The following is a 65,443-nucleotide window of genomic DNA, read 5'->3' on the forward strand; positions in this document are numbered from 1 at the left end:
GGATTTGGGTGGGCACCCCGCTGCTTGCTGCCTCTTTGCTTGCAGACCTGCTTTGTCTGTCTCCCCCATGCTCCGTGCCGCAGGAGAAAGATGCAAAGGCCGGGTTGAAAATAGCAAATCATCCTCTGGAGGATGGAGAAGCGAGTGTTTGCTCGGGGGGATCTGCCGGGGTGCGTTTGGGGAGGGCAAGGGGCACGGGTGGGGTATCAGGGGCCACCCATGTGTGCTGGTGAGGGGGTGACCATCCCCACATGACAGCGGGACACTGTCTCTCAAGCAGGGACACAAGGAGGGCATTTGGCTTCGTAGCTCCAGATAAGAAAAGCAATCAAAGGCAGCCTTAAATCTTCGCCGTGTAATTGTGGGCTTAAATCATCACCCAGACGAGATGGGGATGCAGGGCTGGGGAGGGGGCATAAATCCACTGGACACCTTCTTATCACCCCTGCTCTGGGATTGTTTGGGGACCGGGGTGACACTAACCCCATCCTGCTGCCCCAGCACAGTGGTGGGGATATGGTCACATATACACCTACCTACAGGGTGTGTGTAGGAGACAAGAGTTGGGGTTTTTTGCATGCATGGAGAAAAAACGTGTACATGGACAGTGTGGGTATTTAGCTGGGGTATTTGTATGCATATTGAGCATATATATTGTGTGTGCACAGGTACACACAGCTTATATACATTGTATGTACTATTGTGTGTGTTCTTGCTGCCTACACATACTGTAGGAATATCAGGGTGTATGTAGAGCGTGTGTGTATGTGCTGGGGGAAAATATTTGGTTTTCTTATATAGTGACTTTATAGAGCATCCACAGACTATAGAATATATTTAGTTTATGCTATTTTCATGCCTCTGCTGTATTTACCTCTATTTGTTGGGTATATAGACTGAGTACACACCAAATTCGATGAGTCTACGAAATGTGTGCACAGAGAGCATAGAACTATTTGTGCATATATACCGTGTATGTGTGTGTATAAAATGAGTGTATACAGCAGGGATGTGTATATAGAGGGTGTAGCTGTATATATAGTATGTCTGTGAATTATATATAATATGCATATACAGAAATAAGAGATATATACTGTGTGCAGCATGGTCTATGAGTATAAATATACACATTTATAGTGCTTGTTTTGCCTGTAGCTGCGGCAATGTGTCTCCACGCCGTCTCCCTCCTCCTCGTGGTCCCCCCGGCTGTACCGGGCTCTGTACGGGGCAGAGCCGGGGGGACACCGGGTGCAACCTCCCTCTCGCCCGCACCAAACACAGACCCGGCTCCACTTTCAACCCCTTTTATTGACTCTTTCACAGACAGAAGCTCGCAGAAAGGCGCCCGCGGCTCTCGCCGGTCCCGGGGCTCCCGGGGACCGGAGGGATGGGGTGAGGAGGGGCGGTGGCGGTGACCCCCTAGCCTCCCGGGGCCGGGTCCCCACCGGCAGCACGGGCCCGTCTACGGCACAGACACTTGGCTACAAGGCTACTCTACCCAACACACATCGAGGGGTCCCGCCGGGCCGGGGGGTCGGGATGGGACCGAGGAGGGGAGTGGGGGGTCGGGCCGCCGCCGCTACTCCGGGGGAACGATCTGGGGGCGCGGAGCTGTCCAGCCCCGCCGGTGCTGAACGGGTGAGCTCCGGGGAGCCCCGGCACCCACCGGGCAGCGGAGACGGGATCGCACCGGGGGAGCTCCAGCACCCACCGTGGAAAACAGGGATGCACCGGAGCGCGATAGGCACCTACCGGCGGGGACCCACCGGACCGAGGGGACCGGCGGGGACCCACCGGGAAGCGGCGTGGATCGGGGAGTGGGGAGGGTAACACCGAAGAGTGGCGGGGACCGCACCGCGGCTCTGCGGGCCCGGACCGGGGAGCGGCAGGAGCGGACCGGGGAGCAGAGGGGACTCACCAGGGACCGAGGGAGCGGCGGGACCGGACCGCGGAGGGGCAGGGACCCGCCAGGGACTGAACTGTATCCAGAAAGAAAAAGAGGTTTTGGGATTCCGGGATTTTTTCTTTTACCCATTTTTTTTCTCATCGTTTTCGTTTTTCTCCTTTAAGGGGAGAGAAAACACGGGGCGGACGGAGAGCAGAGGCGGGCGGGGGACCGGGAATCGTTGCGGTGATGTCTCCGAGCCGGGAGCGAGGAGACCTCCGGTATCCAAAACGGAAACGAAATCCTGGGAGAAACGTCCCGCCCGCACCGAGCATCCCCGGGGCCAAGTCCCTTCCACGGGGACCTGCCGCCTGAGGAGGAGGAAGAGGAGAAGGAGGAAGGTCAGGCGGGCGCTGCTGAGGATGCTGCGGTCGTTCCTCAGAGGAAAAGCAGCGGTGGTACCCAGGGAAGCGGGGGTGGGCGGGATGGGGGGATGAAGGGGAGGTGGGGACCGGGAGGGGGGACGGGGAGGCTCAGCGGGGGCGCTGTCGGTAGTTGCCGTTGATCTCTTGGGAGATGGTGACAGCCTCGGCGCCCAGCGGCAGCTTGTCGCTGTACTCAGAGCGGACCTCGAACTCCTCGCCGTTGGCTTTGGATTGCGATTCCACTATGGAGCTGGCCGCCACGCTCTCCTCTCGCTCCAGCTCCGGAGCCCCTTCGGCTTCCCTCCTCCCCCTCCATCTGCCTCCCTCGTCATCCTCCTCCTCATCTTCCTCCTCCACCTCTGCTTCACCCACTTCGCTGGGATTGAAGTTCTTCTCGGACTCCAGGTAGGAGGCGCGGGGATCGAAGTCAGCAGCCATGTGCTTCTCCATCTGGTCCGGGTTCTGGGCCTTCATGATGAGCTTGTAGGTCTTCCCCTGGTACTTGGAGAGGAGGTGGCACCACGTGGCCCCCATCAGGGGTAAGGTGGCCAGCACCAGCAAGAAGATGCTCACAACCACGATGATGATGAGCGAGGGGATCTCCTTTTTGGTGGTGAAGACCACTTGGACCTGGCAGTCCTCCCCCAGGTAGGTGAGACACACGGAGTAGTTGGTGCCGGGGTTCAAGCCCTGGAACCAGTATGAGTTCACCCCTTCCTCGATCTTGGACCACTGGACCAAAGCGTGGCCCTGCCTGCTCTCCTGGCACAGGTAGAGCATCCTGAGGTGGACCTTCTCGGGCTGCATGTAGGTGGGTGTGAGCTGCACCCGGGCATCGCGCTCTGACACGTCTAAGGCGATTACCCCCAGGTCGAAAGTGTGCTGCTTGAAGTCACCGCTCTCGTTGAAGGCGTGGTTGGAAATGTACTTGCTGGTTTGTATGGAGCCACACTTCTTCTCAAAGGGTGGAAGCTGGAAAGGGACTTGCCCATCTCCCGTGGACTCCACCTCAGCTGCCATGGATGGTTGGCTCTGCCGAGTGGGACCGAGGGGTTTGCTTCTGTCATCGGGCATAAGCACACTGTTCTTTGCTCCCTTGGCCCCAGGCTTCTTGTCACCTGGCTGTGCTTTGCCTCCCAGCGGATCCCTCCCAGGCTGCAGTGGGTATTTCTGGGTGCCTGCCACAGCCACATTGACGGAGGTCTGGTTGCTCCCCATTTCATTGGTGGCCAGACAGGTGTAGGTGCCTTCTTCTCGCTTGCTCAGGTGGGGAATCACCAACGTGCCGTTCTTGAAGACCAAGAAGCGCTCAGGGTCCTGTTTGGGGAGGTCCTTCCCGGTGCTCTCCTTCGGGTTCCCGTTCAGTTCCAGTGTTCGGCTGGAGGTGCGGATCTTCCAGCTCACTTCAGGTGGTGGGGTACCCGTCACAGCACAGTGCAGCGTCAGGGTGAAGCCATCAAAGAGCTCCGTGGTGTCCAGATTGGGGTAATAGGTGAGCTGCACAGTAGGTGAGGTGCACTGCACATCGGGGATCTTCCCCACCGGCACTCCTCGGAGCTGGTCCGGGAGGGCACAGGTGATGGAGTCCTTCTCTGGGATGGAGATGAGAGTGCTGTCCATCCATTTCTTCAACCACTGGAGCTTGCAGGAGCACTCGAAGGGGTTGTTGTAGATCTGCAGGTGGGAGAGGGAGCTGAGCGAGTCGAAGATACCCTCTGCAAGGGTGGTGAACTTGTTGTTGTTAATGCGCAGGGACCGGAGATCCTTCAGGGTGTGGAAAGCTCCCTGAGGCACCAGAGCCATGTGGTTATTGTTCATCTTGAGCAGCTGGAGAGCGCTGAGGTTGTAGAGGTCCTGCCAGGGGAAATCCACAATCTGGTTATGGCTGATGTCGAGGTTTTTCAGCTGCACCAGGATGGCGAAGGTCCCGAGCTCGATGGAGCGGATCTCGTTGTGTGCCAGCCAGAGCGAGGTGACCTGGGTCACCTCCACGAAGGAACGCCGCTGCAGGGAGGTGATCTTGTTGGCCGAGAGGCTGAGGGTGGTCACGTTGGAGGGCAGCCCCGTGGGCACCACTTGAAGGTCCTTGTAGGCGCAGTCGGCGAACTGGTGGGCATACTTGTCCACGCAAGCGCAGGGCTCGGGGCACGCCCCGGCCAGGCCGAGCAGGGCCACCAGCCACACGGACAGCAGCGGGGCCATCTCCCCCTGACAAGGGACACAAGGGGGGCTCGCAGGGCTCCTGCCCCCTCTCCCCACCAGACCCTTTGTCTGGGCCCGGCCCCCCCCCAGCTGCCCCTCCACCTCACCCCTCACCCTTTCTCCTCCCTCTTCCCCTTCCCCCCCGCCGCTTTCCTCCCTGGCTCTTCCCACCCTTCTCACTCTCTTTTCCTTGTCTCGATTGGGCTCCCCCTCCACCTTATGCCCCCGAAAATATTAAATCTCGTTTTCTTTCTGTTCTGCTTTAATTTCTCCCTTTCCGGTTATTTATTTTGCTTTTCTTTTTCCTTTCTTCCACCTTTCAGCCTTTTCTCTCTCCCTGTCCCTACTTTTCTCCCTCCCTTCTCCATCCCTCCCTAGTTCTCTCCTTCCCTATTTTCCCCTTTCCCCTGACCCCCCCCATCGCCCCTGTACCACACACCCCCCCCCCCCTCACCCCCCGCCTCGCCGCACCGGGTCTGACCCCGCACCTCACCCGCTCCTAAGTGGCGTTAAGCAACACGCAGCCCTTCTCCTCGCCGTTACCGGTCTTCCGCATCCTCCTCCCGACTCTCAGAGGAGCCTCCGCCAGGCCGGACACGACGGTGAGGGGCGCGGCGAGGAGGTTGGGGCGACCCCACCCGTACCCCCCTCCGCACCTCTCCGGGCTGAGCTGCGAGCCGGAGCGGGGCCGTACGGGCACTGGGGCTGCCGAGGAGAGAGCGAAGGGAGGAATTAGCATTTCTGCCAGCCTCCCCCTCCGCACGGCTGCCCCCTCCCTCCTCGCCACCCCTTTCCCATCCCACCACCCACCCACCGCCAGCCTCCGGCGGGGACGGACCCGGCTGCTTCCCGGGGCGGGCGCGGCGCCCGCTCCCTCCCTTCCTCCCTCCCCAAAATATACAATAACGAGCACGACCGCCCTCCCCGCACAGCAACGAGTACAACTCGCTCGCACTCGGCAGCAGCCTTCATCCAGACCCCCTGCTCGCCGCTTGCCCTCCATTTCTCACCCCTCCGCCCCCGTTTCCCACCCCCTGGAGGGACCGGGATGCCGTCGGGGCAGATGCGGGACTCGGCTGCCCTCGTCCGGGATATCCTCCTTTGGGAAGCGCTTGTGGACGGGGAACCGGGGCTCGGGACGCAGCCCAGCCCTCCCAGCAGCCTTCCCCCGGTGGCTGCGGTATTTCTGGGGGTGATGCGCGGCTGTGCCGCCGCCCAAGCCCGTCCCGTCGCGGGCGGTTCCCTTCTGCAGGGCGGCCAGAGAATGCGAAAGGGCTTTGGGGCATTTAAAGGCTTAAATGGGGGCACGGGGGTTCCCGGAATGGGACCGTTCCCCTCATCTTCCTCCTTAAGGTTTGAACCCCCCGGAAAGGTGCAGTAACGGGGAGCCCCCTCTCCCCTCTGCAGTTTCTCCTCGACGTGGGGGTCTGTTTTCCCCCACCTCTCCCCAGCCCTGCCCTCGCCTTTCCCTCGCTATGAAATCCCGAGAAATCATTGATTTTGGGAGCGGGATTGATTCTTTCCTCTCTCCCATCATCCCCATCCCTCCCCCCCCCCGCCTCTCTCCATCCTCCGCCCCATCGGCGGCTGCCCCCGGGAGCTCTGCCAGTGTTGGGGGGAAGGCTGCGGCGGGCTCCGCATGGGCTCGGGTGGGTCAGCTCGGTCCTTCCGCTATTCCCGACCCGGCTCTGTCGCGACAGCAGCGGCCCCGCCTTGAACTGCTGCTCCCCCCCCTTCACGGGGACTGGGCACTTTCCATGGCGCTCCGGGTTTGGGGAGCTCCTAAGGGCTTTGAGGGGGTCTCGCCTCTTTCCTGCTTGCTCTTAACGCGGAATAAAAGCCCGATCGGTCATTTCTCCCTCGGAGGGAGCCCGGCTCCGCATCCCCGCCCAGAGGCCACAGGGATGGGCGTGTTCTTCCCAAGGACGACCAGCAGGAAGCGGGGGGATTGTAGTGGGAGTTGATGGCTGAAGGGGCAGAGAGGGGAAGCTGCTTGACAGCAGAATGTCAGGTCTGAGCCTCCGACCCGCAGGAACCGTGCTCAAAGCCCTCACCCTGACTCCTGGTCCCTGGTGAGCACCTCGGGCACAGCGGTCAGCCTCAGACGTGCCTCAGTTTCCCTGCAGCCCTGCAATCTGAGGGCTGGCAGTGGGTGACACCCACAGAGCGGGCGAGGAGCTTGGGGGTCACCAAAGCCGCCTTGTTTCCATGCAAGTGAACCAACGCTGCCCGAGCGTGGCATCGTGGTCACCTACACCACGTCCACCTTCACGCTCCCTGGCACGGGGTTGTCCCAGTCCGACTGGCATCCCCCAGAAAAGCCTTGGCCATGGTCCAGGGGACCAGCCCGAGGAGAGGGACAAGGCCACCTCCCTCTGGCGAGCTACAGCGAGGGCTGGCACTGCTTCAGCTCCGGCACAGACATCTATAGGGCAGTGTCTCTTTGCTTCCCTTCCTGCTGGAGCAACGTTTGAGCCATCATCGTGCTTTCAGCATCTTCAGGACTGAACTTTGGGCTGACTCCCTCCCTCCCCATCCCCACGGCTGGCCGGCCACCCAAGCATGTCCTCACCCTTACCATGATGTTCTTCTGGCACTGGCAGTTTGCGTCTCATGGTATTACAGCATCAGATGTTTGGAGCTGTGGTTCATAGGCATTTCCCCCCCTCTATTTTGCTCCCTCTCTGAACACCGTGGGGCTGCAGGACCACGGGGCAGCCCTTGCTGGTGTTTGCCAATGGCTGGGAGTTGGGCTGCAGAGCTCAGGTAGAGGGCACAGGGAACACAGACTCGCTTTGAAAAGCATGAAATTAGGTTAAAAGCCACAAAGATGTGGCCAGCATGGAGAGGACACTTATTTTCTGGCTGAGCTCTTCCCCAGTTGCCCTCATTCATCATGTAAGAGGAAGAAAGCCAAGTGTCCTAGATAGAGTTGCAGCATTTCAGGAGCATTGGAAGCAGCATGTTGTGCTAGAAATGGGTCAAGGGATGAGGCACGTGTGATGGAATGGATAGTGCATCTCTCTTCCTGCTCCTGAAGGCCAGACCAGGTGTCTAGGTTAGGACCTAGACACATGGGAGGGCATTGTAGCATGAAGCAGCATGGCATGGGTTGCACCATCAATCCACCTTTCCATCCATGATGTGTGGGGTTCATGGCACGACTTGTGCCTCAGTTTCCCGTGGACTGGGCAAAGTGTTCTGTGATGGCTCTTCAGTCCTCTCAGGTGAGAGCTCCAAGGAAAGGTGGTGGAGGGTGGAGGTGTAGAGGAATGGATGGGTGGATGGATGGGTGGATGGATGGATGGATGGGTGGATGGATGGGTGGATAGATGGGTGGATGGATGGATGGATGGGTGGATGGATGGATGGATGGGTGGATGGATGGATGGATGGATGGATGGATGGATGGATGGATGGATGGATGGATGGATGGATGGATGGTTCAACGGTTTGATGGATGGGTGGATGGATGGATGGATGGATGGATGGATGGATGGATGGTTCAATGGATGGTTCAATGGATGGAAGGAACAGCAGGTTCTGGACCTGTCAACCTCTCCTCACACCACACCTCCCCCAGCCCCACGTTCCAGCACTCTCCTATGTATGTGACAAGCAGAAGCCGGGCTGGGGCCTGGTCCACAGCTGGTGTTGACCACTGCAGCTCTGGGTAGCTGGTATAAATTCCTCCACCCAGCTGGAGGCATCACTGTATCACCACTGTGGTCAATGAGGGTTTGCTGATTTACACCATTGATCTCCAGGTGGTGTCTGAGGGAGGAGCCCTCTGCACCATGGTGGCGGGAGTATTGCTTATTTAACAAGGAGGGGGGAGAGCTTCCAGGTTGGACTCTCCTGGTTTCTTTAGCTTCTAGCCCTAAGCCAGCTCCTCCATGATCAGGTGAGTGCAGGAGTCCCCACCCCAGGAGCATCCTGGCCAGGGGTGATGTGGCTTCTCCTTCCACCGAGACAAGCCTTCCCTCAGCTTTGCCTCGCTGCTTCTCAAAGTGTTTAAGAGGTCTGACCCCTCATCCCTGCTCCTGATGGTCCTGAGCCCTGCTCGGATGCTAGCAGGCTGGTGGGTTTCTTACGCATATAACCTAAGTAACCTTGGGCAGGGTCGGTGGGGTGAACTGACAGGCTGAGAACACTGGGGCTGTTCAGCCTAGAGAAGAGAAGCTGTGTGGAGACCTCAGAGCAGCTTCCAGTGTCTGAAGGGGGCTACAGGGATGCTGGAGTGGGACTTCATCAGGGGCTGCAGTGATAGGACAAGGGGTGATGGGTTCACGCTGAAACAGGGGAGTCCGAGATGAGCTCTTAGGCAGAAGCTCTTCCCTGTGAGGGTGCTGAGGCGCTGGCACAGGGTGCCCAGAGAAGCTGTGGCTGCCCCATCCCTGGCAGTGTTCAAGGCCAGGTTGGACACAGGGGCTTGGAGCAAGCTGCTCTAGGGGAAGGTGTCCCTGCCCGTGGCAGGGGTTGGAGCTGGGTGATCTTTAAGGTCCCTTCCAACCCAAACCAGGCTGCGATTCTAATCCTCCTCTGCCTGGGACTCCCACCAACCTGAGTGATCCTACAGGGGCATAATCAGATGCAGAGGAACCAGCCCTTTGGCTCTAATTAGTTTTGCTTGATTGTTGGGGGAAGAAATCCATTTTCATAAGCAGAAAGGATTTATGCTGCTTCTTCTTGCCTTCCCCCCTCCTCCCGAGTCCCAAAGCACTTTGCTCGGGGCTAGCAGGGAGCCCTTTTATGAATGGTTTAGATTGAGCAATGCATTATTAATACCAGCCAATCAAGCAGGCAGCACATTGTATATCATTTCAGGAGAGTCACTTAATTCTCTAAAGTTATTTATTGCTCTTAAGAAAACCCAGAGACTGATTTTTACCTCCACCTCTGGCTTGGATTGGGAATTCCAGGCTGGAAGGGAGGCCCGAGCAGGGCTGTACCAGCCTGTGAGCATGTACAAGCTGCCAGTGGGAGGTGGGAGCTGGTGGGACCTTTGGGGAGCCCTCACCCCACAGGGTTACCCCAGGGTTGGGGCTTGTTGGGTGCTGCTCTGCTCAGCCCGCAGTGACAACCCCTTTTCTAGCCGGATGAATGGGCTTTACAGCAGCTCAGGGCAAAGAAACAGCTCATCTGGCTCCTGCAGCCCATTGCCTCCGCTATTGTTTTACACGGCTTTGATGAGGCTGGTGACAGCAGACAGATGGGCTCTGCTCTCCTCCGGCTGTGCCCCTTGTAGAGCCTGCTCCCTCCCGGCGCACAGCGCTGTATCAGCCACCGGAGAATCCCCAGGGCGCGGTGGCATTGTCTGGGTTTGGTGCCAAGCCCTCTGCGTGCTCCTTTGGGATTGCTCCCTCTAAACTGCTCTGCGGTGCTGGATCCATCCTGGTGCTTGCCTGGCCCCTTGGCTACCCCTGCCTCGCTGGCCAAGACCCAGCTCCAGCACTTCACAGCCGTGTTTGGGACACTGCTTGTACCCAGAACTGAGGGGGGGAACGTTTTCTCCCTGTTTGTCCCTAATTTCCCAAGCCTGGCAGCTCCCACCGCACCCTCCTGGAGAGAAAACCGTCCCCACATCCCGTTCCTGCTCATCCTCGCCCATCTCGAGCCACCCAGAGGACCCGTCCACTCCCGCCGCCTTCCGCTTCTGTGCGTGATCCCCGCAGACCGGACGCCGCGGTGATGGTCGCGGTACGTCCCAGGTCGCAGGAGGGAGCACCGGGTGGGACGCGGGGCTGGGAGCGTGCACAAGCGGGTCCCGAGAGCTCCCGCACAAGCAGGGCTTGTACAAAGGGGACACCTGGCGGTGCGTGCCCCGCACTGCGCTGTCACCGGGGCCTCAGGATGGTTTGGGTTGAAGGGAGCTTAAAGCTCCTCCAGCTCCAACCCCTGCCACGGGCAGGGACACCTTCCACTAGAGCAGCTTGCTCCAAGCCCCTGTGTCCAACCTGCCCCTGAACACTGCCAGGGATGGGGCAGCCACAGCTTCCCTGGGCACCCTGTGCCAGCGCCTCAGCACCCTCACAGGGAAGGGCTTCTGCCTAAGAGCTCATCTCGGACTCCCCTGTTTCAGTTTGAACCCATCACCCCTTGTCCTATCACTGCAGTCCCTGATGAAGAGTCCATCTCCAGCATCTTTGTAGCACCCCTCAGGCACTGGAAGCTGCTCTGAGGTCTCCACACAGCTTCTCTTCTCCAGGCTGAACAGCCCCAGTGTTCTCAGCCTGGCTCCATACAGGAGCTGCTCCAGCCCCTGAGCATCCTCATGGGCTTGATGCCTCCGGTATCCCCACTCCTGCCTGGCTGGATAAAGGAGGGATGGAGACACCCCAGTAAATGACACTGGCTGTGCTCTGTAATGTGTTTTGTAAAGGTATGTATTTGATAAGGAGCAGAGAGGGTCTGCGAGTCTTGTGCGATGTGAGCATCCCTGGCACACTTAGCCTGAGACCCAGCCAGCTCGGCTCACCCCACGCTTGTCCTCACACATCTTCCAGCTCACAGAAGATGAGGTTGCGCAGAGCCAGGACCTTGGCCGCCCTCCTGGTGAGCAGCTTCTCCTGCACCAGGGCCTGCAGGGTGGTGTAGCTCTGCAGGTTGCAGTGGGTGAGCAGCATCCCTGCTTCAGCACAGGCAGGGAGCTCCAGCGCTTCCCAAAGCTCCTGCAAGGCCTTGGCAGCGGCCAGCGCGCTGCCCTCATTGCGCTGCTGCTGCTTGTGCTTCCTCAGAAGGTTCCTGAACTTGTAGGAAGAGGCTTTGGGTGCCTTCTCTTTGACCAAGGGCAACATATCCACATAACCACGCACAGCACGGCAGAAGTCCGCCTTCCTGCCGGCAGCAACCAGGGCTTTAAAGAGAGCGGGCAGCTCTGGTGCCCAGAAGTTATAGACGACGAGGATTGGCCTGGGGAACAGGGAGAGGTACCAGAGGAGGTTCTGTATCGCCACCTCCAAGGAGACACCCTGCGAGAGCAGCGCCAGCACTGACTCGGGTGTCTGAATGAGCGTCTTGAAGGTGTGCTCTCCGCTCGTGGCTGCCACCTCTGTGATGCGCTGGGCTGCGGAGGGGAAAGGATGGGGCTGGAGTAAGGATTTGGGGTGCCCCTCTCTGCCTCCCCCCCCTCCCCAAGTCCCCCTGTACCCAGGAAGGGCAGTGCTCACTTCTCTGTTCAGTTTTCAAGCTGAGGAACACTAAGGTGCTCAGCTCCAACTCATCATCCATGGGGCTGTTGGGACCGGTGCTGTGGTGGGGTGAGGTGCCGCTCCGGGACCATGTGGGGCTGGATGAGCTCTTGATCTTCTTGGGCTTGATGGAAGCCTGCAAGAGATCAGAGAAGGGGCCCGAGTCCCATCTGCCTGCTTGGACCTGGCTGGGAAGGCATGATGAGAACCCTTGGGTGCACCATTGGCCATGGACCTGGTTGTGTGCAGTGCTATGAAGTCCACAGGGTCTGATGTGCAGGTGCTGTCAGGGATGGTTGGGTTTGTGTTGTGTCTGAGAGCCCCAAATCAGGGTCTGGGCCAAGTGAACAAGAGCAGAGCCCTGAATGCAACTTGTCCTAACAGGGGGTGGCATCCAGGCAGTGCCCAAGGGACACAACACGCAGGTCCAAGGACTTGCTGTCTCTTGCTGCACATCTCCTGTGGATGCAGCTCATACAGGGACAAGGCTGAGCAACCTCACACATGAGACAGTGCTGGACTTGAGGATGTGGTTGGTGTCCAGAGGAAAAGGGGACTGAATTGGGCCAGGGGAAGGTTTGGTGCCTCTCCAGGCTCAGAAGATCAGGTCCCTAGAGCAGTGCTTCCCAAGGGGGAGTAAAAGCAGCCCCCACCAGCAGCCCCAGCAGGGATGCCCATCCACAGCAGGCATCTCCCTATGGGAAGTCTAGGACAGCAATACATTCAAGAAGCTCCAACCTTGATTTTTCCTCCCTTTTTCCCCAAGTGACAGCCCTGCAGCAATGGGGCATCCATCCCCCTCCATCTCAGCATCTTCACCTGCAGCCCAGGGGTGGTGGACACATGGCTGGACCAATGTCTGCAGCCACATGAGCGAAACCAAGCGCTCCCCAGCTCAGGGCATGTGGGATTTCTTAAATACCATGTTAAAATGAGGTGTCTGAAGGGCATAGGGGGTTCCTCTATGTGGGAAGGGCCACGAGAAGGCTGGAACTGGTGGTGGCAGTGGCCAGAATGACCTGGCTGGCCTGAAGGGGGTTAGATGAACCAAACTTGGCCACCAAACATGGTCGCAGATGCTCTTGTTACCCAAACCAGCAACAAGCCAATTGTGTTTCTATGCAAAAAGGTCTTATTGAAGAGGTAAGCAGAGAGGGGAAGATGGGCAGGTTTTGGAGGAGGAGAATCACCCGTGCAGAGACACACACTGGCAATCACAATGGGTGATGGATCCAGGCAGAGCCAGGTGCTGGTGATGCTCCTGTGGCTGCAGCTGGGTGGACAGAGCACGCAGGCCCTAGGTGACCCCACAAAGGCTCTTCCCCAGCCCCAACATCTTTGAGATGTCTGAGCCTTTCGGCATGGCCTCAGCCCTTGCCCTCTGCCAGCTTCCCTGGGCTGCATCCCACTGCCTCATCCTACCTCTCAGCTGCCATTTCCCCTTTTTTCAGGCTTTAAACCATCTTTTCCCAGCTCTCCAGGTTGCACTTCCCTAGTGCCCATAACCAGACCATAGGGAGATGTTTATACCACCGGGACCTCTCTTTCACTTTCAGCCTACACCTTTGTTGCACCCTTCAATCCACATCGTGCCAAAGGACACCCAGTTCACACCAGGATTTCTCACAGCAAGCTGCTAATGTTCCCAAATCCCCCAGCTTCAGGTTCTTTTTAGCACTTAGCAGGGAGTGGGGACAGGGTTTTAGCCCCACAACTCTTTCTCCCCCCATTAGAGCTGAATCAGGAGAGCAAGTTAAACCAGCAAAGGCAAAAATGAATCAGGAAGCCAGCAGCAGGGTGGGATTTAATCAGGGAACAGCTTTATTGAAGAGTAAGAAGAGCTTCTGCTTTAGTTTATACAGAAAAGGGGTTGCTAACCCCTCATTAAGCCAGCGCAGGAAAACCACCCCCTTCACCATCCTGAATTGGCCACACTCGCCTCCATTCCCAGAGGGATCCCCTGCTTGCCTGGTGATAGGGAATCTCAGCAGGGATCCCTGGCCTTTGGTTCATCTAACCGCCTCGGCCGGAGCCGTTTTGGCTGCAACACCCCAGTTTGCAGCATGGGTGCTATGAAATGTCACCGCAGGGAGCTTGGAGATGCCCCTTTGGGGATGCTCAGGTGGTCCCTACTTGCTCTGGTGGCTCCTAGGAGCTTCTCAGCCTGTGTAGGCACAGGACTGGTGTCCTCTGTGTGCACGGATGCTACGGTCACCTCCAAACTCGATGCTCTTGGTATGAAAACTGGGTTTTGTGTTTTAACCTGAGAACAGCCTTCCCAATGAGGTGACAAAGAAGCCATAGAGACCAACCCCAAAGGGCTGTCTTGGGGGATCGGCTGGTGTGGGATCCCACCTCAGAGTGGATCAAGTTGGGGCCTGTTGCCTGCGAGAGAAGAGCCTGGCTGCTCCAGAGTACCAGGAGATACCAGCAAAGGTCTTGGCTCAGGAGGACTAGATCTGTGAGTGCCCAGATGCCCTGCATCTATCCATCCATCCTTGAGAGCAACCCAAGGGGAAGAGAGAGCTGCAAGCAAGTCTCTGGCTGCTGCTGGGATAGAAGGCTCAGGTCTGAGCGTGGCTGGAGGAAAGGGAAAGGCACCCCGGAGATGCTGGGGGGCTGCTGCCTCTTCTGCCTGCAGCGTGGCTCAGCAAGGAGGGGGCTCTGGCGTGACACTCACCACCGTGTCTTCCTCGCTGTCCTCCGAGCTGGAGATGATGATGCTGGTGTCTTCTGCAGAAGGAACAGGAGGATGCTGAAGCTTCAAGACTGTGATTTCGGATCACACTGGTTTTCCCATGGGAGAACTGATCTTATCTCCTGATTTTTGCAGCAGGAGGCAAACACTTCTACCAGGACCACGAAACGCAAGCCCTTGGGTGCTCTCAGATGCACCCCAAGGTTGGGGCAATCTCTCCCCTGCTGCTTCACCCAATGGGCCCTATACCAGCCTTTCCAGAAGATGTGTTTTGTCTTGCCTCCTGTTTGCAGAGCAGAGCCCAGGACCCCTCTGCTATGCTCTTCCCTAGGCTTGGGATTTGGCTATCTCAGAGGCAGGACATGGAGCTGGATGGAGCATCTGCACCCACAACTGAGCATCCCTCCCATTTTTACCTGCTGGGAACCAGCTCCCACCCTCCACTTCTCTGACTCAGGGGAGGTTGGCCAAGGCTCTGAGTGAATGAGGGTGCACAGAGGCTGGGAAAGATGGGGGACCGCCATAAGGGTGGGAAGAGATGTGGTAACGATGAGGACCGCATCTCTAATCCCTACCTGCATCAACAACGTGGCTGCTGGTGGCAGGGATGCTGATGCAGTTCTGGTCCGGTGTGGAGGTTCTGGGTTCCCTTTCGTCTTTCCACTGGTTTGAAGTGGGTCTGCTGGGGAGCGGTGTGTCGCTGCCCTCCACCTTCATGAGCTTGGGAAAGGTCTGGCTCTCCACTTCCAAGCAGTGCGACATCCGCTTGGGCCACGTGGTGACAGGGTCAGCCTGGAGAGAGGAGATCGGGGGGATGTGAGGGGTCAGGGTGGCAGCGCCTGGCCCCCAAAGGCTCCTCCTGCCTGGCTGCAGTGGTTGTTACCGGGCTCCTCTGCATCTCCTCAAGGCTGATGGTGCAGGTGGGCACGATGCTCTCGCTCTCAGGCTGGACGGGCTCCTCTCGCTGCACAGAGAGCACGGAGTGGCGTTAGGGTGAGCAGAGAGAGAGGGGCAGAGCATCCTCAGCGGGGGGGGAACTGAGGTACGGCTTGGCTCAAGGCTTGTGCCTGAGCTGCAGGTGTTTGGCAAGGCTACAGCCTGGGGAGGCTATGGTTTCTCCTGATGAAAATGAGGGATGAAGCAGGAAGCTTGGAGAAGTGAGATGGGGTAGGAGCACGCCTGCATGGTGGAAAACGCTGCCTACAAATCAGGTTCTACTTTGCCCAAGAAGAAACATCCCTGGGGGGTGGTTGTGCTGCAGAAATGGGAGCGATGGGCTGGAGAGGGGAAGGTGGACCCTTAGGAATAGCTGGCAAAGGTCAGAAGAAGGGGGATCCACATTCAGCACACCAGGATGGAGCACGGATGTCTCACCAGGTTGTTCTCCAGGGGCAACTCGGCCAGAGGGTCAGCTTGGGAATTAGTGTCTGCAATGGAGAGAGCAGGGCTGCAATCCCAAATCAGAGCCTCTGGAGCTCCCACCCAGCCCCGGTACCAGCCAAGCCAGGAACAACCTGCCCGGTAGCGGCCACAAGGAAGGGGCAGCTCTGGTCTCCTTACCCTTCCCCAGCCCTTTGGTTAGGGATGGCCCAAGGGTTTAAGGAGCCTCTCAGGGGCCAGAAATCGGCACCACCAGAGCCTGTTGTATTTATGGGACACCAAAAAGGGGCTCTGGCCATACCAGCAAGGGAGCAAATGTTGGTCCCGGTGGAACTAAGCACCCGACAAGAGTGAATCTGGGGAAGAGAGGTGGCGCTGGGCCCTGTGGGACCCAGAGCCGGGTGCTGGCCTTGAGCTGGCCCAGGTCCCCGCTGCCTGTGGATGCATCCCCACTGCGAGTCCTCACCTGGGTGCCCCATGACGCGCTCCACCAGCGCCTGCAGCCTGGCTCTGCACTCGGCCAAGTCCCCAGCCTGCGTCCTGCCCCTGGCCTCCGGCGGCTGCAGATGCTGCAGCTCCTGCAGCGCGCCCTTGATGAAGGGCTGCATGTCCATCACCTCCTGCTCCGTGGCGTACAGGCCCATCTTCTCCACCAGCCGCTCGCCCGCCTCCATGCGCCGCAGCACCCCCTCCACGCGCTGCAGCTCCCGCGCCAGCTCCCGCCGGCCCTGCTCCTGCCGCGCCTCCAGCATCCCCAGCAGCTCCTCTTCCTCGCGCCGCAGCTCCCGCACCAGCTGCTCCACGCGCTGCCGGATCAGCTCCCGCAGCTCCCGCTGCGCCCGCTCCAGCCGCGCCGCCTCCTCCCGCAGCGCCGCGCACGTGGCCTCGAAGCCGCCGCGCCGGTGCCGCAGGGCGCGGGTCACGGTGCCCAGCTCCTGCTGCCGGCGCTGGGTCTCGCTGCGGATGTCGCAGAAGGCCGCGTGCCGGCTGTCCAGCAGCGCGCACGAGCAGCACAGCGCCTTCTCGCACTGCTGGCAGTAGATGCTGCGGGGACAAGCACAGCCACGGCGCCAGCTCGCACCCTGCCCCGCGCACCGGCACCTCCGCCACCCGCACCCCCGGCACCGAGGAGGCGCCGCGCTGGGGACGCGCCCGGCTTTAGGCTCCCCCCGGGCGGGAAGCAAGACCCGGGGTCACCCTGCGCGGGCTCCTGCTCCTCTGCCGCGCCGGACACGGCCGCTGCGCTCACTGCGCAGGAGCTGCGGATGGGAGGCAGCCGCCCGCACGCTGCAAGGGCCGTGAAGGAAGGGGCTCTCTGCCCCGCCGTGAGCGCTGGCTGGGGTTACGTATGAGAACAGAAGAGCAAAGAGCGTCTGATCTCCAGGAGACGCCTGAGGCAAGAATATAACAAGTGGCGAGGGGAGATCATCGTCCGTCCCTTACCCACGTCCCGCGAGCCTTGGGAAGCAGCGGCCTAGGGACGCAGGGAGGCAGGGATTGCATCACGCCTGGCACCGGTGCTGGCCTCCACAGACGCTCCAGCCCCTTCCCCTCTCGCTTGGACTTGTCCTTGAGGACGTTTAAACCTCGTCCTGCGCTGCACCCCTGCTGCTCCCCAGGTCCCCTCCAAGCTGGCCTGGCACCAGCAGCCAAGCCCACCCTCCTCTGCCGTCCAGCACAGCAGTGGAGCAATAGGCCTTCTTCTTGCTGAGCTCCACCAACCTCATCCTCCTTATCCTAGCAAGGAGCACCCCACACACTCCCCTCCTTTGGTCGACCCTGTCCCCACTCTCCCATCACCACCTTGAGCCTGGCTGCATCCAAACCCTCCCTCCATGCTCTGAAGCCCAGTTCTTGCAGCACGTGCTGGCAGGAAACGTGAGCATCTTTCAAAGCCAATTAGTGAGTGGTGGGAGGAAAGCGTTTCCACTGTGATTCCACTTCCCAGGGGGCTGCTGAGGAGTTGAACAGGAGTGGAAACTGAGGCACGGGGCAGGGAACGCCTTTGCCTTGCACCATCAGCTGCAGGTGTGGGCACGAAGCCTGGTGTTCAACCCACCTTTGCTGCCTTCCCTCCTCCTGAGACCTGCCAGCCCTGTATCACACCCTGCTCCTGCCCAGTATCTTGCCAGGTTGCAGAGGTCCCTTGCCAAAGGCAGGCGATGAAATCATCTTGGCTCTGCCCTCCTGGCAGAGTTCATAGGATCCCAGGCTGGTTTGGGTTGGAAGGAACCTTAAAGCTCATCCAGTTCCAAGCCCATGCCATGGGCAGGGACACCCTCCACTAGAACAGGTTGCTCAGACTCGGCCCTGGAGCAGCAGCCACAAAACCCTTGGTGCAGGATGGGACCTGGGCACAAAGCACCACTCACCTGGAGATGTGCCCCTGCTCAGCGTGACCAGGAGTGGAGCACAAGAGGCTGCAGGACTTCCTGTTGTCTTCCAGGAACTGATGGGCGGACTCAGCACGAAGTTCCTCCACCCTCTTGGCCTTGTGGCTCCTCTTCTTGAAGAACCACTGGTGGTCCTCAAAGCACTTGGTGCAGAGGAACTCCTCGCACTCAGAGCACCACACCGCAGCCGTTTTCACCCGGCACCGGCTGCAACTCGGGCCACTGCTGCTACTGAGCTCCTTGTAGACCTTGAGCCTGGCCTGCAGGTTGATGAAGAGCAGGTTGTCCATGTCGGGAATGCCGCTGGCCTGCGGGATGGGCGTGGAGCACACGGGGCACTGCCCGATGGGTTTGTTCTCGCTCAGGCAGCCGAGGCACAAGGTGTGCAGGCAGGTGAGGAGCTTGAGGTTGGGCGATTCCTGCCCGCAGCCCTCGCAAAGGATGAACTGGAAGTCATCTTCCTCCGCAGCAGGGTGGGATGGGGGCAAGCACGGGGGTGTACCCGGCTGGGCTCCTGTCTCCATGGGGGCAGCAGCGCCATCTCCATCTAGGTGGGATGTGGGGGAAAGACCCCATTGGACCAGAGGGGATGGAGTGGGGCAGGAGGCTCAGTCCCACCCACGGGGGCCATCAGGCCACCCCTGTACAGCCCACTTCACCCCTCGGCTGCAGGGAATCACAGCATCACAGAACCATCAGGGTTGGAAGGGAGCTCTGGAGACCACCCAGTCCAACCTCTTGGACCCCTCGGTGGCCAAGGCAGGGCCACCCAGAGCAGGCCACATAGGAACATATCCAAGCGGGTTTGGGATGGCTCCAGGGAGGGAGAACTCCAACCCCACGCTGGGCAGCCTGTGCCAGGGCTCTGCCACCCTCAGTGTAAAGTGCTTCCTCGTGCTGAGGTTAAGGGAGTGTCTCCCCTTCATCCCGAGGGCATGTGGAAGGCAGCACCTCCAAGGCAAAGGATGCTCTGCTAGGGAGATTCTCTGCTGGCTGCACAGGGTTGTGCTCCCTCCTGCCCTCAGTGTGGGACCCTGGGGGGTGCTCCCCACGCTCCCCAGCCTCCTCCCCTTTGGGCAATTACGGATCTCACAGTTGAGGGGGGAGGCTGCAAAGCGACTTTCCTTTCGCTTTCGCTGTCACCGCCCCTTCCTGCCGTGTGAGCGGGAGCGCAGGGAAGGGATGGGAAGGGAAGGGGGGTCTCTGGCCACGCTCCCCCCCCCCCGATTCCTGCAAACCCCCCGGGGCAGCACCGGGATGCTGGCACCCAAAGGTGTCCCCCTCGTCACCCCCACCCCGGGCCTCCCCCAGCGCGGCAGCGCAGGCAGGAGCCCCCCGAATAGAGCAGGGACCCCCCCCCCGTTACCACCCCCCATGCAACAGCTTTGCACCCTAAAATATACCGCCCCCCCCAGCAGGCAAACCCACGGCAGCGTTTGAGGGGGTCTGGGCCAGGCTGTGCCCCCCTCCCCATCCCGCCTTCCCTTCCAGGAAAGCGGGGACCCCCCCCCCTCCCCTTTACCTGCCGGGAGCCCGGGGCCGGGCGGCCGGGGGGCAGCGGGGCTATCGGCCATGGGAGCGCCGGGGCAGGGCTGCGAGCACCCAGGACTTTCGTGTTCCCGGTCGAGCTGAAAGAGGAGGAGGAGGAGCTGGAGGGAAAAAGGCGGGGAAGGCAAAGGGGGGGCCAGGAGGGACGAAATGGGGTGCTGGGAGGGGGGGAAGAGGGAGCCGGGATTCCCCGCTCCCGGCCGGGCACTGCACGCTGACCTGCCTGCTCCTGCCTTCCCTCTGCCTGGGGTGCTAGCACCGGGGGTGCTGGTACCGGGGGATGCTGACACCAGGGGGATGCTGGCACCAAGGAGAGGGGGTTCAGATGGCAAAGCTCTGTCTCATCTACCAGCTAGGCCCCCCCCAGGCTGTCCTGGGGTGCATCTCGGGGTGCCAGCTTGGTTCCAAGCGCAGCCGCTGTGTGTGCAGCTGGGTCTCAGGCCCCTGCTTCAGCCAAGGGGGGCTTTAAGCCAGCCCTATTGTCACCCCCTTTCCCTTCACAGCGCTGCTCTTTGGCCTTCGCTGCCCTTTGCAAGCCGGCAAGATGGAGTAGGGGGGGCTTTGGCACGGTGAGAAGGCCGTGCCGGAGAGGGAATTGCTGGGAAAAATACCCCCACTGCTTCCCTGCGGGGCTCGGTACCCCCGGAGCCCCCTCCCCGGTGACCATGCAATGGAGGACCCCGTCTTCACCACGGAAGTTCCCGGGCAGGGGCTCTCTGGGAAAACTCACCGAGCCGTGAGCCGTGAGCCATGAGCCCTTTCGTCCCTGTGCCGTCAGCAGCCACATGACAAGCGGACCAGGAAGCGTTAGCAGCAAGCTCCTTCCCTACACAGCGTCCCCACCACGGCCTCCGGTCCCCACGGACACCCCTGGGGTATCTCCCAGCTCCAAGGGGGTGAGATTCTGTCTCCCGGCTCGGCTCCTGCGTGCCGGGAAGATGGGAAGCTCCAGGCTGGGTGAGAGCCCAGCAAGGAAAGCTCCTGAAGGATGTGGTTTCCTCTAGCCAGCATCCTCCGTGATAGGAGCAGGGTTTGTCAGCTCCTCTCCGGAGCACGTCAGGTCTCCAGGCAGGGACGCTGGGTTGGACTGGGGACAGGCAGAAGCCATGCTGGCTGCAGTGCTGGGAGCACAGAGCTGGGCTTAGGATGCTCTGAGCACCAGCCCAGTGCAAAGCACCTGCACCATGTTCAGCCGGTCGGGATACCAGGCCCTTCCCCTGGGAGACTTTGACCGCTTCCAGCAGTCCAGCATTGGGCTCTATAGTGCCCAGAAGGGCTTCTTCTCCTTCGGATCCAAGCAAGACTCTCTGGGGCCAGCTGGAAATACCACAGGTGAGTCCCAACCTTAGGAGGTGTGTTGCTGCTTCTCTCCCTATTGCTGTAGGGTGTCCCACTGGCTGGGTGGCCCCTGCGCTTCCCTGGGGTGCATGGGGGAGAGGCTTGGACTGAGGGTTCACAGGCAAGGCAGAGGGGTTGGAGCAGGTACATCTCCCTTTCACCCCACTGCAGAGTCCTCCCAGGGTTGGCTGTCCTGGATCTGCCATGGGATTATCACCTCCTTGGTCTTCTTGCTGATGGTTGTCACCTTCCCCATCTCAGGCTGGTTTGCCTTGAAGGTAAGGGAGGAAGGCAGGGCAGGAATGGGATGACAACCCATCCTCCGCAGGGAGGACTGCTCCCAGCTGCCCCTGGTCCCTTTGGCACCGCAGGACCCAGGGCTTTGCTTCAGCCCTGCTCCAAGCTTTTCCATTGCAGATCGTGCCCACCTATGAGCGAATGATCATCTTCCGCCTGGGCCGCATCCGGGCACCGCAGGGACCTGGCGTGGTCCTGCTGCTGCCCTTCATCGACCACTGGCAGCGAGTGGATCTGAGGACAAGGGCCTTCAACGTGCCCCCCTGCAAGGTAAGCGGCCACGGGCTTCAGGGCAGGATGGAGAGACAACTACCCAGAGCACATGGATTTTGGGGTGGTCTGACCCTTGGTGCCGTGCATGGACCCAGCTTTCAGTTCCTGCTCGGGTTGTAGCTGGTGCTGTGAAGGGAGAGTCCTTACCTCTCTGCAGCTGAAAAGTTCCTCTTGACTTTGCATACCTTGTTCAATGGGCGTTCCTGCCTGCAGGCATCTCAAAAACATCCATCCCTATCCTTTCCAGAGGTCTTTTAGTAACAGCCCTGTGCTGGAAACTGTCCTCACCATTCAGACTAGCCCAAACTTCATCATTTGAGTTGGTTTCATTTCCAATGACCTTCTCAAAGAGACCTAGAGCTGCTTGCCAGCTGGGGAAGAAGTGAATGCCTTTGCTCCCAGGCTCTGTGCACAAGGGCTGGGCAATGGGGCAGAGAGGAGAAGAGATCCTGACCCCTCTGCCCCAGCTGACCTCCAAGGATGGGGCCGTCATCTCCATGGGTGCCGACGTCCAGTTCCGCGTGTGGGACCCCGTGTTGTCTGTCATGATGGTGAAGGACCTCATCGCGGCCACCCGGATGACGGCGCAGAACGCCATGACCAAGACCTTGATGAAGAAGAGTCTCCGTGAGATCCAGGTGGAGAAGCTGAGGATCGGGGAGCAGCTCCTGGTGAGCACTGCCCCAAAGCCTTGGGCTCTTGGTGTGAAAGTAACAGCAAGGGAAAGATGGAGCTGCTCCAAGTCCATCTGGCCATGGACCTGGCCAAGGAAGGGAGCTGGGAAAACGTGCTGATTAGTGGGAAGCAGATATCTTCAGCCTGTGGAGCTCTGTGTCTTGTCTCTAAGGGCTTTTTGGCCACAGAGAAAAGCCCACATGGTGTTGGCAGGCTTGAATCTGACCCCCATATCTCCACCAAGAAAATGCCTGGAGGGCTGCAAACTGGGAGGGCAGCAGGACAGTGTTGGCAGAGGGGTGATGAGTCGTGCCTGCAGCCAACCTGGGCCAGGCCAAGATCTTGTGTGCTGAATGTCTCCAAGAGATTAGATATCTTATTATATAGGGAGCACCACAGCAGGATGTGTTACCCCAAGGGAAGCAAGGAAAGGGCCAGCCTGGGAGGGAGCCATGGAAAGGGGAACAAGACAACTGTCCTCCCTGCCCTGACCTCCTCCATGCCAGGACAGCAAGTGGGGGAGCAGGGTTGAACGTAAGCATGGACAGCTTGGAGGAGCTGCACTATTGAGCCTGGTCCAACACCTCACATCTAAAGCTGGTGGGTAGCAGAAGTATAAGCTATTGGATGCCCATGGTTGGATTGATTGCTATGGTTGGATGCTCTCCATGGCCTTACCCAGCTCTGCTCTGTGGCCTCTTACCCAACACGTCTCCCTTTCTCCCCGGCTCTGCAGCTGGAGATCAATGACATGACCAAGTCCTGGGGCCTGGAGGTGGACCGTGTGGAGCTGAGCATGGAGGCTGTGCTGCAGCAGCCCCGGGATTGCCCTCTGGCCGCTGTGCCCCCCGTGCCCGGGCTGGATGGCACCATTCAGCAGCTGGCTGCCCACTTCTTCAGCAGCGCCCTGGCTGGGGCAGGCAGCGGGACCGGCGCTCCAGAGGCAGGTAATCGATCTGTGTCTCTGCTTGGGACATCCCTCCTGCCCAGTGAGCCCGTGTGCTTTGGCTGTTCGACACAGAAGTCAAAATCTGGGGATACCATGCTCCTATGAGCACAAACAGAGGGGAGGAGAGAGGACAGCTCTGGGCACAGCTCCAAACCTTTCCTACAAGACACTGGGGAGGGCAGGAGCCAGATCTGCAGGAGACTGGGCTCAAAAGCAGCTCAGTTCTGAGTGTTCCCATCAGGCAACCCCAAGCCTCAGCTTACCAAGAGTCACAGTGAGGGCAGCGTGGGTTTGTTGGGGTTTTTTCCAGAAGCCATGCACCAGTTTGTGTCCTGCTGTTTCTTTCAGTGATAATTTTCCACCCCCTGGTAGCACGGGAAGAGTAACCCGTGGCAGACAGTAGGAAATGGCAAAACCAGTGGTTGTCTTCTTGCTTAGCTGAAAATGCACTGGTTAAGTGGGTTCCTTTACTCTGGAGACCTTCTGTAGTGGGTTCATGCAGACCAGCAAAGCTCACCACCTCACAGGGTACCCTCTGCTGTCCCAGTGTTCCCAGCAGACAGCGTGGAGACCGTGAACGAGACGGAGCCTCCCGCCGCTCCCCTCCTTGCCAGCAGTGCCCAGAGGAAGCCCAGCACGGATGAGCTGCTCGCAGCAGTGGAACCCATCCTCTCTGAGGCCCTGGTCAGCCAGGTGGGAGCATCCTACCAAGTCAACATCGCCCTGCCCAGCGGCGCCTGGAGCACCTACTTCATAGACCTCTCCTCAGGTCACTACTCGGGGGTTGCTGTGTTGGAAGCAGGGAGATGTGTTGAGCCTGTGCCCTGTTTTTGTGCTGTGAACTCCCAAGCTTGGTGATCAGAGGTCCCAAACTAAGCCCGTTTGGTGGCTCCATGAGAGGCAGCCCAGTGTCCATCAGCTGCGCACTGCAGCTTGGCCCCCACGGCCATGAGTCCTTGCTCCTGAAGTATAATTTGGTTTGGGTTGAAGCCATGATTTTTCCTTCAGAAAGAGAGTACTGGGAGAAGGTTGGCACCTGGGTTTCCTGGTGGCTGAGGCCTCAGGGTTTGTTAGCTGCTGATGCCTCCAGCCTAACGGGGTAGTAGTGGAGGGACATGAGAGGACAGCACCTTGGGCCACTGCCATGCTGGAAGATGCCCTTAATCCATCCCCCCATGGTTGCTGATGGTTTTCCTGGTGGCCATGGCAAAAGTAGGATGAGGCTCGGGGGTAGACCACTGTAACAGGACATTGGTGGGGCAACAGAAGAGACATTTATCTTCATGAGGAGGAAGCACTCCTGTGTCCAAAGTCGCAGAATCATAGCATCACAGACCGGTTTGGGTTGGAATGGGCTTTAAAGATTGTCCAGTTCCAAACCCTCAAGTGGAAGACACCTTCCACTAGACCAGGTTGCTGCAAGCCCCATCCAAGCTGGCCTTGAACCCTGCCAGGCCCTTGTTTGTCATCTGGCTCACGTCAATCCTTATGGAACAGTGGGGGTGAATGCCAGCGGGCAAGGCTGGATCCTGAAGCCCTCTGTTTCTCCTTCTCCCACCCGTTGTGTCCTACAGGCAGCGGCCGGGCTGGCCATGGCGTGCCCGAGGGCATCCCTGATGTCATTCTGGAGGTGGCAGAGAAGGACCTGCAGGACCTCTTCTCGGGTGACCTGCGCCCCTTGGGTGCCTACATGAGCGGGAGGCTGCAGGTGAAGGGCGACTTGCACCTCGCCCTGAAGCTGGAGGAGCTCATCAAGGCGATGAAGCAGCGTAGATAGAGCAGAGCATGCGTGTGGGTGCGTGTCTGTGTGCATGTGTCTTTGTAGGTGTGCGAAGGCAGGGGACATGCAGGGGGGCTGCGCAGCGGGGGCCTTGTCCTGCTGGAGCTTCTCCCTGTGGAGGCTGCAGGAGTCGGTGAAGATGTGAGCAGGGAAACTGAGGCTGAGCTCCATTGCCAGTCCTTGTCGTTGGCTTTACCTCCCCTGCCCATCCTTTGCTTACAATGGGATGAGAATCCCATGAGAAGATGGGATGCAGTTGGCACCCCAGCATGTGCCAGTTTGCTTCCATGTCCCTTGGCCAATATGCCACCAGGGCACAGCCTTGATGTCCCAGTGCTCCCATGATGGGCTGTGTGGCCAGACTGGAAGGGGCATGAACTGAACAGGTTGGATTGAGAAGAGCTTGGGGACACTGTGACCAAGCACAGTAGCCATGGGATGGGCAGCCAAAGCAGGGCACCAGGGCTGGCTGGACCAGGCTAACGGGATACTGGCATCCATGGGGAAGGAGCAGAGGTGGTGATTCTGGGAATGATCTGCCTTGGAGGTCCCCAAACCTTCCTGACACAGCAGTTTGGAACAAGCAATTGCTCTAATTTGTGCTTCAAAGTGCTTTTGCATGTGTGCTGTGAGGCCTGCCCATGGGGCATGTGGACTGTACATAGGCATATATGGATACTTATTTATTTTGTAAGCTTCCTTTCTATCAGCTCTCGATGGACAATAAACCTGGTCTGCAGCCTTGTGCTTGGGCAGTGATGGGCTGATGACTTCTGCACCCCTTGGTGCCTCAGTTTCCCCAAAGGACCACAGGTAAAGAGGTGCTGGCACCAAGGAGGCTGCGTGGTGTAACTCCATCTCACCATATGATCATGATGAAGACATGAAGTCCTGCCACGGTGAGGAAGAGGTGTCAGGATGCTCCGCTGCTGGGGATGCTCAGCCCCAGCAGCACCCAGCACCCAGGGGTTAACATGTCTTGGCAGCTTTACCGGGCCCCAGGGTGCTTTGCTGGACCAGTGGGACAAGCCTGACAGGTTTGTGTCCTGTACAGGCCAGGGACAAGGGGCAAGGAGGATGGAAATGTTTCCAGAATTGAAAGTTTCATGGGTGCAATGAGGTCAAACCACCTCCTGAATGTCTCCTGCAAAGCCTGGGGCTGGGTGGCACCAGCCTAAGCCAAGCTTTGGAGACCCTCCATGCAGGGGAGGTGACGGTAGTGCCCTGCTATGCCCTGTCCCTTTGGGGATGCCAGGCGAGGGGAGTCCCAAGGGTTCCCGGTGGTCCCCGCTCCGTGGTGGTCCCCATGGTGCAGATGTTTAGAGGGGCAGCGATGCCTTGCATGAAGGGGCAAAGAAGATCCAGGACACAGCCCCGAGGACAAAGAGGGATGTGGAAATCTTCCCCAAGGGTGGGGGGACAGTCCCTGACCCCCCTCGCAACCCTTGCTGTGCACGGGAATAGGCTGGCTTCGCGCTTTAGCACGGCTCCCTCTCCCCGCCGGAGTGCGGCAGGGCGCTAGGACCCTGCAGGGCGATGCCGTTCCTTGGCAAACCGCCTCCTTTCGGGGGGTCCCGGGGTGCCCCCGGCTTTCCTGCCCCCGGGAAGGGGCACCCCCGCTGGGAAGCTCTGCTCGGGAAGTGACGAGGGGGGAAGCGGGCTCTGCGCAGCTCCTCCCCGACAAGGAGGAGGAGTTGCGGGAGGCGCGGAAGGAACCGAAAGTGCGGGCAGCGGCGGGGGGGGGGGGGGTCCTGGTCCGGCCCTGCACCCCCCGCCATGCCCGGCTCCGGCACCCCGGTGAGCGCCGGCTGCCCCCGGGGTGGAGCGGGAGGTGGGCTCCGGGTTGCGGAGGGTCCCGGCCAGCAGGAAGCGGTCGGGGAGGTGGGGGTAAGGGTTCTGGGATGCTGCGCCCCATTCCTGCCAAAGCATAGGTGTGGGAGGGAGGGGTGGGGACGGGGGGGACGGGGAGGGTGATCCCACCCTGCCAGGGTGACATCCAGAGGGCTTTGGATCGTGGAATCATGGAATGGTTTGGGTTGGAAGGGACCTTAAAGCTCCTCCAGTTCCAACCCCTGCCAGGGGCAGGGACCCCTTCCCCTAGAGCAGCTTGCTCCAAGCCCCTGTGTCCAACCTGGCCTTGAACACTGCCAGGGATGGGGCAGCCACAGCTTCTCTGGGCACCCTGTGCCGGCGCCTCAGCACCCTCACAGGGAAGAGCTTCTGCCTAAGAGCTCATCTCAGTCTCCCCTTGGGCAGGTTAAAGCCATTTCCCTTGTCCTGTCCCTACAGGCCCTTCTAAGAGTCTCTCTCCAGAACCCTTGTACATGTTTCCTCTGTGCCCCATCCCCTGCATTGCAGCCCCCCCAGCCCCATAGCCAGGAAACTGTCCTGTTGCCTCTTTGCTACAAGGGCTGGAAGTGCTCAAGGCCATTCCATCCAACATTACCACGGTGCTTGGGCCACATCTGGCCTGTTCATAGCGCCTGGGCATCGCTGGTGGCTCAGTGGTAGTTCTAAATAGGGTCTGAGGGTTACCTTCCTCCCCCAAGGTTTAGTCTCATAAACTCTTAAATCTCACCCCTGCACTCACTGCTCTTCCTCTCTCCCTTCCCAAGCTCCTAGAAGATGACTTCCAGTTCATCCTTTGCGAGGGCTGCGGGCAGGAATCGCCCAACCTCAAGCTCCTCACCTGCCTCCACACCTTGTGCCTTGGCTGCCTGAGCAAGAGCAAGCCCATCGGGCAGTGCCCCATGTGCCAGATGCCCATCCCGCAGGCCAGCGGCATTCCCAGCATGGACAACCTGCTCTTCATCAACCTGCAGGCCAGGCTCAAGGTCTACAAGAAGATCATTGGTGGAGATGACTTGTTCTGCGACAACTGCAAGAAACCCAGTGAGTTCTGGTGCTCTGAGTGCGAGGAGTTCCTCTGCACCACGTGCTCTGAGGCCCATCACCGCTATCTGGCGAGCCACGAAGCCAAGAGGGTGATGGACATCAGGGCAGGGTCTGCTAAAGACTTCCTTGAGGGCACCCGGAGGACCAGTAACTTCTGCTGCTCCAACCCGGCCCATAAGAACCAAACTGTAAGGTAGGTCAAAGAGGCCTGTCCCCAGCTGCGTTGATTCTCTTTGGGCTAGTCCCTGGCGGGACTGAGCAGGGTGTCCCTGTCCTTCTGCTGCCCTGGTTTCACCATGCCATGGAGGAGATGGGGGAAGTAGTGACCGGTGGGTTCTAGGGCACAGATGGTTTGGATGGAGCCAGATTCAAGGTGGTGATGGGAGAGTGGGGACAGGGTCGACCAAAGGAGGGGAGTGTGTGGGGTGCTCCTTGCTAGGATAAGGAGGATGAGGTTGGTGGAGCTCAGCAAGAAGAAGGCCTATTGCTCCACTGCTGTGCTGGACGGCAGAGGAGGGTGGGCTTGGCTGCTGGTGCCAGGCCAGCTTGGAGGGGACCTGGGGAGCAGCAGGGGTGCAGCGCAGGACGAGGTTTAAACGTCCTCAAGGGCAAGTCCAAGCGAGAGGGGAAGGGGCTGGAGCACCTGTGGAGGCCAGCACCGGTGCCAGGCGTGATGCAATCCCTGCCTCCCTGCGTCCCTAGGCCGCTGCTTCCCAAGGCTCGCGGGACGTGTGTAAGGGACGGACGATGATCTCCCCTCGCCACTTGTTATATTCTTGCCTCAGGCGTCTCCTGGAGATCAGACGCTCTTTGCTCTTCTGTTCTCATACGTAACCCCAGCCAGCGCTCACGGCGGGGCAGAGAGCCCCTTCCTTCACGGCCCTTGCAGCGTGCGGGCGGCTGCCTCCCATCCGCAGCTCCTGCGCAGTGAGCGCAGCGGCCGTGTCCGGCGCGGCAGAGGAGCAGGAGCCCGCGCAGGGTGACCCCGGGTCTTGCTTCCCGCCCGGGGGGAGCCTAAAGCCGGGCGCGTCCCCAGCGCGGCGCCTCCTCGGTGCCGGGGGTGCGGGTGGCGGAGGTGCCGGTGCGCGGGGCAGGGTGCGAGCTGGCGCCGTGGCTGTGCTTGTCCCCGCAGCATCTACTGCCAGCAGTGCGAGAAGGCGCTGTGCTGCTCGTGCGCGCTGCTGGACAGCCGGCACGCGGCCTTCTGCGACATCCGCAGCGAGACCCAGCGCCGGCAGCAGGAGCTGGGCACCGTGACCCGCGCCCTGCGGCACCGGCGCGGCGGCTTCGAGGCCACGTGCGCGGCGCTGCGGGAGGAGGCGGCGCGGCTGGAGCGGGCGCAGCGGGAGCTGCGGGAGCTGATCCGGCAGCGCGTGGAGCAGCTGGTGCGGGAGCTGCGGCGCGAGGAAGAGGAGCTGCTGGGGATGCTGGAGGCGCGGCAGGAGCAGGGCCGGCGGGAGCTGGCGCGGGAGCTGCAGCGCGTGGAGGGGGTGCTGCGGCGCATGGAGGCGGGCGAGCGGCTGGTGGAGAAGATGGGCCTGTACGCCACGGAGCAGGAGGTGATGGACATGCAGCCCTTCATCAAGGGCGCGCTGCAGGACCTGCAGCGGGCGGCGGTCAGGAGCCAAGCGCAGCCCGTGGGCTTCGCTGAGTGCAGAGCCAGGCTGCAGGCGCTGGTGGAGCGCGTCGAGGGGCACGCAGGTGAGGAGGTGCTTGGCCAGGCGGGCTCATGTGGGGGGGACCGAAAGCAGAGTTGAAGGTTATAATCCCTGGTTAGATCATATTCTCCATGGGTCTCCTTCCACGTGGAGCCTTGATGGCCCTGTGCCTTCAGCCTTTGCTCATGTGATGGGCACAATCCAACCTCTCCCAAGGGTGTTTGGGATGCAGTTGTTGCATCCATGAGTTCCAAATCCACCTTTGTCTCTTGGTCTTGTGGAGTACAGCAGTCCCTCGAACACAGGTTGACAGGGAGGGAGCATGGTGAATTGCTCGGTATGGAGCCATGGCACGGGTTGAGGGATAAGGGAGCTGCGTGGCACCTGGATGGAGATGGGGCACTTGGAACTGGGGCTTACAGAGGCTGCTGTGGCAAGGAGGAAGTGGGTGGAAGGGTTGGGTCAGCTCTGCATCCTCTGTGAGATACGTTTGTGCTGGTGACACCTGCAGGTCCCTCAGGGACCATAAGCACCGTGCTGGCCCATGACCACTTCTGCTCCTCATGTCTCCAGCCCATTTGGCTTTGCTCAACATTTGTCCATAACCACATGTGGGGCAATTCCCCTTTGGGCTGTTGGTTACCACCTCGGGGTGGTGCATCCAACCAGGAGGTGAAATGTTCCCTGGGAGCACTCCCTAACAGGGATGGCAAGAGGTCCACGAGCACTGCTGGGTTTGCCCAGGTCTTCCCCCAGCTCTTTGGCAGCAGCGGTGTGGTGGAGATGCTGAAGGTTTGGGAATGGTGAAGGCCTTGGTGTCTGTTGGTATGTGCAGGGATGGTGCTCTGGAAGATCCGGGTTGGGTCAGAAGGTGGTAGAATCCTTCCAGGAAACAGGCAGTGGGAAGCAGTGGGTGAAGAGACTTTGTGGGGTTCTTCTGCTCCATCCCCCTCCTGCTGTCTTCAGACCTGAGCTATGACCAGTGTCCTCCTTGGCCTGCTGTGGGCATTCGCCACTGAGCTCCCCAGGGCAAACTCATGAGCTCTGGACCATCTGTAGCTCGTGGCATAGCTATGGATGGTCCATCAGCCCAGGGGGGATGTCCTGGTGGGCATTGTCCCTTCACCTCCCCTCTCCACCCCACAAAGCAGGCTGGGAGGACCCCCCGAGCCCTCATTCTCCCTCTTGCTCCCTTCAGCCCCCGTTCCCAAAACAGGTACCTCTGCTCCCCACTGCGACTCAGTGTCTGAAGATGGGACTACCCTGATCCTCCACCTGGAGCCTTCCAGGGAGCATTACCAACCGCATGGAGGTCTCCCCATGGGGCTGCCTGCCCCCCAGCAGCCCTGTGCCCCCGTATCAGACCCCTCCAGCAGCAGAGCACACGTGTGTCCAAGGCAGGGGGGGCACGTGTCCCCCACCCAACCCACATCTCCAGCCCTGCCGACGCAGAGGGATGAAGAAGCAGAGAAGGACGCCAGGTCAGCCCATGGGGACACTGTGCCTCTTCCCAGGAGCATCCAGGACTCTTTGGCCTTGCTGCAGGAAGATTTCAGTGGCTGGGCCAGGTCCAACAGGCAGCAGGCAGAAAAGCTCCTGAAGATGGGCAGTCGCCTCCTGCAAGCTCAGCACAGGGCAAACAGGCACTTGGTGTCCATGACCCAGGAGATCCGGGCCATGTCCCACTCCCTGGCCAACATCGCCTCGGCTGTGGGCCCCTTGCTGCAGGCCACGGGCAACCCCCAGGACCCCCAGCCCGCAGCCATGGAGTGGCCATCGATGCCCTCTGGCGTGCTGGAATTGCTGCTTCCCAGCACCCTGCAGGGGCAGGAGCCGCTGCTCCCGGTGGCTGCCACAGCCCCGTCCCGTGTGAGCTCCCCTCCTGCCTCCCCCCCTGTGAGCCCAGCGCGCTCGGGGTCCCCCAGCCCCGCCTCTGAGGAGGAGCATCCCAAGTCAAGGCACCCCACGAGCAGCAAGCGTGGTGGGAAGCCCAGCAGCAGGCTTCGGAAGCGAAGGAGGAAGTGAGGGGCTCCAAACCAGGATGCTTGCCGTGGGCTGCAGCTGCTTGGGATACCCTTATGGAGACCAGGCTCTCCATTTCATCCTGCTGTGCCAATAAATCCTCATGGAATGAATGGTGCATTGATCTTTTGCTGGCTTTGGGAAGGCAGCATATCCACCCCAGATGAGCCCTCGTTACTGTATGGCAATAACGTGCTTGGAAACAGCGTGGTCCTACTCTTTTCTTTTGCTTTCCTTGCCAGCATGTGTCTGGGATGGGTGGGAAGGCAGCAGGCCCATATGGGAGAACCAGAGGAAAGGCTTTGGGATGAGGATGGGTGAATGAGCGGGCAGGTGGCTGGGCAGCCCAGCTTGCAGCTCACTGGATTTCGGCCTCAGTAGCATCTTCAAGAGGTGACCCCTCAAGGAATCACAGAATTACTGAATCAATGAGGTCGGAAAAGCCCTTTCAGCTCATCCAGTCCAGCCATTCCCCAGCACTGCCAAGGCCACCACTAACCCATGGCACTGAGGCCTCGTCTCCACGCTGTGTGAGCACTTGCAGGGACGGTGACTGCAGCCCTGCCCTGGGCAGCCTGTTCCAATGCCTGAGCACCCTTTGGGGCAGGAATTGTTCCTCAGCTCCATCTAAACCTGCCCTGGTGCAGCTTGAGGCCAGTTCCTCTTGTCCCATCCCTTGTTCCTTGGGAGCAGAGCCCAGCCCTCTCCTGGCTCTGGGGCTGGCAGGGGAGAGATGCTGCTGCTGGCTGTGGGCCCTGAGGGCTTGGTTGCTCCTCATCCTCCTCCCTGGCTGCCTAGGACCTGCCCAGGGCAGGGTTGGTGGTGCCTATGAGGGGACTACGAGTCCTGGTACTCACTGCAGGGCTGAATTAAAGCCCCGCATCCGAAAAGTGACACATCTGCCTTGGCAGGTAGAGAGATTCTCTGCTTGGACAGCTCTGAGGAGGACACGAAGAGGAGTGGATGAGTGCAGCCAAAGAGCTGTCAGTGCTCCTTTGGTCAGTAGCATCCAAACCCTCTGGGCTGGGATATGAACCTCCTAAGCAGGCACACAGGTTTATCATCTTCCTGCCTCTTTCCTCCTTGCTTTCCAAGCTTAAAGACAGCCCAGGAACTGTTTGATGCACCTCATTGCTCTTTGGCTCCTGCCTCCGGATGGAGAAGGAATAAACCATTTCCCATGCATTTGTTGTGCACTGCAAGTGATTTCCTTTTGCTCTCCATTCCCACAGCACCCACCTGCTCAAAAAGGCAGATGTGCAGGGTATGGGTGCTGTGGTGATGGTTGCTTTGCAGCATGCTGTGGCCCCTTGAGCCCACACTGCACGATGACCCATGTACATGAGATGTGAGCTGTCCAGTTTGAATCATGCCAAACCGGCCTGATTCATCCGTGGCTACTTCATGGGCATCTCACCTGCATCTCCAAGCAAAGCAATGAGCACACCACTGTTCACCCAGAGGCAGGGGCTCTAAACCCCTAGACAAGGGCTCCATCCAATGCCATGCTCCTCCCTGGTGTCTCTTCCACACTCAAACTGCTTCTCTTCCCAATGTGCAGCCCCTCAGCAGGCATAAAGAAGCTCAGGGGGGGTTCAGCTGCATGAACCTGCCCTGGTCCCCTCCCTCTGGGCACCAAGGAGGGGACAACCTGCTGCCGAACCACCCCAGGAAGGGATGGACTGTGCCGAGCATTGTGCCCCATTAATCCTCATAATGATTCGAGACCATGATTATTTGTAATTATCATTAGTAAGAATTATAATTACGTAATAGCATTCTAATTTTTAATGACTATAATTAATCATAGTTATTATTATTTCTAATACCTAATAGCTCTAACATTACCCCTATACTGATTATTCTAGTCATTATTTTACTACCGCTCCTTGCCACACCAATCCTGCCCAGGAAGCTGATGGCTCCAGGGGACAAATCCGGGCAGGAAGCACTTGACCAGCCACGTGTGTTCCTCCCCTTTGCTAAAATCCCGGGAAGCACAAGGAAACACAAGGAAACATGGGTGGCCGCGCTGGTGTGGACACCACTCTGCGGAGTCTGGTCCTGCAGGAGCAAGGATGTGGTTCGGGGCAACCGATGGGGATCTCCTCCTGATTCCCCCTTTTCCTTTTATTCTTCCATATGACTAGAACTGGAATTGCCCCTTTTTCCTCAAAAAAAAAAAACCACCAATTTTGCTTGGTAGAGAAATGCCATCCATGATTCCCTCACATCCAGGAGTGCCCCAGCTGATACGAGCAGCTCCATGAGGATCATCACCGCCCTGAAGGAGCTGGGGACAGGGACCAGTTTGGGCAGCTGAAGAGTGGGTTTCCCTTGGGAAAGCATCATCCCCCATGATCTGGAGGTGGGATGTGCAGTGCGGAGGTGGGATGTGCAGTGTGGAGGTGGGATGTGCAATCTGGAAGTGGGATGTGCAGTGTGGAGGTGGGATGTGCAGTCTGGAAGTGGGATGTGCAGTGTGGAGGTGGGATGTGCAGTGTGGAGGTGGGATGTGCAGTCTGGAAGTGGGATGTGCAGTCTGGAGGTGGGATGTGCAATCTGGAGGTGGGATGTGCAGTGTGGAGGTGGGATGTGCAGTGTGGAAGTGGGATGGGCAGTGTGGAAGTGGGATGGGCAGTGTGGAGGTGGGATGTGCAATCTGGAAGCGGGATGTGCAGTCTGGAGGTGGGATGTGCAGTGCGGAGGTGGGATGTGCAGTGTGGAGGTGGGATGTGCAGTGTGGAGGTGGGATGTGCAGTCTGGAAGTGGGATGGGCAGTGTGGAGGTGGGATGTGCAGTCTGGAGGTGGGATGTGCAGTGTGGAGGTGGGATGTGCAGTGCGGAGGTGGGATGTGCAATCTGGAGGTGGGATGTGCAGTGTGGAGGTGGGATGTGCAATCTGGAAGTGGGATGTGCAATCTGGAGGTGGGATGGGCAGTGTGGAGGTGGGATGTGCAGTGCGGAGGTGGGATGTGCAGTCTGGAAGTGGGATGTGCAGTGCGGAGGTGGGATGTGCAGTCTGGAGGTGGGATGTGCAGTGCGGAGGTGGGATGTGCAGTGTGGAGGTGGGATGTGCAGTGTGGAGGTGGGATGTGCAGTCTGGAGGTGGGATGTGCAGTCTGGAGGTGGGTCACATCTCTGTGGGTCTTACAGGGCTGGTTGTTACCAAAACCAAGTGGAAACACGCAGTTGGCTGCACAGTAAACTCAGCATCCCTCCCATGGGTGAGGGACCCAACCCACCACCTCATTAGCTCATTAGAGCCCACCAATGGTTCCTTAAGGACCTGGGTGCTCTCAGCTGTTGGCAGTTACCCTTATGGGCTGTGTGGCAAGCATCACCTGCATTGGGACTAGCTATAAAGGGTCCCTGGGCAGCAGTTGCAGCTTGTGCTGGACCCTGGTAGGCAGGATGAGGCTTGGAAGCTGTCTGGGGTTTGCTCTTTTCTGCTCTTTGCTTGGGGAGGTTGTTGCTTACAACCCCTGGGACTTCTTTAGGGGGGAGGCTGAGCTATGGCGGTACAGAGAGGATCCTTCCTTGGGCTATCCCCATTCCTTCTCCCAGCCTTGGGCATGGGTGGACGTGTCCCAGCTGCAGGCTGCAGCCCCGCCGCACCCTGTGGCTGTGCGGTGCCAGGAGGCGCAGGTGATGGTCACGGTGCACAGGGACCTCTTTGGCACGGGGCGCCTGGTCCGGGCTGCGGAGCTGAGCCTGGGCTCGGCTGGGTGCCGGCCGGGGGCCCAGAGCGATGCTGAGAGCACCGTGACCTTCGTGGCTGCGCTGCACGAGTGTGGCAGCACCCTCAGGGTAAGGCTGGGGGGGGCTGGAGCCTTTGGGTGGGGGTCATCTCTTGGCTTGCACCTCGGTGCTGTGGGATGCTGAGACTTCGGATGCTGGAGTGGGGCCGTTATCAGGCCTGCAGGGACAGGCCAAGGGGAATGGCTTGAACCTGCCTGAGGGGAGACTGAGATGAGCTCTTAGGCAGAAGCTCTTCCCTGTGAGGGTGCTGAGGCGCTGGCACAGGGTGCCCAGAGAAGCTGTGGCTGCCCCATCCCTGGCAGTGTTCAAGGCCAGGTTGGACACAGGGGCTTGGAGCAAGCTGCTCTAGGGGAAGGTGTCCCTGCCCGTGGCAGGGGTTGGAGCTGGGTGAGCTTTAAGGTCCCTTCCAATCCAAACCAGGCTGCGATTCTAATCCTCCTCTGCCTGGGACTCCCACCAACCTGAGTGATCCTACAGGGGCATAATCAGATGCAGAGGAACCAGCCCTTTGGCTCTAATTAGTTTTGCTTGATTGTTGGGGGAAGAAATCCATTTTCATAAGCAGAAAGGATTTATGCTGCTCCTTCTTGCCTTCCCCCCTCCTCCCGAGTCCCAAAGCACTTTGCTCGGGGCTAGCAGGGAGCCCTTTTATGAATGGTTTAGATTGAGCAAGCTGCTCTAGTGGAAGGGGTCCCTGCCTGTGGCAGGGGTTGGAGCTGGGTGAGCTTTAAGCTCCCTTCCAACCCAAACCATCCTATGACCGGCAGGGGTTGTGCTATAGTTGGACTCGGGGAGGGTACACAAGGGACGGGGAAGTGTTCATCCTGCCCAGCACAGAGGTACTGAAGTCTTCCAGGACTCTCTATGCTGGTGCTGCCACCTCGAGGGGGGGGCCCAGATGACCTGATGCTGGGAGCCACTGCAGCAAGCCAGCACGGGATGCTGCCTCGGTGTAGCATGAAGGACTTGAACTGGAAGTGGCCTTGCTCCCCTGGGAGAGGCTTGGTGCCGTGAGGGTGAGCAGGTTCCCCCCAGCTCTGATATCCTGGGGGTGACACTTTCCTGCCTGTTGTTCTGGGCCATGGAAACGAGAAGGGAAAACTGGGGCACTGGCTTGAACAGCTCTGCTGCTGAGCAGAGGCTGTGCTGGAGCAGCTTCACATCCCTGCAGCAGGATGAGGGCCACTCGCCTGCATCCAGCCCGTGTTCTACTGGCTGATGTCCATCTCGGTGCTGTCTCCAGGCTTCAGTGTGCTGCTCTGTGCATGTGGCCCGAAGATCAGGGCTCCTGATGCCTGGGTGTTCTCTTTCCCCAGGTGACCCCCGATGCTCTGGTCTACAGTACAAGCTTAAACTACAACCCAGTTCCTCCTGGCAACCCCATCATCATCCGCACCAGCCCTGCCGTGGTTCCCATAGAGTGCCACTACCCAAGGTGAGCTGAGGCAGGTGAGGGCCAAGCAAGCCCTTCTGCTGCCATGAGGATCTAACCGTGAGCATCCCTCCCCAGGAGGGACAACGTGAGCAGCCATGGTGTCAAGCCCACGTGGGTACCCTTCCTCTCCACCCTGTCCTCCGAGGAGAAGCTGCCCTTCTCCCTGCAGCTCATGAACGGTAGGTTTTGGTGAGGGTCTCCTGGTGCAGACCTCTGAGGTGGTCATGCTTCCATCGGATGGTGCTGGTGTCACCGCAGCGCTCCTGGGGCGCTGGGTTTGGTACGGTTTGGGTGGGTACCCAGGGCCTGTTCACTGCTTCCCTCCCAAGCTGGCTGCCCATTCAGCAGTGCCTGGTGACCTCTCTCCTTCCAGATGACTGGAGTGCTGAGAGAGCCTCTGCCATATTCCAACTGGGAGAGGTCCTGCACTTCCAAGCTGGTGTCGCCATGGAGAACCACGCACCTCTGAGGCTCTTTGTGGACACCTGTGTGGCCACCCCAACCCCAGACAGGAGCTCTTCCCCCCAATATGCTTTCATTGACTTCAGTGGGTAAGAGCTGGCTGTGTCCTTACTTGAAGAGCACCCTTCTGCAGGCTACGGCAGCTCTGAAAGTGGGATCCTCTCGTGTCCAGGTGCCTGGTGGATGGGCAGCTGGATGATGCCACCTCGACGTTTATATCCCCGAGGCCCAGGCAGGATGTGCTGCAGTTCGCAGTAGATGCATTCAAGTTTGCAGGAAACTCCAACAACCTGGTAAATCCTTCCTAAAGCAAGCGAATTCCCTCATCTAAATGGGGTTGTGGCCTCTGGAACTGCCTTCCCAAGGCAGTGGCCTCATGGCAATGTATGAGTGAGGCCATACATTGGAGCATACTCAAGGAGCTTGGCCCTCTGCACCAAGTATCTCCCTTGGAGATCAGTTCTGATACTGGCCAAGATGAACCCTTCTGATGGGCTTCAATAGCTGAAGCTTCAAGTGGCTTGAAGCAAAGAGAGCCTTGAGCTGCCCTGGGATGTCGGTGCTCCCATTGGAAGCCAGCTTCACGGTGCATAGGGAAGCCATAAAGGCAAAGGAGAGCTGAACCCTGCCCCTGTTCTCCCCAGGTCTACATCACCTGCCACCTGAAGGTGTCCCTGGCTGACCAAGCTCCAGACCCTCTGAACAAGGCTTGCTCCTTCAACAAAGCCAGCAGCCTGTGAGTAGCTGGAGCAGCTTGGGTGAAGAGCTGGGGCTTCTCCTGTGGTGCCACCTCTGGGGAAGGTGGGGTGGGATCCGGGTGGGAGGGTTTGGATGCCTCCTTTGAGGCCCTGAAGCCCATGAGGGGTTCCCACCATCGGATGGGCTGGTCACTGGGCTCTCTCCTAGCTGGGCCCCTGTGGAAGGCACCCGGGATGTGTGCTCCTGCTGCGAGATGAGGAGCTGTGGCTCGGCCAGGGACTCCAGGAGACCCCATGCTCCATCCCGATGGCAAGGGGGACGTGCCCGGAGAGCGCTGCCCTCCCAGCTTGGTATGTCTCGGTGTGCCTTTGTCCCCATCGTGGTTACTGGCTTGGGGCCGCCTCGCTACCCCTTGGCTAATCCAGGATGCTCAAATGAGGTTGGGTGCTCAAAGGTCCTCCCTTCCAGATCCCTTGGTGAAAGAAGCAGATGTTGCAGTGGGACCCCTCTTCATCCACAGCTGGCAGCATCACCCAGCTAGGAGGATGCCTTCACAAGGTAGGGCAAAGCCAGGGGAGGGGAAGGCTTGTGTGGCAGGCCCTGGCTCTGGCCATAATCACCTCTTTGCTTCTCCTTCCTAGGTGCAGCCCAGTTGTGGATGGTTTTGGGGCTGGCCATGGTTGCTGGTTTGGTCATTGTGCTCCTCGCTGTTGTAGGAGCTCTGGCTGCCTGCCGGAAGCCCAGCAACCCTGTTTAGTTCAGATGCCACCTCCAATAATAAAGTGCAAGTTGAATGACTTGAGAGATTGAGTGAAGAAGTCTTCTTGGCGCGGCAGCCAGACCTTCATGCTAACTGTAAGTGTGCTGCTTTGCCCCTCCAAACCCAACTGAAGCATCTTTCTCCTGCCCCCCATGCTCTCAGCAGAGCTCTGTACAGCCTTTACACCCCCATGAACAGAGCTGGCAACTGGATGTCAACACAAAGCACTACCCAGATGCCTTTCCTTGTCTGTACAAGCATGGAGTTCTGCCTCTCTGTGCGGCTGCTTGGGTCAGCTCCATCCTGGTAACCCCTTATTCAATGAGAGCTTAATCCAACTTGCTAGAAGCTGGTTTGGGGAGGGAAATAGAGCTTTGCTGGCTGAGGAAGGGAGCATGACTTGAGGGATTGTCCTAGGCCACAGGCAGGAATTCCAATCCCTGCCCCAAGGACTGTTTACACATAGTTCTATGCAACAAGCCTTGGCTGACGTGGATAAACAGTCCTTGGGGCAGGGGCTGGAATTCCTGCCCTGCTTCCCCCCCCTTCCAGAAAGGAGATTTCTGCCATGCCTGGGTCGTGTTTGCTTTGCTTCTTCCTTCTCCTGTGGAATTTGGGCTCTTTGCTTAGCACAGGAGCTGTAATGGCCAAGATGTTCGTGCCTCAACCCCGAGACCTGGGAGAGGCTCCTGCTTTAGGCATCGGTGGGAGCTAGCCCAGCTGAGCAGCTGGAGCTGCAGTGTTTGCTGCTGGAGCTCATCCAGGGGGCTGGATTCAGGGAAAACTGAGCCCTGTGAGGAGCTGGGGCACGGCTGCTCCTTGAGCTGGTTTGCAAAGGGCAGGAATCGTAGAATCAGGACTTGTGCCACCTCTTGGCCTGCTCATGGGGAGCTCGTTTGGTCATGGAGCACAGAGGAAAGTGGTATCCTGTGCAAGCTGGTGTCTTTGGGTCTCAGCCAGCACCCTTGGAGCTCCTCAGCCAGATGCCCTTTGCTGGATGTCACTTTGCTCTGGGATCCCTTTGGTACAAGGTGCCAAGATGGGTTTGAGCCTTTGGGTCACTGTCCCATCCCTTCCCTTGCTGTTGGTTTGGTTGCTCACGGTTCTAAAAGCAGGTTAGCCCTCCCTCAACATGGCAAAACTAGTTGGGGGCTGGATCAGGGAGCTGCAGTGATTTGGAGCGGGGATTGGGCATGGCTTCATCCCCCATCCCTTGTTGGGAGAGCTTGGTCCTTCCCTTGCAGTGAGATAGGAGCTTTTGGGGGAAGCCCTCACCATCCTCTGAGAGCTGTTAGAGCAGAAGGGAGAGGAGGAGAGCAGAGCATGGAAACAGGGGTGGAAGTGATCCAAGTCCAACACTGGCTGTATCAGGCTGGCACTGGCCATAGGTGAAGATTCCCCCTCAACCCAGGGCAGCACTTCCTCACCCAACCTCAACCTTGCAGCCCATGAGTTGTGGCTGCTGCCATGTTAAATAGAGTCATAGGATCAGCTAGGTTGGAAAAGCCTTTTAAGATCATCAAGTCCAACCGTTACCCCCTGACTGACAAGCTCACCACTAACCCGTGTCACTAAGGACCTCAGCACCATGGTTTTTGAGCACTTCAGTGTCTGTGATTCCACCGCTTCCCTGGGAAGCCTGTTCCAGAGGCCTGAGCACCCTTTCAGTGAAGGAGTTTTTCCTGAAACCCAAAAGTTATGAAAAAGCATCTGAAGGAGCACAAAGTAAATAAAAAAACCTTACAATTAGTTTCATGCAACACAGCAAACCCATGCAGTAAAAAAGCTTAGCAAGATGTAAATAAGGTGCCATATTAAACCAAAACCCAGTAACTGGCATTTAGGAAACACAGCTACTAAAATGGATTTAATCATCGGCAACTGTTTGGATTATTATCCTAAATTAAAGTAATGAGAAGATGAAGATAATTTTAACAGAATTAGGAGCTTTCTTAAATAGAAATCTACTATTTCAGTCGCAGGATCAGATGTCAGTGTTTCATAGTAAAATTCATTTGGAGACAAAAAGGGTAGGAGCAATTTTTAATCTTCATGTAACTGATTCCTTCTTGCTCAGCATCTTCCTGGCTGTCCCAATCACTCAAACTACCTCAGCTGGCTCCAGAAACGAAGACAAATATCAGCCAAATCTGGCCTACAAAGAACTTTGGGATGTGGAAATGCTTTCTGGCTTCCTGGACAGCATCACTGGCTCCGGTGATGCTCAATGGCAGCACTGACCTCAAGTTTTGACTTAAAACTTTGTTAGGAGGAATACTGAGCTCTCTTTTAATGTCTCCTTTACACAACTGGGGGAAAGCACTGGGGTTTTTGCTGGTTCAGGGCCCTGGGACCTTGTGGTCTCTGTCTCCATCAAAAACCGGAGCCCATGCTCTTTCCCAGTGGTGCTGGACCACGGCCAGTGTCATCTTGTGCTTGGAATACAGGGCAGCTGCTCCTTCCTAATCAGGGAGCAGAAATCCCCTTCTTCATACATAAACACCTCCTCTGCCCTGGGCCTGGGTGTGTTTCTCCACCTGGGAATCACCTTTGCTAATGTGAGAGCTATAGCCACAAGGTGACCCATCAGAGGGATTTATTCTCCTGCTGGGATCAAACCCTGGTACCCAAAGGCCCACAGCCTAAGCTGGCCCCTGAGCTGTGGCTCTCTGGGATGCAGTGGAGTGAGGCCAGGCATCTCCCATCGTCCTTGCAATCAAGGACCCAGCCGAGGAGCGATGCTCTCCTGCTGGCTGTGGGGTAGCAGCTTATTCACCGATACAGCATCACCCACTGCCGTTATCTCTGTGACGCATGGGCTCAGGAATCCCTGGCATGCCTACGCCAGTGCCAAGCTCAAGGTACTTTAAACATGAAGGAGAAGGCCTGGACCACTGACAACAGCAGGGCTGGGGCATTGGCTACTAAGGGAAAGGCAGAAGGTTTTATACTTGCACATGGGTGGTTTTGGGGATGCTGAGCCAGACTTAACTCCAAAGCTGGTGGGATTCCTGCTAGGAGCAAGCTGGCCCATGTCTGCCCCAAAACCTTTCCATTTCTTTTCATTTTCCCTGAAATGGCTCAACTCAGACATCCAAATCAGAGGCTTTCCACTGTCACTGAGGCCTGCCAGGGACATCCCAAAGGACAGAGAGGGATTCAGGGTATGAAACAGAGCATCCCTCATAGGGAGCCAATGGGATGCTTGCATTCCCTGGCAGGGAAAAAGAGTTAAAGACACTCAAAAGAAGGGCCAGAGCCCCCAGTTATGAGGCTTGAAAACATAGATGGTGTCTTTTTAAGCAGCTTTCCCTGTTCTCCAGCTGTGAGGAACTCACAGGGGACGGGATACAGGCTGGGATGCTGCGCATGGGGAAGGGAGTCATGAGAAGAGGGCCTCACCTCCAGCTTCTGCTGTTCCAAGTTCATTTCCTTGAGGGCAACAAAACAAACACAAGCAAAAGAGCTGGGGAAGGGCAGCAAAGAGGAAAAAATGAGAGGTTTTGGCTCTGCAGCCGATGACCTCAGTGCTGCAACGGGGCTTGTTCAGCCCTGGCTGAGAACAGTGTCAGTGGTGAGGGCTCTCCGTCAGCTGCCGCTGACCGAGCATCCCGGTCCCACATGGGATGCGGGGGGATGTGTAAAGCCCCAGTTTGCGCTGGAGCTGCGAGCACATCAGCATCCAAGCGGAAAACCTTAGTCCCAGGGGGGCCGATGGCGCCGGGCAGGAACGGTCCCTGCGTAAGGGATGGGAAACACCCGGATCGGGATCACGGACCCTGCTCTCCTGCTCTGCCAGTTCCCCAGCAGCCTTGAAACCCCCCTTATCACATTCTAACCTAAACAAGTCCCTTTGTACCAGTCTCCCCGTCTCCAGCCTCTGCTGAGTTTTATAAACAACTGCCCAAAGAGGCTGACGAAGACGTTTTCTCTCGCCTTGGGCAGCCCAGGAACGGGGGGTCCCAGAACCCCGGAAATGACGGGGTGATGCCTCACCTCTCCCTGCGCCCACGAGGGCTGGCCTTTGGGTACCATTGGTCCCCAAGCGGGAGCCCAGGGGCGGACAGCTCATGCTGCTGGGGGGGGATATAAGGCTGGAGGAGCAGCCTGGGCTCTCCGTGCCAGGGTTTGCTGGAAGAGGGAAGGATGGGACCCAGAAGCGGCTTGATCCTCACTCTTCTGTGCTGGGCAGCAGGCGAGGTGGCTGCCTACACTCCCTGGGACTTCTCCTGGGCTGACCTGGCGAGCCGGGGGGTGCAGGCAGACCCCCATGCCTGGTCCTGGCTGGAAGACCCCCATTCCCGATCCATCTCCAGCAGCCAGCCGGTGGTGGTGCAGTGCCAGGAGGCTCAGCTGGTGGTGACGGTGAACAGGGACCTCTTTGGCACCGGGCGCCTGGTCAACGCGGCCGACCTGACGCTGGGGCCAGCAGCGTGCAAGCATTCCTCACTGAACCAGAACTCCGTCGTCTTCACCGCCGGCCTCCACGAGTGCGGCAGCGTCGTGCAGGTAAGACCTTCACCCCCCCCGCCCCCGGCTCCAGGATCCTGCCTGGGAGCCCCTTTGGGATCCTCCTCCGGGAGCAGCTCCAGGCTTTGGGACCAGGCACAGTGATGCTGGGGGATGCTCTGGGTTCGGGATGCAGAGCACCAGTGAGGACCATCCCCAGGGGAAGGGTACGTGGGTATTTCCCCCAGACCAAAGCATTTTCCCCACAGCTGGAGACATGCTGTGGGGGTGGCAAAGCCTCCCCATCAGACCCACTTTGCTCGTGGTTTTGCCCTTTGGGAAGTTGAGCTCACTGAGAAAGGAGCAGGGTTCCTTCTCCATCCCTTTTCCTTCCCTTTCTTTGGCTTTCCCTGGCATTTCCCAGTTGGGGGTTGTTTTCTCTGACAGCTTCCCAATGCTTTTCTGCTCAGATCACGCCAGATTCCCTCATCTACCGCACGCTCCTCAACTATGACCCCAGCCCTGCCAGCAACCCCGTCATCATCCGCAACAACCCCGCCGTCATCCCCATCGAGTGCCACTACCCCAGGTGAGGCCTCCCTGCCCCTGCTACCCAAGGGGATCCACGGGGACCAGCATGGGGCTGTGCAATGATGCCCGTTATCCTTGCCCAGGAGGGAGAATGTGAGCAGCAACGCCATCCGGCCAACCTGGGCTCCCTTCAGCTCCACGCTGTCGGCAGAGGAGAGGCTGGTGTTCTCCCTGCGCCTCATGAATGGTAGGTGGGAAGCTGTACGGGGGGTTTCCACCCTTGTCCCAGTATGGGGAAGCTCAGGGATGCACACCAGTGCTCCTGCTTTTGGGATGGGCCTTGGCTCTGGTCCCACAGGACCCCCCCGTCACCCCTTGCCTTGCAGAGGACTGGAGCGCCGAGAGACCCTTCACTGGTTTCCAGCTGGGTGACATCCTCAACATCCAGGCGGAGGTGGGCACCGAGAGCCACGTGCCGCTGCGGCTGTTCGTGGACAGCTGTGTGGCTGCCCTGAGCCCCGGCACCGACTCCTCACCCCATTACTCCATCATTGACTTCAACGGGTGAGCCCCAGGGACCCAGCCTGCAGCAGCGCTGCGGGGGCACCCAGCAGGATGCTGACCCCCGCCTCCCGTCCCTCCCCAGGTGCCTGGTTGATGGGAGGTCGGACGACACCAGCTCTGCCTTCATCACCCCCCGGCCCCGTGAGGACATGCTGCGCTTCAGGATCGACGTGTTCAGGTTCGCGGGGGACACCAGGAACCTGGTAAGGCTGCGAGTGTCCCCCGCTGGCCCCGAGCCGGTGTCCCCCCACCAGCAGGTCCCCACCTCTCTCCCTTGCCCCCCCTGCAGATCTACATCACCTGCCACCTGAAGGTGACCCCAGCGGAACAAGCCCCGGACCCCCTGAACAAAGCCTGCTCCTTCAACAAAGCCAGAAACACGTGAGTAGGCACCACACCGGGATGAGGGCACAAACGGGCAGGTCCCCTCCAGCACCCCACAGCCCCAGCGGGGCAGCACGGACCTGGGGGGCAAGAATGCTCCGTGGGTGCTGGTGGGGGCTCTGGTGACGATGCTCGCCCCCTGCTCCAGCTGGGCCCCCGTGGAAGGCACCCGGGACATCTGCAGCTGCTGCGAGACCGGGAACTGCGAGTCCCCGGCGCAGTCCCGCAGGCTCAACCCCCTGGAGCGATGGCCGGGCCGCCGCTTCCGCCGCCACGATGCCAAGGGTGAGGGCCCTATGGGGACAGAGGGGACACCCAGGGCTGTGGGACAAACCCGCCTCATCGCTGCTTCCTCCCCAGGGAAAGAGGCTGAAGCCGACGTGGTCATCGGCCCCGTTCTCCTCTCGAGGGTCCCAGATGTTGTGGGGGAGCAGCAGGAGGGAGGTCACGGTGAGTCCCCTCTGGCCCCAGCCCCATGGCATGGCCCCAGCCCCATGGCATAGCCCCAGCCCCATGGCATGGCCCCAGCCCCATGGCATGGCCCCAGCCCCACGGCATGGCCCCAGCTCTATGGCATAGCCCCGGTGACAAGACCTAACAGCCCCCCTTGGTTTTGCAGGTGACGCGACAGCGATGCCCGGCATAGAGATGTGGCTGATAGGCGTGGTGGCCGGCGTGGGGCTGGCCGTCGCAGTGGGGCTGGCCGCTGTGGGGCTGGCCGTCGCTGTGGGGCGCACGAGGTGCGTCCGTGCCTCGGCGTGAGCGTAGAGCGAAAGCCAAATAAAGCCATGGAACGACAAACGCGTCCGTGCTGCTCCCTCTGCGATCGCACCCTGGGGCCGTGCCAGGACCCCCGCATCCCCACCCTGGAGGACGTCGCTGGCGGCGGTGAGCGGGGCCGCCCCGGGCGCTCTATGCTGTGGGGCTGCAGACCAAACCCCGGCTCCCTCCCTGGCACGGGGCGGAGCGAGGAGCCGGCAGCGGCCGCCCCGAGCCCGGGTGAGGGGCGCCGGGGAGGAAACCGAAACCCCCGGGACCCTCCACCGGCCCCAGCGCCACGGCGGGGTCTCGGCCCCGGCCCCCGGGGGCTGCTCTGCACACACCGTACGTGTGCTCAGGGAACACCGCTGCAGCAGCGCCTCCGATACCGCCCGCAGCCCCAGCCCCGCACCGCATCCGCGGCACCTCCGCTCCCGGCCCGCGGGGCGGCAGCACCGGCACCGGCACCTCCGCCAATCACGGCCCGCCCCTTGCGCGCCCCGTACATCTCCGCCCAATCCGGGCCCGTCCTTTCGATCCAGCCCCGCCCCTCCCGGAGGCGCGGATGCTCCGTCCCCGCACTCCACTGAGCCCCGGCTCTGGGGGCTCGGGCGGGCACCGGGAGCGGCCCCGCTGCAGAGCGCCCGCTCACCCTCCCCGGGGCCCAACAGCGCCCCAAGGGCCCACGGCAGCGGCACCGCGACCCCTGCGGCTCCGCGGAGGGAAGGGATCGGGGCCTACGGGGAAGGGGAGCGGCGGGGCTGGACCGGACACGGGAGGGGCGGGACCGGATTGAAGAGGCGGGGCGCGATTGGGTGCAGTGTAGACGGACGCGCTCTGGCGGGCCTCGGATTGGCTGGGCCGGGTGAGGGCGGTCCCAGACCGGAGTGGCGGCCGCGGGGCCTGGCAGTGCTGGCGGGAGCGGCCGCTCCCGGTGCCCGTTCAAGCTCCCAGAGCCCGGAAGCGCCTCAGGTGGCCGCGACCCCGCGCTGCCGGGGCCCCTCCGGCCCGGAGCTCTCCGGGAGCGGGGCACCCGCGCTACCAGGAGCGGCCGCGCTGCCACCGGGGCCTGCGGGGCGGGGCAGCCGGGAGGGGCGGGGCTGGATCGAAAGGACGGGCCCGGATTGGGCGGAGATGTACGGGGCGCGCAAGGGGCGGGCCGTGATTGGCGGAGGTGCCGGTGCCGGTGCTGCCGCCCCGCGGGCAGGGAGCGGAGGTGCCGCGGGTGCGGATGCGGTGCGGGGCTGGGGCTGCGGGCGGTAGCGGAGGCGCTGCTGCAGCGGTGTTCCCTGAGCACACGTACGGTGTGTGCAGAGCAGCCCCCGGGGGCCGGGGCCGAGACCCCGCCGTGGCGCTGGGGCCGGTGGAGGGTCCCGGGGGTTTCGGTCCAGCCCCGCGGGCTCCCCGCGCCCCTCACCCGGGCTCGGGGCGGCCGCTGCCGGCTCCTCGCTCCGCCCCGTGCCTGGGATGTTGGAGTCCCCAGAGCCGAGGGCCGCCAACGAGGTCCTCCGGGCTGGGGCTTCCGGGGCACGGCCATCACCGGTCTCTCGCGGCTGCGAATGGGGGCGAGTGATGAGGGGGGCAGAAGATGGGGAGACAGGGGTTGGAGGGACAGGAGGAAGGGGGGAGGATAAAGGGGCGGGGGCAGGAGTTTATGTCAAGGCTGTGGCTCCCAAAGCATAACGGATGTCACCCAAGAAGGTGACCGTGCCTCCCACCCCAGCCAGGGCAGCGAGGAGCACTTGGGGTGTCTTGAGGAGCACATCCTTCCCATCCCCCTCATCCCATGTGCCCTGTGCTCCCCAGCACCCAGAGTTAAATAAAGGCCCCTGTGAAGGAGGTGACAGCTTTCCCTTCGCTTTGTGTTGGGGACATCCATCAGTGGGCCGCGGCGCCCTCAGTTAAACGCCAAGCTCTCCAAAGCAACGTGTTTTAATGAGTTCTGGTTTTAAAGCTCGTGAAAATAATAAAAATATCAATAATAATCATAAAAAATCCACCCCATGGTTTCCAGTCATCTCAAGGACTCCGTCCTTGTTTCCAGACAGACAGAGCGAGCCCTGCATTAAGGCAACAGGATTCCCAGCACCTTTGGTCCCAGAAGCAACCAGAGCATCCCTGCCCGGGCAGCACCTCCAAATCCAGGCTGTCTCCTCCCCTCCCAAGGAGGTGGCATCACCGGAGACACCCCCGCTGCCCCCCCCCCCCAATAAAAAGATGCCAAAGGGGTTAAAGACTACAGAGCTTTCTATTGCTAATATGCGATTTACGTCCCTTATACAGCATTTATGGGCCCCTGCCTTTATTCCAGCATTGGTTTCCCTTAGGAAATGGGATAAAACCCAAAAGATTAAGGAAAAGTTAAGTATAAAAACTATTTCAAAGACTCATTCTTGCTTCCCCTCCTCTTAACATGAAGAAATGGGGGGGTGGGGGGGATTTCTCTCTTTCTGGGGGGTCTCGAGGAGCTGCTGATGGGCTCTGGTGGGACAGAGGAGCCAGCTCAGGCACTGTGTTGAGAGGGGGACAGAGGTGGGGGCAGGTGAGGTCCCTCTGGCCCTGCTCCCATCAAGGTCTGGAAGGAGACAGAAAGGAAAGAAGAAAAATAATCCCAGGATTTGGGGAATGCATTTAGGAAAAGATTTAAAAATGCTATTTTAAAGGCAGAAGGGGTGGGGGTGGGGGGGGGTCTCTTAAAAGTCATCTTCCTTCTTCCCTGGAATAACCAGGAAATTCAGTATACAGGGAGTGAGACATCAACCCCCAGCTCCCCCACTCGCCAAATCCAGTTTCTTTTTGCTGCTGAAGGAGAAAAACTGGATAAAAGGGAGGAAAAAGGGGCCTGAGCCCTATACCTGGGGGGTTTTGATGGCTAAGAGAGCAGAGAAGGGCAGATGGAGAGAGGACAAACAGACATCTCCTTACTGGGAAATCTTGCAGTTTGTCGTGGAGACGTAGCGCCCGGTGTAGTGGATGTTGCACCTCACCACGTTGTTGGTGAAGTCCGACTCCAGGACGATGTATTTGGGGTTCACTTGAACCTAAAAGCGGGGGAAAGGGAAAGGAAAACACTGTAAAACTTAGTGAGAGCGGGGATGAGAAGCACCTAAACCCATGTGAAGGGGATGGCACCGAAATAGGTGCGCGGTCCCAAACTCAACCACAGAATCAGAGTCAACCAGGTTGGAAAAGCCCTTTAAGCTCATCCAGTCCAACCATTCCCAGCACAGCCAAGGCTACCACTAACCCATGGCACTGAAGGCCTCATCTACATGGACACTTGCAGGGAGGGTAACTCCATCACTGCCCTGGGAGCCTGTGCCAACGCCTGAGCACCCCTTGGTTGAGGAGATCCCAAGGTGACCCCAAATTGGTACTGTTTGCCCCCAGAAGTCTCCCCCCAACAACCCCGGCCACCTTTAGGACGTAATTCCCTGGCTGCACGTCGGTGATATCGATCCACTGGCAGTCGATGTCAGCGTTGTAGGTGTCGTAGCACCCCGGGCTCAAGCCCTGCAGGGACAAAAGGAGGTTCAGGGTGTGCTGGGAGGGGGGGGGGATATGATGACGCCCCAAGATGCTCCTTGAGCATCCCCGCAATGAACCTGGGTGTGGGCTGTGCAGGCGTAACGCTTCAGGTTGCCAAAGTCACAGGTCGTGTCCTCCAGGCAGAAGCTGGCCTTGTGGCCCTCAGCCACCTTCCTCCCCGTGGTGGCATCCAGCAGGTCGTAGTGGCTGAACTCATCCATGCTGTGGTAGTGCCTGGGGAGGGAAAAGGAGGGACAGACAGAGTGACACCCCCCCCCAATGGCATCATCCCCTCCCTCCCCAGCTCTGATTTTGGGGGGTCACCATCAACCCTGGCTCCACACCAGCTTTCAAGCTTCCTCCCTGGGGACATATGGGAACAGGGTGCCCAGAGAAGCTGTGGCTGCCCCATCCCTGGCAGTGTTAAAGGCCAGGTTGGACACAGGGGCTTGGAGCAAGCTGCTCTAGTGGAAGGGGTCCCTGCCTGTGGCAGGGGTTGGAGCTGGATGGGCTTTAAGGTCCCTTCCACCCAATCCATTCTATGATTCCATGATTCTATTAATTGCAGGACCCCGGTGGCTTTAGGGCTAAAGAAGTGAATTAGGTGATGCCCCCCTCAACCCCAGAGATCTCAAGGCAAAGCCACAGAAGGGGCAGAATGTCCTTTCGGAAGCCTCCAAAGTGGGATGGGCAGAGGGGCCTGGGGACACTCACTGGTGGCAGCTGTGCCATTCCCAGCTGTGCCGGGGCCGGCTGGGCAGGAAGTCGGCCGTGCCCTGGTTCTTCACACGCTGGGGAAACCTCAGGAGCACCCGCACGTCGTAGTCGGTGGTTTCCGGGGTGTAGGCAGTGCTGGGGACACCGCAGGGTCACTGCTTCTGTCCCCCGCCCCGGGGAACAGGAGACCCCCAGTGCCCCTGAGGAGGAAAACCCCCGGCGTTTCCTCCATGGGAAGGGGAATTCGGGAAGAAGAAGGAGGGGAGAGAAGGTCCCGGCCCTGCAGCACCCACCAGACGCCTCCCTTTGGCCTCCTTTGCTCTGTGCTCTGTGCTTTGCATCAAGCTTCCCTCAGCTCTTTGCTTCCCCCTTCCCTCTTTCCTTCTCGTCTCCTTCATCCTTCGTCCCCTTCCCCTTTCTTCTTTCCTCTTCTTTCCCCTTTCCTTCTCTGTCTTCCCCCCCATTCCATTTCCCTTTCCTTTTCCCTATTCTTCTCTCCCCTTTCCCACTCCCTCTTCTCTATCCTTCCCTTTCCATTCCCCTTCCATTTCCCTTCTCTTTCCCTTTCCTTATACCTTTTCTTTCCCCTTCCCTCCTTTCTATCCTTCCTTTTCCTTTCCCCTTTCCTCTTCCCTATTTTTCCTTTCTCTCCTCCATCCTTCCCCCTCCTTCCCCTTCCTTTCCCCCTTTCCTGTTCCCCATCCTTCCCTTTCCCCATTCCTTCTCTCCTCCATCCTTTTCCTTCATCCTTCTTCCCTTTCCCCTTCCTTTTCCCTATCCTTCCCTTCCTTCCCCTCTCCACCCTCCATCCTCCTCCCCATCAACACATCCCCCAGCCACCCTCACATCTCTCCTCTCCAGCTCCCCCCTTACCCCAACTCCTCGCTCTGTCCCCCCAAGTCCCGGCTCTATCCCCCCATGTCCCCCTGGCCCCACAGCTGCTCCTACCTGGCCAGACACTTCTCCTCGGCAGCACAGCGCAGGGAGTACAGGTGAGCTCGCTGCACGTAAGTGGATGCTTGCACATAGTTGGGATCTGGCACCAAGTCGGGGAGCCCTGCAGGAAGATGGGAACAGCCCTTGGGGATGCAGCAGCCCCCTCTGGAAGCAGCCGGCCCCAGCCTCGTGGGGTCGTTTTGCTTGGGCCACCCCCATGCTGTTTCAATCCCAAGCTGCGGATCCTCCCTTCCCCTCCTCTCCCCCCTGGCTCCCTCTGTCAAATCCCAAGCCTCCATTTTCCTGCAGAGGGATTGCTCAACCCGGCCTCCTGGAAGCGATTCCACCCGGCCCTGGCTGCTCTGCAAAGAGTTATTGGGGTCCCCCCCCCCGAGCCCCCTGGCTCCCATCCTTATGGCAGCAGGGGCAGGGGGTGACATGATTCCACACCCCTCCCCCAGAAATGTGGGGTCCCTATTTCCTGCCCTGTTTCCTGAGTTTCACCCCAAAATAGGGGTGAAAGTGGGGGCTCTGCTAACCCCACCCCCCTCTGCTCCCCTCCCACACCATTATCCTTCCTCTCCTGTAATTCCCAAACAAACCTCCCAAAATGAGCTGGGGACACACAGAAACAGCCAGAGGGACAGGCCGGGGCTGCCTCACTTTCCAAAAGCGTTCCAAAAGAGCCCAACAACTCCCTTTCGCACCCCCAAAGGATCCTTCACAGCCTCCGGCCTGGCAAGCAGCTGGAATCAGCCCCTCAAGAGGGACCAGGATGGAGGAAGAGGGTGGGGATGCTCCCAGGCACTCCAAGCCTCAGTTTCCCTCCTCACAGCCCTCTGCAAAGCCAAGCCCTGCTCCATAGCGACCTCTGCTTACCATGAGCATCCCTCCTTCCTGCAAGCTTTCCGGTCTGTCCCATCCTCATCCCTGCTTTAATCTCCATTCCCATCCTTGTCCTCATTCTCATCCCTTTCTGTGTCCCCATGTTCACCCTAATCCTCATCCTCACCCTTCATCCCCTTCTCCATCCCCATCCTAATCCCTATCCACATTCTCATCCACTTCTTCATCCCCATCATCATGCTCATCCCCATCCTAGCCCTCATCCCCATCCTCATCCCTTCACCATCCCCATCCCTATTTTCATCCCTATCCCCGACATCATCCTCACTTCTCATTCCATGCCCATTCTCATCCTCACCCCTGTTCCTCATCCCCTTCTGCATCCCCATCTCCATCCTCACCCCTCATCATCCTTATCCGTGTCCCCATCTCCTTGCAAGGGACCAGGGGGCTCCAGCCACACCGGCTCCTCTGTTTACACCCGGCCAGCTTCCCATTTCCCCTTTCTTTCCCCTTTTCCTCCCCTTTTCTCCCTCTTTTTCCACGGGCTACAAGAACAATGCCTCCTTGTTTCTTGGCCTGCCTTCCCTCGAGGGATCACGTCACTCCATTGGAGCTCGTTTCCTGCCCCGCTTGCTTGGTCATCGCTGCTGATGTAATACCCGGGGGGGGGGGCTGCACACACCAAGGGGAAACCGGGAGAGCTTGGAAAAGCTTCCCCCCCCATCCTTAAAACCATGGATCCTAACAAAGGTGATGGGAAAGAGCCCTGGCCGCGTCCCGCTCGCGGGAGGAACATTTGCCATCGTTTATAAACCAGCTTTTCCTCCCCGCTGGTGTTTAGAATAAGTTCTTGGACGCTCCAGAGAGAAACCCGACTCCTTTCCCAATGGGAAGCTGGACTTTCCCCCACCGTGCAGCTCGCCCTGCACGGCCCCCGTTGTTATTGTAGGGTCTCAGGCCTGGTTTTCGCCTCAGCGAAGGGTCAAACCGCTTTGGCAGGACCCGGCCTCAGCACCCTGCAAATGTCCCCTTGTCACAACAAGGGCACCAAAGTGTCCCCATCCGGAGGCTTTTTGCTGAGCCAGCACTTTGGCATCTCCTGCCCCCCGTGGTTGCCTCGCAATGGGACAACCACAGCAAGGAGGTGTTTGGTTTTCCTCCTCCGGCCCTCAGCTGCCCCCGGGAGCTGCCAGAGGAGATTTCCTTCCCATTCCCCATGGAAAGTGCAATAATAAAGCGAGGCAGGCCCGCTCCCTGATGCTGTTTGTGCAGGTGTGCCCGGCTCAGCCCAGAAATCCCAGCTCCAGCAGTTTTCCAAGAGGCAGGCTGCTTCCCTCCCTGTGCCTGGCAGGGCTGGCTCCCTGCCCTGGAGATGGAGGGAACACCAAAGGGGTAGCTGTGAGCAGTAGGGATGGGGATGTGGGGACACACCGAGTGACTGAGGTGCACGCCTTCATCCCATCCCCATAGCATCCCTCCTCCAGCACTTCCTGACACCCCTCTTCATTCCACCCCATCCCATCCCATCCCATCCCATCCCATCCCATCCCATCCCATCCCATCCCATCCCATCCCATTGCCATAGTATCCCTCCTCCAGCACTTCCTGACACCTCTCTTCATTCCATCTCATCTCACCTCATCATCTCATCTCATCTCATCTCATCCCATCCCTACAGCATCCCTCATTCAGCACCTCCTGACACCACTCTTCATCCCATTCCATCCCATCCCCACTGAATCTTCTCAGGATCCGCAGTGGTTGCTAAATGCTTGAAGACAGCAAGAAACTCCAACCCAAACCCATTCCCAAGCTCACAAAAGGGAGACTTTCCCAGCCAGATTGCCACCTCCTGGCCCAGGTGCCTCATCCATGGGTGGCAGCATCTTCAGGCGCCACCGCGACTCAAGCTTAGTGGGTACCAAAATCCCCATCACCCCATGGGGTTTCCCAAACCCTTCCCATTCAAGAACCAACCCCCTGGTGACCTATTTGCATGAGGGCAAGGTGAGAAACCTGCTGGAGACAGAGGAAAGCAGAGGACAGGGGTCCAGGGTGGGGTGAGGAAGCCCCTGGAGATGCCTCTTGGGGGTTGGTTGAGAATGAGGAGCACCAGTGGGCACCGGCACCTTGGCTGAACTCCACCAGGAGGGGTGGGCTACCTGCCCCCATGGCTGAGATGCCACGTGGACTTCACCTTCACCACCCAAGGCCTCCTTTGCATGAGATGATTCTGCCCCTGAGCAAGACCTGGGTGACGCTGGGGTCTCTCTGCAGCAGTCATGAGCAGGACACGTGAAGACTTTTGGTGTCCCCATCTCCTTGCAAAAGCCTGGTCTGATGCATTTATCCCCCTCCACTGATGAAGCCATGGGAGATGCTCCTCTCCCACCTCCACCATGACCTGGCCACCTATAGATTTAGGGGTGGAAAAGATCTCCTTCCTCCTTCTCCATCCTTCTTCCCTTTCCTCTTCTCTTTTCCCTACCCTTCCTTCTCTTTCCTTCCCTGTCCTCTTCCAAGATGTCTTCATGGGCTGGTTTGGATGGAGGAGCCCACCGTGCTCCCACCAGCCCAAATAAAAAGCCTCATAAAAGCCAGTGGGATCTAATTGCTTTATTAACCCCCCAGGTGCCCCAGCGAGAGGCCAGGAATGCCGCACATTCCTGGCGGAGCCGGCTGGGATTAGGAGGCTCTCAAAGATCTTAAGGCACATAATTACCATCTGATTTGGCTTTATAAAGTGTTTTGCCCAATTAAGGAGCCTGCCTGAAGGGTGGCCCTGCGGTGGAGGGGTTCTGGTGGCCTCCAAGGAGGTGACAATGTTTGGCTGCACAGAGCAGCAGGTGACCCGGAGGAGAGGCCAGGCAATGGGGTGGTCCCAGGGACTCACCTCCCTGGGCTGCTCGGATGCTCTGTATTCCCTGATGAAGAAGGAGGCTGGGGGCTCCTACACTGAGAGGTCAGTGTCCCATTGATGGCCAACAATGAGGGCTGTCCACCTCGAAACCCTGGGCAGAGCCACAGCACCATCACCTCCTGGCCCAGCTTCCAGGGATCCTTGAAGGACACAGCCTTTGCCAGCAGGAAGATGCTAAGCTTGGCAGGCATCTTCCCATTTCCCTCTGTCACCTCGGGTCATCTGCAGGGCAGCCATCCCGGGAGACACGGGACTGCCAGCATCCCTCATCCCTGCATCCATTGCCCCTGCATCCCTCATCCCTGCATCCATTGCCCCTGCATCCCTCATCCCTGCATCCACTGCGCCTGCATCCCTCATCCCTGCATCCATTGCCCCTGCATCCCTAATCCTCCCATCCCTCACCCCCGCATCCCTCACCCTGCGGGAGCAGCTGCTCCCAGTGGTGCAGGCAGAGATCCAGAGATCCAAAGGAAGATCTTCTCCTCACAAACCCTGATCCCAAGCTCTTTTCCCACACGGCTGCGGCGGGGGCAGCCGGACCTCGGGCTGACCCGGCTGCTCTCGCTGTGTTTGCTCACTCGCACGCAACGGGGCAGGGCTGGGACAAACGCTTCCCCTGGGGAATGGGGTTTTCTCAGAAAGCAGGGATGGGGCTGGCTGGGTCATGGGGTCAGATGGGGCAGAGGCTCCAGCTGAGATGGGTTTCCCAAGGGACAGGCCGGGAACAGATCCCCCAGGCTGCTGCTCCTCACACCCTCCAGCTTTGCTTCCAATTCCACCATGGAGCAAAAACCGCTCTGGGCAAGGCTCAGCCAAAAGCCACAGGATTTCATCAGGATCAGGGTCAGTAGGACATGAAATGACGGTGTCCCTGCTGTGACCTTGGTCCCTTGCTGCAGCCCGATGCATCCGTAGGGACAATCGGCTCCAGGCAAGGCAGCACGGACTCACCTGGGAAGCGAGCATGCACAGCATGACCCAGGACACACTATCCTACTCCAGGAGCATGGGCTTCCCCCAACACATGTCATCCAGCCACCCCACAGATACAGGACATGGCATATGGCCCCCCAGGAGGCAGGATGGCCTGGGATGCAGGATGGCCTGGGACACAGGATGGCCTGGACACGGGATGGCCTGGGACATGGCACAAACCCACCCCAGAACCAGTGTCTCCTCCATCCCACAGCACAGACCCACCCCATGAAGATGGGATGAGCTGGAACACGGCGTGGACCCACCCCAAGCCCCACCAGGACTTGCTCCTTTGCACCCCTTCCCTTTCCTCCCTGGTTTTTGACCACCTCAAACATCATTCCCCAACAGTCCCACAGTGGGCCCTGGGCCACATTTGCCCCTATAGACAGCATCCCTGGAAAGCAGCTGGCACCGGCCATAGATGCAGAAGGCTCTGCCCTCAGGGATACCTTCTCCCTTAGGCACCCCCAGAGCATCATCCCACCCTGGGGAGCTGCCACCCACCCCAGGGCCCCCTAAACTCACCCCGTCCACCATGGCTGGGCCTGTAGACGCTTCCCACGCTGACCCGGGCTTGGCTATCAGGGACGGCTTGTGGAATCTCGGGGTTCCTGGCAGGCAGGTAGGGCTCGGGCCGAGGGACCCCATAAGGCTCCAGCGCCCGGAACGGCGGCTGCGGCTCGTAGGGTGGGTACTGCCCCCCGTACCCGGCCCCGGGGGGTGCCTGGAGGTTATCCGCCGATGCGATGCCGTGCCCGCCGGGTTGCTGGTTGCCGTACGAGTCCGGGCTGCCCTGCTCCGGCGAGCCGCCCGCATCGTGGTACAGGCTATGGGAATACCGGCGGTCCAGCCCATCGACCGGCTGCGGGGCGGCGGGCACGTAGGGGCGTTCGGCCGCCGGGTAGTACCCCTGGGCTCTATAGGGGCTCTGCTCCTCCCCGTAGTCCTCGTAGCGTTGCCGGGGTTGGAAGGGGTACACCACGCTGGCGCCCGCCGCCGCCGAAGCCACGGCCGCCCCGCCGGTGCCGGTGCTGCGGTAGTAGGTGTACGCCTCGTCGTACACCCGGGGGGCCTCGTAGGGCTCGTACTGGGGGGCGAAGGGGAACTGGGGGTACGCGGGCTGCCCGGCGGAGGCGAAGGCGAAGGAGGAGGATGAGGATGAGGAGGAAGGCTGGCGGGAGCGGCCAGCAGGCCGGGCCCGCTGCGAAGCGGTGCCGTCGCCCACCGGTCCCTCACGCCAATTGTCGGGCACCTGCCCGAAGCCGAACGGGTGCCGCGTCTGCCCCCGAACCGTCTCGGAGCCCGGGCGCGGCGGTACGGCCGGTGCCTGCCTCCGGACGCTGCCCGCTCCGCCGGTCACCGCTCCCGCCAGCAGCAGCCGGCTCCCCCCGGGTCTCTCCTGCCCCGCCGGTACGTACTCGGCGCCGCTGTTCAGCAGGCTGTAAACGCGGCCGTTGTTCTCCCACTGGATCAGCTGCCTCCACGGCTGCCCGCCGCCCGCCTGCTGCTGCCCGGCCGCCAGCAGGCACAGCCCGCAGCCCAGCGCTGCCCACAGCCCCCACGCTCCCCGCCGGGCCATCCCGGGAGCGCCTTCCCCCCGCAGCGCCGCCGCCAGCCCCGGCCCAGCGGCTCCGGGCCCGGCGCAGCGGCCGCGCTACCGGCGGGGACCGGGGACGGGGAAGCGGCGCTGCCGGCTCCTAGGAACCGCCTCCGGCACCGATCCTGCCCTCGGGAGCCGGGAGGAAGCGCTGCGGGGTGCCGGCACCCGAGGTACGAGGCTTCCGCTCCGGATCAAACCCCGGAATTTGGGGTTGTTTTGCAGGGTTTTTTTTTAAACCCTGGAATGATACACGCCTTCAAACATTTGGGGGGAAAACGGCGGGTTTTGGTCCTAGGAACCGCCTCCGGCACGGATCCTGCCCTCCAGGGGCCGGGAGGAAGGGCGGCGAGGTGCTGGCTGCACGCAAAACGCATCCATTCGGGACAAACCCCCGACTTGTTTGGCTTTTTCACTTTGTTTCAGCCTGGCACGGAGCGCGCCTTCAGGATTTGGGTCGAATTCGGCTGGTTTCGGTCTTACACAACGGGCTCGAAATAGGGGTCGGGCTTGCGGAAAGCTCTGATGGGGCAACGCGACGCAGTCCTGACCGCTTGCAAGGACCCCATTTCCCCCTAAAGGGACCCAATTCGCGCTGGTGACTGTCCCACGCAAAGGCCTGATACCAGGGTGAGGGCCTGGGTGAGCACCTTCATTCCCTCACAAAAGCTTTCAATAGGTTTCAAAGGGGAAACTGCCAAAAAAAAGGGAGTTTTCCCCCAGAACTTGTCTCTTTGTGAGAATTTGGTGTTTGGGTTTGTTTGCCCTTGATATTGTCTCCTAAATGAGGCCGGATCCTGCACAAGAGAGTTTTAACAAGGAATAAAACCAGAGACCGGTTGGCAGCTCAGGGCTGGGAATTCTAAACAGAAAGGGGGGATGTGAGGAGTGAATGTGGGGGGTCCCCATGCCTGCTGCCAGCTGGATCCAGCCCATGCAAACCATCAGCACACCGGGGCCATCGCTCCTCAGCATCATGGAATGAAGGGCCCGTGCAAACACAACAGTGGGGCTATGACACCTCACACCCCCCCCCCCCCACCTTCCTACAGCCCCACACCCCAGAGGGACACATCCACAGGGCAGAAATGAAGCTGGGACAAAGCATCTCTCCATCCTTCCCTCCATCTTCCACCACTCAGAAGCTGGAGCGGACACCCCAACCCAGCCACCCCGCTGCCCCTGAACCCCTTGTTCTCCCGGCACTTCCCTGTTGCTTTAAATCCCGGCCGTAGGGACGTGTGTTTTCCACGTGTAGATTTTTCCTTTTCCCCTTTCCCCCCCCTTCTGCCGCTTCCATTCCCAGCCCCGAACCTGGGGATGGAGCCAGGGGCCAACGCCAGCTTGGGCGCGGGGGATCCCAGCACCAATCCTTACCAGAGGGCCTGATTCCCCCCCCCCCCCCCCCCCCCCCGGGACACCCCCCAATTCCCTGCATCCCCCAATACTTTGCTTTCCCTTGCTCCCGCCCGCGCTCCTCCCTTCTCCCCGCAGGGACTGGAAATACCAGAGTTGATGTAATAGCAGCACAGAGCGCTGGCCAGGAAGGAAAGCCTGGCCTAACCTCCTCCTCCCACATCCCCACCGCCCCACGGCCGCCCATCCTCAGTGGGGACAGGGACACGGGGGGACTGGCAGCAGGTCGCTCCCCTCTGCATCACCCCAGCCCTGCACGCAGACAGGATTTGGGGTGATGTAAAGGGGGGACATGATGCAGTGATGGGGTCACCCCACACTGACGGGGGACAAGGAGGGGTGATGGGGGGGTCCCTATAGGTTTGGGTAGAGGGCGAGGGGCTCGTGGGGCTCCGCACCCCATCCTGCTCCCCATGCGGCCGCAAGATGCCACCGGGATGCTGTGGCCGAGGGGACAAGCTGCCAGCGCCATAACCCTTAATGAGGAGGTTCGAGGACACGCAGGGTCCCACGGGGGGGTCAGCATCTCCAAAGGGGATGCAGGAAGGGGGCGGCCAAAAGCGGGACCCTGGGCCACCAAAACGTGACACGAGTGTACGGGGGGGGGGGGTCCCCACTCCCACTAGATGGTGCCAGCAGCCCACGCTGCGGTGCCACCGCTCCCGAGGTGACAGCGGCGGGGACAGCAGCAGCTCCTCCATCGCAGCCCCACAGAAACCCCTTCAGAGGTGGGGTGCGAGAAGGGGGCGCGGGGCTGCACCCCCTGAACCATTTCCATCCCCTCGCCTGTTTACGTGGGGGTGGAGGCGGGTGCCCCCTCCCAGAAGGAGCCCCAGTGCTGGGGGAACGGGGGCAGGCAGCCCCCGGCACAGCTCCAGTGTCTCCATCCCTTCCCACACTTCAAGCTGACCCCTCAGCCCTCCCATTCTGCCTTCCCTTTGCAGAAGTACTTCCCCACGCGTTGAATTCACTTCATTCCTAAGTAAATGAATTACTCGGTAACTTAATTACCTGCAGAGTAAAGTTCCAGTACTGTTATTTGGGATAACCGCTCATGTGAGCAACTGGGGGTCACCTTACTGAATTAATGGGGACCCACGGTCACTGTGGGGCACAGTGGCACAAAAGCTCCTCTGCCTCCATCCATGTCCAATGCACCCAAAAGCTCATCGCCAGCATTTTCCTGCCTCCTTTTAAATATGGATTTGCCAAGAATTTGGATTTGCCAGGAATCTGGATTTGGGGATTTGTCAGGAATTTGGATTTTGGAATTTGCCAGGATTTTGGAGTTTGGATTTGCCAGGAATTTGGATTTAATATGGATTTGCCAGGATTTGACTTCATTTTCCAAGACACCCAGGTGAGGAGAAAAGGGGGAATTTAACCCAACTTAAATCTCTGCTTTCTTGCCTTCAAACAGGTTGGTTTAGGAAACATCAGGCTTCCCACAAGCAATTTTTAACAGTTTAGGGCAGAAATCCCCCTCTTCTCTCCGGTTCTCAGCATCCTAAAGACAGCCAAGCCCCAGGAGCAAACCAGCATCCCCCATCTCTTTGACCCTGGTGCTATGGGGACAAGCAGATGGGATCAAGCTGGTGACAGAGGACAAGGAGAGCCACATCTCCCTGGCAGAGCCAGTCTCCTGCTATTCGTTTCCCCCCCAGAATCAGCCAAACTTAGAGATGCAACAGCCTCACCGGAGCAATTCCATGGGGAAACCTCTGGGATGGAGCAGGGAGGTCCCATCCTTGCCTGGAAACCGTCTTACACCACTGCTGCAGAGGAATCACCTCCTCTCGCCAGGATCCAATGGCTCTGCTCTCCCCGGACCCCGAAACAAAGGAAAAAGGGGGAAAACACGAAGGGTAATCAAGATTGAGAGGAAATCATCAAAACGGCTCTTTGCCACATCCCTTTGAGTAAGCTAAGTCATGCTCTGAGTGTGCCAGGTCCTTCGGGATGGACCGCGGTGGAGCTGGGATGTCTCCTGCTCCATCCCTTCACCCTGGGTGGGAAACTGAGGCAGGGGGATGCTCATGCTCATGCTGGGACCCGAGCAAATCCCACCCAGCAGTTTGGCCTCTGCAGGAGGAGGAGGCAGGCACGGGAGCATCCTCCTCCTCCACACAACTCATCCCAGCTCCGCAGCTGGAGCCGGTAAGAGCTTTCAGCAGGGGAATGTGCTTGCAACCCCATTTATCCACCAGCCTCCGTGGAAGGCTCTTCATTGCTTCCCTCTCTGCATCTCCATCAAACACTCAGCAGCCAGGAGGAAACAAGCCCTGAACTTCTCTGCCAACAGCTACAGGGGTCAGCTCCTATGAGTGATGCCTTCAAAAGCCCTTGGTCAAGCATCCACTGCTTGATGTTAAGCATGGGGTGATTCCCAAGCCAGGGAAAGGGGCATTTGGCATCCCAGCCAGCAAACCTGCCACAAAGTCCCCCCAAGCTTTGTATTCCCAGTATCCCAATAGGAGAAAGAAGAGCATGAAGTGATGCTATATATACAGCAGTGTGTAGCAAAGGGATTTGTTGGATCATTTCATCCCTAAAAGTCTTTTTTTCCCCCCAGGAATTTGCCTGGTATCCTATGAGGAGGGGTGAGAAAAATATTATCTGGGGTAATAAAACCTGAGCTTGGAGCGAGGTGGTTCCTCTCCTCCTCCCTCCCCAAACTGGGCAACACACACATAACACAAAATTCCAGAGCAATCCCATGGAAAAATCTCTGGGATGGAGCAAGGAGGTTCCTACCCCACATTTGACCCATAGGTGGCTGGGGAGAGTCTGCGGGGGATGCTGGTCCTTCAAACGTGATGCTCCCCGTCTTGCTTTATGGTGGTCCTTCTTCAACGTGGTGCTCCCCTAACTTGCTTTAAGGCATCCTGGTTCATTTCTGAGCCCTCGCAGTGCTCCTTGCTCTCCACACTGACATTCCTCTACCACACTGAGCAATCAAAGGTGATTTTCTTCTCCCTCCATGTTCTTGATGGGGCTCATAATTAACTTGCTTCCGATTGGCATCCCCATCTGCATCTCCCTCATCAGAGGTGTCAGCAGAGTCCTTCAGGAACCTCACCTCTGTGGTTGGTTTTCACAGCCAACCACAGCCTGGGATGCCAATCCAAGGGGTTTCTTCTCCCCAAGGATGTCCCCAGCGGATGCTGTCCCTCAGCATCCAGCCCACAGGGACATCCACAGGCAAGATGAAGCTTCATCCACATTCCAGCCTCCTGGTCCCAATCCATGCTGAGCATCCCATCTGGAGTGGCAGGGTGGTACCCAAAGGATAAATGCAGCTTCTTAGGTCAGTTTTGGTGGTTCAAATTAGCCTTTGGGGTGGGACCAGACATCGGGGAGGACGTTGAAGGTGACCAGGGGAAGCATCCTTTCAATCCATGTGGCTGCCCTCTCCCAGCACACGTGCGGAAGCAGCAGAGCTTTCTCTTCGCTCTTGTCAATGGAATGAAGTTGTCATTGCCCTAATCTCAGCTGTTGTGCATGAGGAATGTTCCCTCCCTTATCTCCCCAAAACTCCTGCCTCCAGTTTCCAGCCTGTTTGAATTGCTTTAGTGCTTTGCAGCCCAACCTGGCTCTCTGCTAAGCTGGGAAAATCCATCACATCCCTCAGGGGGAGAGTAAAGCCCGTGGAGCTTTTCCCAAAGGGCATCATCCTCTGCTCTCCTGAGCCTGGTCACCGTGACGGTCCCCAGGGGCAAGGCAGCCCTTGCTGGGGGACAAGGCTCACCCCAGACAGGGAAGATGGGGTGGACATCACCAGGGACATCGCTGGGCTCCTTCCCTTCCAGCCTTCCCCTTGCTGCCGTGGTTGCAGAGGGCTGGATACAGGGCAGGGGAGTTCCTCACCCATCAGCCCCAGGGAGAGATGTGCTCTGAGCACAGGAGCATCCATCTGCTTCCTTCAGGAAGCCAGGGGAGAGGTTTCCCATCACCTTCCCGCCTGGAGGCATCCAAGCACCCATGGGTGCTGCCCCGCTGGGTCTGGCAGCTCTGCCGTGCAGGAGGAGCACCCCAGTTACCAGCCAGCAGAGCCATGGGGAGGTTTTCTGCCTTTACAACATCACTTACTGATTTCCATCAGGTGAAACCAAACCGTTCCCACCACTCCCCTTCATTCCCTACCACCGAAGCTTCCAGCGCGGCAGCACCCAGGGAGCAAACAACCCCAGCAGCACCCAGCTGAACGCCAGGCAACACCCTAAAATAACACAAACCCACTATTCCTATGGGAAAGTTAATGCTTATAGGGTATTAGGTCTTAACGCAAGCACCAAGGGTTTCCCTGCGCAGAGAGGGTGACCCAAGGTGGCTCTGTTGTCCCAGCATCAGCAGATGGCAGCCTCAGCAGCCTGAAAACCACCCACCGCTGTCTCACCCATCTCTGCAGCATCAGTCAGAGGGCTCAGCATCCCCTTGGGGGGCGGCTCAGCCCCCTTCCAAGAGGTCCCAGCACCCCACCCCAGCACAGATGCTGGGTACCCCGCGGGCTTCGCTCATGGATGGCAGGAGATGGAATTAATTAGGGAGGCAGAGTGGATAATAACATGTTTTTTAAAGCATGTTGTTTGCAGCAGACTTCTCTGGAGTGGGTTATTTATAGGCTGTGTCTATAACCTAAATAAAGCAGCTGAATTGCACCGTGCTGCTCCGGGGGATGATGCTGGCTGGGGCCCGGGGGGCTCCAGATCCCCCAGCGATGCTCCGCAGGCACCCCCGCACCCCTCCATAGGTGCAGCAGTCAAAGCAAGTCACCAGCTTGAGGACCCTGAGAACCTCCCTCTCAGCAGGAACACCACGTAAATGGGTGGTTTGAGGACCCCTGCACCTCATCCCTCCCATGGAACCCCGAGGGGGAAGCGATGCTCACCATGAGCTGGACCAGCTGCTTCCCCATGGCTTCATCCCAGCGCTGGGCTGCTGCAAACAGGGAGCAGGAGCCAGGGCCACACACACTGAGTGGGGCAGAGATGGGGCAAAGCTGTTTCCAGACCCTGGGAAAGGGGGCTCAGACACCTCAACCCCAGCTCACCCCAATGGGAACCTCACCAGCAGGGATGCTGCAGTCACCTCCCCACACCAGGAGCAATGAACCTCTTCTTCGTTGTGGTCTTCCTCCTCCTCCTCCTCACCCTTTATCCCCTCTAACTGCTCTCAGGTGTTAATGCCTCCCTTGGGTTTAACCCATTGCTGCCCTCCTGCCCGCAGCTACCTGTGTTTTGGGTGGGTTGGGACAGTGGTGGCACTTGTCTCCATCAGAGGGTTATCCCCAAACCTTGCCAAGATGCTGTGTGCTTGCAATGGGATCCCCCCCAGACCTTCTCACTGCTGGGGTCGTGAGCATCCTCCCCCGTGCCTCAGTTTCCCCACTCACCTCCAAACCACCAGTGGGAAGCTGAGCTGGGGGAAGGGTGGATAAATAAACCCCACCACATCCCCTGTCTTTCCTAGAGCTGCTTTCCAAGGGAAACACCACCCACAGCCGTGACAAATGTCTTTGTCTGGCTCACAAGGGGAATAGCTGACACCCAGAGCGCGGTGCCTGCTTGCACTCTGGAGTGGTAGGTGTATAAATATATAGTGAATAAAATGAATAGTTTTGTTTGTTCTGCTCTTATCTAATTTAATAGCTTCTGGGTGAGCAATTACTCCCTTTAACAAGAGCAAATAAGCAGCATTAGTGTAATTGGTAGAGTATTACTCTGCTTTATGCTATACAATGCAGCATTAGCACTTACTCTTAAAGGAAAGGTTTCTGCTCCTCTCGAGGTTGGAGGGATGCTCAGTGTGGGTTAACCCTGGTTTTACCCACAAAACCCCAAACCCAGCTCCTTTTTGCCATTCCCAGTAAGGAAAAGCTGGTTTTATTCCCCCCTTAATGATTGCTGCAGGATGAAATCTCTCCTGGATGAAGGGTCAGAGGCCTCGCTATGGGTCTGGCTGCATCTCACAGTGATGCTCATCCTCTCTCCCAGCCAAACCAAGGCTGAAACCTGCCTGGGCAGCCCCAAAACCTCATCCCTGCACATGGGTTTTAAAGAGAAGGGGGGAAAAAATGACCTGTCAAGAGAGCAAGAGAAATCAGCCCATCATCTCCGGCCAGCCCGGCTGTGTACACAGGCTTAAATAGGCATTAATGCATCCCTTCCTGCCTGACATCATATCTGGGTTAATGTCTTCGCCTGCACACTCCATGATGGACATCTCCATTAGGAGCAATAGAAAAAGTGACAAGAACTGTCTGGGGAAAGGGAAAACAAGAGAGAAATTGGCTTTTGGGATGGGGCGAGGTGGAAATTCCATCTCAATCTCTTCATGTGCTCTGCGGAGGAGGAGGAAATGGAAGCGGCAGCTCCAGATCCGGGTGTGTGTGGAGAAGGAAGTGGGAAATGGGAGATAACCCCCCCAGTCACAGCAGTCTGGGGGGGTTTCCTGCCCCTTTTCTTCTCCAGTAACCACAAATCCTTCTCCCCACATCCCTTGGAGCTGCTGCATCTTTGCCCTATGGAGGAGGTGTTTCCTCCAGCTGTCCATCCCTGGGAAGCAGAAGTAAAGGTCCAGCTCTTCCCGGTGCATCCTGTTCCCCTTTGAAACAGCTCCCAGTCTTTCCAGTTGACCTCACTGGTCTTGGGGAAAGGACCTGGGAAGCTGAAGGCCACTTGCCCCAGCTGTGCCTCAGTTTCCCTCCCTGTGGAGAAGAGAAGGGGGAGGAAAACGGGACATGAGGACAACTTGAGTGGGTTCAGAGGGGAAGGGATGTAGCATCCATCCCATCCCTTCACCCATACCTCCTCTCTGGGTGCGGAGCACCTTTAGCCACTCCATCCCATCTCATCCTCCCATTCTATCATCCCATCCCAGGGACCCACTTTGGTGCACAGGGATGGGCTGAGCCTGACCATACATACATGGTGCTCCCCTGGAAAGGAGGAGACAATCCCTGTGTTTGATGTCCCCCATGGTGGCCCTGCCCCTCACTAAGGAAGGAGCAGCCAGCTGGCTGCTCTAGCAAGGAAGCTATTGATGGGGGAACAAAATGAAGGATGAGGAGGAGCTGGGAAGGATGGT

The 65,443-nt window shown here is 59.0% G+C and overlaps 7 protein-coding genes across 11 annotated transcripts; 4 read left to right on the forward strand and 3 right to left on the reverse strand.

The window, feature by feature from the left end:
* Nucleotides 1-1,288: 1,288 nt before the first annotated feature.
* On the reverse strand, nt 1,289-5,660 carry ISLR2 (immunoglobulin superfamily containing leucine rich repeat 2). The gene is made up of 3 exons (XM_061447341.1): nt 5,523-5,660; nt 5,006-5,217; nt 1,289-4,518 (listed from the first exon to the last, which is right to left on the reverse strand). Exon 3 carries the CDS (start codon nt 4,510-4,512, stop codon nt 2,419-2,421), a length of 2,094 nt encoding a protein of 697 aa, XP_061303325.1. The 5' UTR covers nt 4,513-4,518; nt 5,006-5,217; nt 5,523-5,660; the 3' UTR covers nt 1,289-2,418.
* Nucleotides 5,661-10,870: 5,210 nt separating this feature from the next.
* LOC133266223 (protein PML-like) lies at nt 10,871-20,508 on the reverse strand. The gene is made up of 10 exons (XM_061447481.1): nt 20,452-20,508; nt 19,696-19,879; nt 18,153-18,720; nt 16,247-16,824; nt 15,775-15,827; nt 15,284-15,364; nt 14,976-15,192; nt 14,383-14,435; nt 11,682-11,838; nt 10,871-11,578 (listed from the first exon to the last, which is right to left on the reverse strand). Exons 1-10 carry the CDS (start codon nt 20,506-20,508, stop codon nt 11,004-11,006), a joined length of 2,523 nt encoding a protein of 840 aa, XP_061303465.1. The 3' UTR covers nt 10,871-11,003.
* On the forward strand, nt 20,460-25,807 carry STOML1 (stomatin like 1). 3 transcript variants are annotated; one of them, XM_061447343.1, is made up of 8 exons: nt 20,460-20,617; nt 20,726-21,053; nt 21,231-21,337; nt 21,477-21,626; nt 22,097-22,300; nt 23,041-23,251; nt 23,810-24,022; nt 24,828-25,807. In XM_061447343.1, the coding sequence occupies exons 2-8, from the start codon at nt 20,906-20,908 to the stop codon at nt 25,028-25,030; spliced, it is 1,236 nt and encodes a 411-aa protein (XP_061303327.1). In that variant the 5' UTR covers nt 20,460-20,617; nt 20,726-20,905; the 3' UTR covers nt 25,031-25,807. The 3 variants fall into 3 exon arrangements, with proteins under 3 accessions (XP_061303327.1, XP_061303326.1, XP_061303328.1); XM_061447342.1 differs by having other exon boundaries at nt 20,460-21,053; XM_061447344.1 differs by having other exon boundaries at nt 20,460-21,053; nt 23,813-24,022.
* Nucleotides 25,808-26,698: 891 nt separating this feature from the next.
* On the forward strand, nt 26,699-33,928 carry LOC133266151 (protein PML-like). 3 transcript variants are annotated; one of them, XM_061447348.1, is made up of 4 exons: nt 26,699-26,830; nt 27,649-28,121; nt 29,061-29,629; nt 33,815-33,928. In XM_061447348.1, the coding sequence occupies exons 1-4, from the start codon at nt 26,810-26,812 to the stop codon at nt 33,829-33,831; spliced, it is 1,080 nt and encodes a 359-aa protein (XP_061303332.1). In that variant the 5' UTR covers nt 26,699-26,809; the 3' UTR covers nt 33,832-33,928. The 3 variants fall into 3 exon arrangements, with proteins under 3 accessions (XP_061303332.1, XP_061303329.1, XP_061303330.1); XM_061447345.1 differs by lacking the exon at nt 33,815-33,928 and adding an exon at nt 30,785-31,721; XM_061447346.1 differs by lacking the exon at nt 33,815-33,928 and adding an exon at nt 30,803-31,721.
* Nucleotides 33,853-52,680, forward strand: LOC133266153 (zona pellucida sperm-binding protein 3-like). Its single transcript, XM_061447350.1, has 11 exons — nt 33,853-33,976; nt 34,717-35,418; nt 36,687-36,805; nt 36,881-36,984; nt 37,179-37,356; nt 37,440-37,560; nt 37,912-38,003; nt 38,174-38,316; nt 38,435-38,524; nt 38,608-38,748; nt 52,668-52,680. The coding sequence occupies exons 2-10, from the start codon at nt 34,930-34,932 to the stop codon at nt 38,721-38,723; spliced, it is 1,452 nt and encodes a 483-aa protein (XP_061303334.1). The 5' UTR covers nt 33,853-33,976; nt 34,717-34,929; the 3' UTR covers nt 38,724-38,748; nt 52,668-52,680.
* On the forward strand, nt 42,121-45,455 carry LOC133266154 (zona pellucida sperm-binding protein 3-like). Its single transcript, XM_061447351.1, has 9 exons — nt 42,121-43,235; nt 43,646-43,764; nt 43,850-43,953; nt 44,093-44,270; nt 44,353-44,473; nt 44,560-44,651; nt 44,803-44,939; nt 45,015-45,104; nt 45,274-45,455. Exons 1-9 carry the CDS (start codon nt 42,873-42,875, stop codon nt 45,414-45,416), a joined length of 1,347 nt encoding a protein of 448 aa, XP_061303335.1. The 5' UTR covers nt 42,121-42,872; the 3' UTR covers nt 45,417-45,455.
* On the reverse strand, nt 47,854-57,233 carry LOXL1 (lysyl oxidase like 1). Its single transcript, XM_061447349.1, has 7 exons — nt 55,870-57,233; nt 50,607-50,715; nt 49,656-49,793; nt 49,019-49,175; nt 48,831-48,926; nt 48,339-48,454; nt 47,854-47,988 (listed from the first exon to the last, which is right to left on the reverse strand). Exons 1-7 carry the CDS (start codon nt 56,921-56,923, stop codon nt 47,982-47,984), a joined length of 1,677 nt encoding a protein of 558 aa, XP_061303333.1. The 5' UTR covers nt 56,924-57,233; the 3' UTR covers nt 47,854-47,981.
* Nucleotides 57,234-65,443: the final 8,210 nt, after the last annotated feature.

This window comes from Pezoporus flaviventris, unplaced genomic scaffold (assembly GCF_033815535.1).
Source record: "Pezoporus flaviventris isolate CSIRO_AGI_PZ_B2104156 unplaced genomic scaffold, CSIRO_AGI_Pfla_v1 ptg000006l, whole genome shotgun sequence".
NCBI lineage: Eukaryota > Metazoa > Chordata > Aves > Psittaciformes > Psittacidae > Pezoporus > Pezoporus flaviventris.

Excerpts from the sequence above, each read along its gene's own strand:
- LOC133266151 (XM_061447345.1), top strand. The coding sequence starts at position 26,810 with ATGCCCGGCTCCGGCACCCCG. Across the intron at positions 28,122-29,060 it reads CATAAGAACCAAACTGTAAG|CATCTACTGCCAGCAGTGCG; the intron begins GTAGGTCAAAGA and ends TTGTCCCCGCAG. Across the intron at positions 29,630-30,784 it reads GCGCGTCGAGGGGCACGCAG|CCCCCGTTCCCAAAACAGGT; the intron begins GTGAGGAGGTGC and ends TGCTCCCTTCAG.
- LOC133266154 (XM_061447351.1), top strand. The coding sequence starts at position 42,873 with ATGGGACCCAGAAGCGGCTTGATCCTCACTCTTCTGTGCTGGGCAGCA. Across the intron at positions 43,954-44,092 it reads CTCCCTGCGCCTCATGAATG|AGGACTGGAGCGCCGAGAGA; the intron begins GTAGGTGGGAAG and ends CTTGCCTTGCAG. Across the intron at positions 44,271-44,352 it reads TCCATCATTGACTTCAACGG|GTGCCTGGTTGATGGGAGGT; the intron begins GTGAGCCCCAGG and ends GTCCCTCCCCAG.
- STOML1 (XM_061447342.1), top strand. The coding sequence starts at position 20,906 with ATGTTCAGCCGGTCGGGATACCAGGCCCTTCCCCTGGGAGACTTTGAC. Across the intron at positions 21,054-21,230 it reads GCCAGCTGGAAATACCACAG|AGTCCTCCCAGGGTTGGCTG; the intron begins GTGAGTCCCAAC and ends ACCCCACTGCAG. Across the intron at positions 21,338-21,476 it reads CAGGCTGGTTTGCCTTGAAG|ATCGTGCCCACCTATGAGCG; the intron begins GTAAGGGAGGAA and ends TTTCCATTGCAG.
- LOC133266223 (XM_061447481.1), bottom strand. The coding sequence starts at position 20,508 with ATGTGGCTGCTGACGGCACAGGGACGAAAGGGCTCATGGCTCACGGCT. Across the intron at positions 15,828-16,246 it reads GCGCGTCATGGGGCACCCAG|ACACTAATTCCCAAGCTGAC; the intron begins GTGAGGACTCGC and ends TCTCCATTGCAG. Across the intron at positions 11,579-11,681 it reads CTTGAAAACTGAACAGAGAA|CCCAGCGCATCACAGAGGTG; the intron begins GTGAGCACTGCC and ends TCCCCTCCGCAG.
- LOC133266153 (XM_061447350.1), top strand. The coding sequence starts at position 34,930 with ATGGGCTGTGTGGCAAGCATCACCTGCATTGGGACTAGCTATAAAGGG. Across the intron at positions 36,985-37,178 it reads CTCCCTGCAGCTCATGAACG|ATGACTGGAGTGCTGAGAGA; the intron begins GTAGGTTTTGGT and ends CTCTCCTTCCAG. Across the intron at positions 38,525-38,607 it reads TAGGAGGATGCCTTCACAAG|GTGCAGCCCAGTTGTGGATG; the intron begins GTAGGGCAAAGC and ends TCTCCTTCCTAG.
- LOXL1 (XM_061447349.1), bottom strand. The coding sequence starts at position 56,923 with ATGGCCCGGCGGGGAGCGTGGGGGCTGTGGGCAGCGCTGGGCTGCGGG. Across the intron at positions 49,794-50,606 it reads GAGGAGAAGTGTCTGGCCAG|CACTGCCTACACCCCGGAAA; the intron begins GTAGGAGCAGCT and ends CGGTGTCCCCAG. Across the intron at positions 48,927-49,018 it reads CCTGCACAGCCCACACCCAG|GGCTTGAGCCCGGGGTGCTA; the intron begins GTTCATTGCGGG and ends TTGTCCCTGCAG.
- ISLR2 (XM_061447341.1), bottom strand. The coding sequence starts at position 4,512 with ATGGCCCCGCTGCTGTCCGTGTGGCTGGTGGCCCTGCTCGGCCTGGCC.